Source organism: Equus przewalskii, chromosome 4 (genome assembly GCF_037783145.1).
Source record: "Equus przewalskii isolate Varuska chromosome 4, EquPr2, whole genome shotgun sequence".
NCBI lineage: Eukaryota > Metazoa > Chordata > Mammalia > Perissodactyla > Equidae > Equus > Equus przewalskii.
Genome location: NC_091834.1, coordinates 60,856,690 through 60,928,778, shown reverse-complemented (window position 1 = coordinate 60,928,778; position 72,089 = coordinate 60,856,690). Strand labels below are relative to the sequence as shown.

At 45.0% G+C, this 72,089-nt stretch overlaps 1 protein-coding gene and 1 long non-coding RNA gene across 2 annotated transcripts; both read right to left on the bottom strand.

Moving 5' to 3' along the window:
* Window positions 1-21,733: 21,733 nt before the first annotated feature.
* On the bottom strand, window positions 21,734-48,876 carry MTURN (maturin, neural progenitor differentiation regulator homolog). The gene is made up of 3 exons (XM_070616146.1): window positions 48,393-48,876; window positions 38,926-39,048; window positions 21,734-27,132 (listed from the first exon to the last, which is right to left on the bottom strand). The coding sequence occupies exons 1-3, from the start codon at window positions 48,552-48,554 to the stop codon at window positions 27,022-27,024; spliced, it is 396 nt and encodes a 131-aa protein (XP_070472247.1). The 5' UTR covers window positions 48,555-48,876; the 3' UTR covers window positions 21,734-27,021.
* Window positions 48,877-56,044: 7,168 nt separating this feature from the next.
* On the bottom strand, window positions 56,045-71,209 carry LOC139082856 (uncharacterized). The gene is made up of 4 exons (XR_011539183.1): window positions 70,833-71,209; window positions 61,232-64,745; window positions 60,556-60,639; window positions 56,045-59,971 (listed from the first exon to the last, which is right to left on the bottom strand). It is a non-coding gene; the product is annotated as an uncharacterized lncRNA (long non-coding RNA).
* Between the last annotated feature and the right edge of the window lie 880 nt (window positions 71,210-72,089).

Sequence of the window (72,089 nt, the reverse complement as noted above, 5' to 3'; positions counted from 1 at the left end):
TAGAACAGCTCACAAAAAAGCAGAAAAACACTTTACTTACGTTTTCTGGTTTATTATAAAGGATACAAATGAACAGCCAGATGAAGAGGTACATAGGGCGAGGCCTGGAAGGGTCCTGAGCGCAGGAGCTTTCATCGCTGTGGAGTTGGGGTGTGTCACTCTCCCAGCAGGTGGATCTCTTCGCCAACCCAGCAGCTCTCTGAATCTCCTGGTTCAAGAGTTTTCATAGGGCTAAATCTCCAGCAAGAGCCCCACCCCTATGTCGCTGGGTGGGGGTGAAACCTCCAATTCTCTCATCAAGTGGTCTTTCTGGGGACCAGCGCCATCCTGAGGCTATCTAGGGGCCCACCCTGAGTCACCTCATTAGCATAAACTCAGGTGTGATGGAAGGGGGCTCATTATGAAAAGCAAAAGACAGTCCTATCACGAAATACCAAGGGTTTTGGAAGCTCACTGCCAGGAACCAGAGACAAAGACCAAATGTATTTCTTATTACACCCCAGGAAGACGCTGACCATGTTCACAGTTGTGTCTCCAAGCCTAACACATGCCTGACACATAGTAGGCATGCAGTCAATATGTGTTCAATGAATGAATGAGCTAACAAACGAATACGTTATTTCCTCTGAGGTGGGAGAAGCTCCCCCAAGGGCTGGGGCGCACAGCTGAGCCCTGGCCCTGCAGAGCACTTGGCTAATTAAAAACAGCTCGTGCCTGTCTTCCAGGAGCGCCCTGGGTGGGTTTGGAAGTGTGTCTCTCTCCACTACAAGAGAAGCAGGCTTTTGGTTGGCTCCCTGAGCGCCTGGTCTAATGGCACCCCAGGGGCAGCAGCTGTCTGCGGGACAAAGGGGACAAAGGCCACCTTGTTTCTAGTTTCCAGGCCAGCCCCAGGCCCTCCCTCCTCCTCCCGGGAAAGGCAGCCTCCCACGGGGCTTCAAGGAACTCCGTGCTGGCGGCAGCAGGAGCCTCTGAGAAGCAGCCTCCCAGTAAATCAGCCCCTGGAAAAAGAGACGCAAACCTACCGGGAAAGAGTTAAACAGGACTGTGCAGTCCCGAAAATGAAGAGAACTTTTTTTCCTGAGAAACAGGTTCCCAGGGGTATTGAGGTAGAATGGAACCAACATAATTCCAACCAGAGAATCCCTATCAGTAGGTTGGGGGATGGGGAGCAAATAACCATATTAATGCTTCTGTTCAGTCACTTTCCCATCTGTTGTCTAAAAAGACAAAAATCAAAATAGGCATATTATTTCTGATATTGATAAAGCCAAAAAAGTGTGACTATCATCATAAATGAGAAACCTGGACCTTATTTCATTGACATTAATGCTCAAAGGATTATAAAAACAAAACAAAAATGGTATTCAAAGGATATAAAATTTGAATGTATTTTCATCAAATAATGTAAATTAAAATGTAATGTAAAAAAAAATCAAAGAAAGTTCATGTTTGCAAATATGTATTTGCCTTCTAAAAGTTCGAAATTTATCTTTAAAATTCAAGGGCAAAATACAAGTTATGATATACGAATGCCAAAAATTTAAATCAAAATTACTTAAAATCATTTTAGAAAAATAAAACTACTTGTGATTCTGGTGTTCAACGTCCATCGAGTTGCCAATGTAAGAAATGCATCACATGCCACTCATGTTATATCGACACCTATATAAAACATTATTTAAAAGTAATAGAAGTTGGGCTGGCCCGGTGGCGCCATGGTTAAGTGCACACGTTCCGCTTCGGTGGCCTGGGGTTCCTCGGTTCGGATCCCGGGTGCGGACATGGCACCGCTTGGCAAGCCATACTGTGGTAGGCATCCCACATATAAAGTAGAGGAATATGGGCACGGATGGTAGCTCAGGGCCAGTCTTCCTCAGCAAAAAAGAGGAGGACTGGCAGCAGATGTTAGCTCAGGGCTAATCTTCCTAAAAAAAAAAAAAAGTAATTGAAGTCATTTAATATTGCAAAATGCTCCCCATTTGTCACGTGCATCTGTTGTAAATACGGTGCCAATCTGTGAACTCCCCCAGAACCAGAAGCAGGAATTGAAACCGAGAAAGAAACAAGGATGCCTGCCTCCACTGGGAACCGATACTTTGTTATGCAAGAATCTACTACATTTATGCTGTCTGAGAGGAAGGATTTGACAAACTAATTGATCTGTCATTTCTGTAGTCTAAGCAACTGTACAGCTCAAATCCTCCTTGCACCTTAAAGCCGTGCCTGCCTGCGTCAGGAACAGCAGAAGCCTGGAACCTTCCTGGCATCCGATGTAGTCCTTTTGCGGACAGTGCAGATGTGGAGGTCAGAGGCCTGGGGCCTGAGGGTGCAGGTCTCGAGGGCGGCTCTCTAGCGGTACGGGTCACACACTGCCTGTGTGGATTGTGAGATCCCAAGGGACAGAACGGCCGTGTGCTCTTTAATATATTTATTTTTGTGTGGTTTGTGGTATTGACACCCTTGAAAGCAGAAGTAGGCAAACTTCTCTAAAGGGCCAGAAAGCAAATATTTTTGGCTTTGGTCTCTGTTGCAATTACTGAGCTCTGCCCTTGGAGTACAAAAGCAGCCAGAGACAATTCATAAATGAATGAGTGTGGCTATGTTCTAATAAAATGTTATTTACCCAAACAGGCTGAATTTGGTCCAGTTTGCAGGCCCTCCTTCTAACTTCTAACAGGACACACAGAGCCCTGGGCAGGGGCCTCCTGCTTGGATCTAAAGGCAGTCTTGACTACTCCAGCTCTACGATCCTGTGATTTTAAGCATTTCTAAAGCAAAGGATTCAAAAGAAGTCTTTGCGTTCATCAGCTAAACCCCACCCAGTTTTTCACAGCTGTGATGAGAACGCTAGTGGTCGTAGTTGTGTGACCTTGGGCAAGTCATTCCAGCCCTCCCTGCTTCCGTTTCCTCATCTGTAAACGTCAACTTGCTCTATCTAGCTCGCTGAGAGGATTGTTGAGAAAGTCAAAATAATGATGATGATGATGGTAACAATTTTCATTTGTAAAGTGCTTTATAGTTTTCTGAATTGTTTAACCCTTATAAGAATCTTATGAGATAGTTAGTCTTGGCCCCATTTTTACACACATGGAAACGGTGAGGCACAGAGTATGGAAGTAACTTGCAGAAGGACTCCCAATTGGTGACAGGCAGAAACCAGGACTCAAAACCACCAGGTCTCTTCACTCCCAAGGTAGGGCCACTTTTACTTCAACGATGTGGCATCTCCATGTAAATATTAAGTGTTAATGGAAAACCAGTGCTGTTTGAAACATTATTTTTTCATCTGAGACCCTTGACCCTCTAAATTATAATTCTCCTAACATTTAAATTTACCTTAGACACTAGACACTCTCTCACAATCTCTGTGACACATTAGAGTTATTAGTGAACAAACACACTTATACCTATATCTTGGGTTGTGCCAATAGGAACAGAAAATATGCCAACTTTATTCATTTCTCCCCATATGGGCTTTTTCATCAGGCTGAGGCCCAAGGTCACGTAGTAGGAGGCAGGCTTGAGATTTGAACCCAGGTCTTTCTGGCTCCAGAGCCTGAGCTCTTAAACACTCAGCTATACCAACCACTCTTCCTCATCCTCCTTTGCGCCTAGCTCTGATGGGGGCCAGGCTAGGCAACCTGGGGATGGGGCCAGGGCTGAATGTTATGCTGAGGAGGGTACCCTGCCAAAAGCAAGGGCAGGGCTGGGCATGAGTAGCAGCAAGAACTATCTAAATGGGGGTAATTCAGCCCAGGCTAATTTTGTGCCCAGATGAAAGTAATGTTCTTTGTAACACAACTACTGAGGCTTTTCACAAACTGGATGCTTTTCCACTGGAAATACCCAAATAAGAATAATCACTAGTGGGTCTGTTAGGATTGTGAGTAAAATTTGCCATCAACCAAAAGAACTGAATATGTCGGTAGTGTCTCCTCTTCCTCTTTCTCCTCCTCCTTCCTCCTCCTCTTCCTTCTTCTCTGTTCATCTTTTCTTTTTGAAAGCACTTATTACATTCCACAGGTCCCATGTGCCAGCTATCATTCCAATCTGTGTTTCAAAAATTTTCTCTGGGCCAACTCTAGGAAAGAAGATGGGCTGCTGCCACTTGTTCAAAGCGACAGTCCGTATGTCTGCCCCGAATGTTGAGTTTTTACTTTGAAGCTTAAATTTACTTTTGTTTTTAATGCAAATAAATCTGTAGATTAGATAGCAAGAAATTGTATCTCTAGGAGGCAGCCTAGAGGTTTTCATTAGCTCATTATGAAAACTCAATGTTTCACATCATGGATTTCTTATGAGTCTTTCTTTCCTAGCATTCTTTTCTTTCCTTTTTCTCTTCTTTCTTTCACATGACGCCTTGAAACTTGGCTTTTCAGTTGTCAAGGCTTACCATATCTATTATTACATTTTTTATAGGTCATAACTTTGCCTGAGTGAGCAAATCCAAACTGGAACAAGTAAGACAGAGTTTTCCCCAAAATGAGTTTTCACAGAAACCATGCTAAACCCAGAATGTGGGGGGAAATTTCCTTGGAATCAAACAGTGCCATATGATCTTCAAGATCTAATCTGGCCACCTAAAACCTACTCTAAAAGGAAAGGTGCTGGATGGCAGACTGGAGAGCTACACAAACCTCCCTCCCAGGACTGTGATTCTCTTGAAACTGAATATGGAGTTTCAGATTCAGTCATTAGACCATTCATTAAGCATCCATCTGGCATATCAGACAGATTGGGTAATTAGCAAAAGTGAGTAAGAACACAGGAACAGACCAATTAAAAAACCTCTACCTATTAGTCATATTTGCAAGTTACCAATTATCAAACACCAGCCAAATCCTGTCCATAATCAACAACAAAAAAACATCTATTGAGAAGGCAAACTTCTGAGATCATGATGTCAGAATTGGGTTGAACTACATGAGTCAGAATGGAAATTCACTAGGTCAACAGACAGAGTGAATAATATAAGATAATAAGACTTGGCAGAGTCAGAACCAATATGGAGCTGGAACACAAAAGAGTCATGTGGCCAAAGCTGGATTTCAAGATTTCAAGACTTGGGCAAAATTGTTATCAGACTTAATAATGTTGAGTCCACTGTAGGCTCCAAGCACTGTGGACCACGTCCATTTTTACTTCCCATTGTATCTCCAGCACCAAACAGCATCCAGGATATAGTAGGCATTCAAGAAGTATTCTGTAAATTAATGAAGTAATAAATAAATGAATAAAATGAAATTTGTTTTCTATCCTTTGTCATAAGTACTGTCTCTCTTGGCCAAATATCTCCAAGTTACCCTGAAAAGTTGTATGGCTGCCCAGATGCCCCAAATGGGCAGACCATGATAAGCAATGGTCTATTCTTCAGGCATTCCTGTTTTGTCTTGTTTTTCTGCTCTCCATCAAAACTCAAGTATGCTGAACCTTTTCCCTCAGAGCCAGTTCATTTCATTAAGTTATTTGTACTGGGTCAATGAATGTACATAAGTTTATGGGAGTAAGTATACCCATCCTATATCTTACATTTTCAAGTCAACGTCATGGTTAAAAGCAAGGACTTTGGAGTCAGACTTGGATTGGAATCTGCCACTTAGCAGCTGTAAGACCTTGAGCAAGTCACTTGGACTCTCTAAGCCTTAGTTTCCTCATCTGTAAATATAAATCGTACAATAAGAGCTATAAATAGATATCAAAGCATAGTTGTGAGCATTAAATAAAACTTTCCTGGCAAAGGGACTAGCAAGATGCCTATCATACAGAAAGCACACAGTGTATCAGCAGTTCTCAAAGTGTGTTCCCAGGCTCCAGCATCTGCAGCTAGGAATCTATTAGAATTGCAAATTCTTGGTCCCACCCCAAACCTATTGAATCAGAAACTCTGGTTGTGGGGCTCAACAATCTTTGCTTTAATGAGATCTCTAGGTGATTCTGATGCAAGCTAAAGTTTGAGAAGCAATGCAGTAAATGTCAGCTATAATTAATAATAATAATATAGCTAGCCTTTACATTATAATAACGTGCTGCTATTACTTTGACAGGGATTATGCAGAATATCTTAGTTCAGTTGTTTTCAAACCAAATTCAGGGAAGCTTTTGAGCTCATAGAGATACATAGGAGGCCATCGCAAAATGTTGAGGGGCAGGTCACAGACAGAGATCTAAGTAGTCCCCCAGCTCTGTTATAACAAGGGCTTTCCACTGTATCAGTTTCATATACTTCAGTTCCATTCCATTTTGTTTGCTTGACAAAAGAGTTCTGCTTAAGATAAACTTTGAAAATCACTGCCTCACCCAAAATACCAATGGGAGTTGGGCCAGACTATGGGGGCCGGTGGCGGGGGGTAGGGACCAGAAGATTTTCACGGGCCTGTCACCACGTGGGATGATTCATGCTGGCCCTGCATTCAGATCCAAACTCCACAACCATTCTTTGAGAACCACGCTGGGTACCTTTTGTCGTCATTGAATCCTTACAAGGTGTTATTCTCCTTCCTCTTCAGAGGAGAGAATGAAAGCGCAAAGAGGTTAAGCAAATGTGTCCAAGGTCACACAGCGAGTGCAGCTCGGACTAGAAGCTAGATCACCTGATACTGAGATTTGTTCTCATTCTCCAAGAAGGGCTGCTGGTCACGCTTGAGCAGATGACTTGCCATGCAGAAAAATCAGCCAGGGATGTACTGCACGAACTCCGCAGGGTCCTGCAGACCATACTCGTGGACTAACACGTAGAAGGCAGCTGGTTTTTGTTCCACCACTTGCTCAGCACCAAAGGCTGGGACAATTGATTGGTTTCTTCCAAAATGAGTCATGGTCACAAGGAATTAGGAAGTCCCCATTCAGAGGGGCTTTTACCTACTTACTAAATCAGTCAGGCTGGGAAGATGGTCTCAACATACCGGGTATGTAGTAGTGAGCTGAGAGCCCAAGAATCTGAATCCCAAACCTATAACCAGGCCAGATGAAGTGGAAGGTTTTAGGCAAGGCAAGTCTCCTCCTTGAGGCCTTGGTCAAATGCCTCACTAAATGGCCAAACCTATTATTTACCATCCAAGGTGGACTTTGAAACTGAATTAGATGATGTTGAGAGATCTTTGAGCTTTTTGGAAAGTTACACTAGATAGATATTTTGTCATTAACTGCAGTAACATTTATTCATTTATTAACCGATTCCACAAATGTTTATTAAGCACTTACTATGCGCCAGGCATTGTACCAGGTATTGAGGACACAACTGTGAATAAGAAAGGTATAGTCCCAGCCTTCACGGAGCCTACAGTTTGGAGGGATGGGGAATCGGTGCTGATGGTCTGGCCGGTGCTGATCACACAGAAGTATTACTGGGTATTTATTATGTGTGAGGCATGGTACTAAGTGCTACACACAAATTATTTTAGTTAATTCTCACAACAGTCCTACAAGGTAGGCATAATGATCTCCACATTATAGAAGAAGAAACTGAGGCTCAGAAAGTTTCAGTGACTTGCCGAAGTGGAGTCCACTGTCACTAAATGGCAGCATCTAGCTGACGCCAAAGCTGTGCTCTCAGCTTCTATGTCATAGGTATCTATGTGCATGTATATCCACATACAGAGAATATATCTTTTTCAGTGCCTAGAAGAATATCTAGTCTATAGTGAGTTCTTAAGTAAATGTATACATCCGGGTCAAGCTAGAGACAGAGGGTCCCAGATGACAAGATGAATGAATGGGGATTGTGGAAACTAAGAGACCATTTCGAGGAGTGGGGGCGGTGGGGAGAAAGCCCCATGCAGCAGCAGCCTGAGAAACAGGCGTGAGAGCAGAGGGATGCCCTAGATGGTTGCCCAGGCTGCTGAGAAGCCACAGTGCTGGAAATCGTCCCTGTCCGAAATTGTCTGGGGGTGGTGGTGGTGGTGGGGAAGAGAGGGTTGACCCTCACCATCCCTCCCAGCTGTCACCACAGAAGGACGTTCTGTCTGTCAGGGACTGGTTCATGACAGAGACTGGAAGCTGTGTCCACCCAGGTGGCTTGGAAGAAGGTGATTCACAGAGAAGGCTCATGTGACCGGTTCCTGAAGCACAGAAACCTCTCTGTATCCTTGGTTTTCTCCTGCTCTTCTGACCCCCTGAATTCTCCAGAGTAGCAGCATTCAACAAATGGTCAATTGGCTGGGCTGGGCATATGGGGATTATTTACCAGTGGTCTATGGGTGCAGGAATGGTTTAAAAGGTGATGACAGTTGTTATCAGCTGCCTTTATAACAGGGCACCATTTGCTCCTCCCTTCATCACTTAAGCTAGTCAGCTTTAAATAACACTGTTTTGGAAAAGCACGCTAATTTGAAAGTCCCATTTCTTACTTGTTAAAATCAGGTTACTCAATACCCCGGGCTCAAGGAGTTTTTAGTTGATGGAGTTACATGAGGAAAATGATACCACTGTTACCTTTTAGTTCAGGCCTTCGCAGGGAACAACTATCAAGGATCCAGGCCTGCATAGAAAGAAGAACCCAAGCGGTGGAGGTTGACACACCTGAGTTAAGACACCAGGTGTTACTTCCTGTGGCAGGCTGATGCAGACAGCCCCCAATGATCCCCACTTCTGGCATTCATGCCCTTGTGTAGTCCCTCCCCTTGAGTGGGCTGGCCCAGAACTTCCTTCTAGGCAACAGAATACAGCAACGGGGATGGGATGCCATTTCTGAGACTAGGTTATAAGAGATTGTAGGCTCTGTCTTACTGGCAGACTCTCTATTGCCTTCTCAGCTCACACAATTGATGAAGTAAACAGCCACATCGCACAGGCCCACATGGCAAGGGAACTGAGAGTGGCCTCCAGCCAACAGCCAGCAAGGAATTGAGACCCTCAGTGCAACAGGTCAAAAGGAACTGAATTCTGTCAACAACTACTGAGTGCCTTGGAAGTGGATGCTTGCCCAGGCGAGCTTTCAGATGAAGCCCCAGCCCTGGCTGACAGTGATTGAAGCCCATGAGAGACTCTGAAGCAGAGCACCCAGCTAAGATGTGCCCAGGTTCCCAAAGCACAGAAACTGTGAGATACTAGATATGTGTTGTTTTAAGTTGCTAAGTTTGTGGCAATTTGTCACATGGCAATAGAACACTGAGACCCTTCCCATCTGGGTAAATATGGGCAGGTTATTTCATCTCTTTAAATCTCAATTTTTTTATCTGCCAAGATGGCAGGGATAATAATAAAAGTGATAATAATATGTCTGCCTTTTGGGAATTAAAGGAGAAACTGCAAAAAAGTGTGCGGAGGTTGAAATCTCCTGAGTGAGTAAGGGGTTTGGGCTCCACCTGGGCTGGAGTTTGGGGAGTGGGGTGAGAGGGGTGGGTGGAGTTACTCAGGAGTGGGAAGGGCTTCGCTGCAGCCATGAAGCTTGGAACAGAGATCTAAAGGCAGGATGTCAAAAGAAGGCAAAGTTGGGGATCCCAGAGACCATCAAAAGAGTTCAGCCAGAGCTGTAGATTCAAAAAAAGAGAAGGAAGCAGCGCCAAGAATGAGATGGAGGGAGCCTTTTATAAGGTGCCAGTGATGCCAATGGGCGGGAAGAATCGACTAAGACACTACAGTTGTTGAAATAGAAACCAGAAATTGATTCACGCCAAGGACACTGGAATCTAGGGCTTGGGTGCCCACGGCACTTGGCTTTGAGCCCTGAGCTGTCTTATTAACGGAACTTCTCTCCACACTGCCCATAAGTCCTAGGGATTATGTGTGACTCTCAAACCCCATATCAGACTTCTCCACCCAGCTGCCTGCTTGGCATCTCTACTTGGATATCTAACGGGCATCTGAAACTTAACATGTCCGAATCTGAACTCTGGATTTCAAACTTTTTCTCTGAACTCTGCTCCAGTTGCAATCTTCCCATTTCAGGCTCCCTCCGACAGCTCTGTGGGGAACTGGAATGACAGAAGATTAGAATAACTGGACAATATATATTGTAAAAGATGCAAAAATATAGATTTAAGTAAAGAGTAAAAAATGAATGTCTCCTTACTGTGTTCTGGTGTCCTCACTCCTCTCCCATCACATATTAGAATTGTTTCCACATCAGACCCTATGGAGCCCCCTGCAGCCACCTGCCCATGACTTGTTACCTTCCTGCCATTGATGAACAGTTAGATTGCTTCCTGCCTTTTTTTTTTTTTTCAATACTACAAGCAATACTACCATGAACATCCCTATCCACATGCACAGTTATTTCTGCAGGACAGATTCCTAGAAGTGGGATTGTTGAGTCAAAGGGTTTGCAGAGAAAACATTTAGTAGTGACTGACAAATGATCTTTCAACGTAGCTGAACCAATTCACATTTCCACCAACAGTGCGTGACAGGGCCTCTGTGCCAATGCTGGGTGTTATCAATCTTTGCAAAATTTGCCAAGAATAAGGTTTTGTCTTAATTTGCAGCTTCCTGGGGACCAGTGAGCTTGGACACATTTTCACATATTTGTTGGTCATCTGTATTTGTTCTTCGGTGATTTGCCTCTCTGTCTCCTTGGTTCATTTTTCTGTTGGGTTATTTATCCCAAACTGCTAATGGGAAATCTGAGGGTTGGAGAAACAAAGGGAACTGGCTCGAAGGCTCACAATTAGTGAAGTGGCAGAGCTGGGACTTGAGCTTGGCTCTGTTTCTTGAAAGTGCACACTCTCAACCAGCAGGTCAGTTCTGCCTTCTCGGGTGTGGTCAGGGTTAACTCATGAATGAAAATCTGAAGGCTGCAGGTGGGAACCAGTATCACTACCAGACCTTCCTGCTTTTACCTGGAACAGCCCAGCTGTGGGCTGCAGCTCCCTCCAGGGGCTGGGCCTGCGGTGGGGTGGGGGATGGACCTTCAGAAGGCCCTGGGGAAGGCCAACAGGCCACTTGGCCAACCACCATGACTGTTCCCCTGCGCTGGCCCCGGCTGCCCATTCTACTGCATTTAGCAATTACATTGCTTCTAAAGAAACAGGCAGCCCGAACTAAGTAACAGCTTATGGCTTATGGCCATTTCCTTACTTAAGCCAACTAGAGCTAAACAGTCCTTGGCTTTGGTGCAATTCATTCGCCAAACTTCAAGCCCAAGACTGCTCCCTGGATCTGGCAGTGCTCAGCTGTAAACGAGAAGAGGGAACTCACAAGCAGCTGCCATCAACTCATCTGACATCACGCCAGGGCCACCCTACCATTGTTTGTGGCAGAATGCCTTTCTTTGGCAAAGGAGGTTTGCAGCCCGGCTCTGCAGTATCTGTCAGGACTCTGCCTACTTCTCAGTAGACCCGAGACCATCTGAGTGCCCAAGGAGAGACTTCCCTATAAATAGAAGTATTTGCAGGGCTTCCACTGGCTGGCAGCCTGAAGAGCATCTGCACCACGTTATACATTCTGCACAGGACCAGCTGCAGGCATGGTGGTGGGTAAGATAGTCCCAGGAGAGGAGCCGGTGCTGTCAGTAGGCAGCTGTTCAAATCCAATAGCCTGGGGCCATCACAGACCAGCACCTGGGTCAGACTCCTTCTGCAGGCAGAAGTTTCACAGAGTCTGGACAGCTTAGAGGTTTTGTCTGACTGGCAAGTAAATGAACCTGATTCTTTTATCACTCCAGACTCACTGATCCTCTTGGATCCAGTTTGTGTCTTTGGGAATGCGTTAACCATGGCTTGGAGCTCCCGGAAGTCAACACAGACCCTGCTGGAAGAGGGTGCTACAGGTGGAATCTGGTCGCAATCAGAACCCAGTTCTGCCACCCAGGGGCCTGGCTTTGAGAGGGTGTCAGAACTCTAATACAGCTCTCTCAAACCAAAATTTCTGTTCCCATTTTTGAAAATAGCAGGGTAATGCCACTCAATCTTCTACGGGCTCTGAAGCAGAAAGGTCAAGTTTATGGCTGGTGACCATATCTGGTAACCAAAGCCTGCCTGAATAGTCACGAGGGAGAAGGGCAGGCCTGTAACGGGAGAGCATGTCAGCACAGTAACGAGAAGGGAGGTGTGAACCCAGGAGTAGGAAATGAGCATCAACTGGAATGCAGTGACTGGAAAAAAAGGAAGATGGGAGTGAGAAACAAATAGGGTTCTGAGGAATCTCAAAAGCTGGTTGTGCCAACAGCTTTCATGGAATCAGTGGCCCAGCTCTGGTGGACTGGCCCTGCAAGGTCTTCGGGAACCTGTCCCACTCCCTCACTAACCACAAAATTGTGGGGCCCGATGGGGGATGGTGAGGATTCACGGAGGATTCTTTTAAAGAGAGAGTGTTGGAAAAAGAGGCCTTGGAGTTCCAGGGTTCCTGTGACTGAGAACAAACGACAGGGGCCTGGATGTATGTCGTTCTAGATGCGGAAACCTAGGTGACTTGATGCTATAGACTGAATACTTGCGTCCCCACAAAATTCATATGTGGAAACCTAATCCTCCCTGTGATGGTATTTGGAGATGTGGCCTTTGGAAGGTGATTAGGGCGTGAGGGTGGAACCCTCATGAATGGGATTAGCGCCCTTTTAAAAGAGATTCCAGGGGCCAGCCCTGTGGTTAAGTGGTTAAGTTCACTTGCTCTGCTTCGGTGACCCAGGGTTTTGCTGGTTTGGATCCTGGGCACCGACATGGCACCACTCACCAAGCCATGTTGAGGTGGCGTCCCACATAGCACAACTAGAGGGACCTACAACTAGAATATACAACCATGTACTGGGAGGCTTCGGGGAGAAGGAAAAAAAAGATTGGCAACAGATGTTAGCTCAGGTGCCAATCTTTAAGAGGAAAAAAAAAAAGAGATCTCAGAGAGCTTCCTCACCCCTTGGACCACGTCAGGACACGTGAACCAAGAATCAGATCCTCATCAGACACTGAATCTGCCAGATCTTGGACTTCCAGCATCCATAACCGTGAGAAATAAATTTCTGTTGTTGATAAGCCACTCAGTCTATGGAATTTTCTTATAGCAGCCAGAGTAGATTAAGACTTTTTATAGACCAAGGTCACACCAATCTCTCACCACTGCCTGGGAGGTACACGGGCCATTTTCCTGCTCCCAGGGTGTCCTGCTGGAATGGGGCAGTTTCTGAGTCTTCTCAGAGATGGTGTAGAGGCCAGCAGCCTTGGAGAACAGCACCAGCCACCAAAACGTGGGTGTCTCACGTCTGAGGCAGCCCCTACCCTACACTGGAACTCTTGTAGAAAGCAGGAGGGGCCACAGCATATGTTCTTGTCTTCCCACCAGGAGGCATCCAGGCCTGCGTCTGCTTCACGACTTTCCTGTCTACTGATGACACTTCCTGAAAGGTGGTTCAGGGATCATGGGGTAGGGGCACAGAGACCTGTGCCATCCACCCACTCTTATTCCCATTCCCTGGGCAAACTCAGAAGTCTTAGAGAGTCACCGAGAATATTCCCCACTCTAGGACACGAGAGTTTCCCTGAGATGGAAGGTCAAAGGCAGGTCCCTGGAGCTTGTGTCCTGGGGGCTGTGTACTTCCAGTGCTTGCCACTCAACACGTGAATGAACGAGAGCAGGCTGATCTCAGAGCAAAGCAGGCTCTCCACGTGCGCAGGAGTAAGAGTAACATTGCCTTCTTCTCCCTACCCCGCAATCATTGATTCATTCATTCACTGCACAAAGTTTCTCGAGAACCTACTACATGCCAGCACTGTGCCAAGCCTGGGGATGCAGTGGAGAACAGAACAGACGTGATCTTTGTCCTCATGCAGCTTATGATCCTGTGAGGCCAATAGGCAATAAACAAGTAAACAAAGACATGAGTACATAATGATGTATTTAGATAATGCAGTCTCCTGCCCTCTGTCCTCCTCTGGTAAGTGTAATCTTCAATTGGCCAGCCTGATGGTAAACTTATATCATGGAATATGTGGTGAATTTCATGGGGTCCTCTGATTCAATCTTAGGCTTTTTGGTCCCTTTGCAATAATCTCATTTCTTTCCTATTGGGGCCAATCGGTGTACGGAGGGTGGTATAACAGTTTTCAGCTGTAATAAAGCACTGTTGCCAATTACAACTTGGCCTCTGCCCATTATTGTTCCCCAAATGCCACAGGAGCGACGTGACGTCCTGTGACAAGAAACTAGGCTTTGCAAACAGGCAGAATTAGATTGTATTTCCAGTTCTGTCACCACGTGCGCTTACAGGAGTGACTTTCTTTTCTCCAAGTCAAGAGATTTTAATCGAGATAAAACTGTGGCATCTCTGTAAGGATTTCCTCTTTGCGGAATAAGATGTCTTAGGACCACGAGGGCATTTTGCCCAGTGCCAGGCACACGGGAACCACATGATGGGCCTTGGCCCTCTCCACATGGTGAATGATTCCTAGCCTGGAGGCCAGCTCAACCCCAGGGCTTCTCAAAGTGTGATCCATGGGCCACCTGTAACAGGACCGCCTGGAGGATTTGTAAACACGTGGCTGTCTGTGTCCGTCAGGCTCTGGGGGGGGCGGGGGGGGTCCAAGAACCTGCATGTCTCACAGGCTCCCCAGGGGGTTCTTAAGAGCCTAAGCTTGGGACTCGCTCATCTACAGCCTGGATCGGTGGCCCAGGCTTTTGTACTCTGAGGGTCAAGAAATCACTTTTTAATATTCACCTCTGAGCATAATAGCTTTTACAGGTGTGGAGTCACCTGATGACAGGTCCTCACTCAAGTACTTCCTGTATGGGAAGAAGGACTTTAAATCACCCGAGACGTTCAGCCTTCCTCAGTTCTGGCTAAACCACCAACACTCAGCACCTTGGGGGGGCAACCAAGGGATATACTCACCCTATTTCCGGAGGATGGCAAGTCCCAGATTCTGCCATTTGTGGACAGATGGGTAGGACAGGAAGTGGACCTGCCAGAAGCCTGTTAAAGGAGGGGCTAGGTGTCTCCTTGGACAGAAAGCAAGGGAAACACGTCAGGCCCATAAATTGGGCTCCAGGATGACATTGGGAAAGGCTGGATGAAAAGGTGATTCTGAGCCCATCACTCAGAGAAGCGTCCAACTTTTTGGACTCCTGCCCCTTTTGCAAGTGGCCAGAATAAAAGATGAATAAAAACTGAAAGAGCTGTGACCAGGGTAGCGCCCTCATTGGTGCCAGCACCCTGGACCACGCCTCCAGGGCCTCACTGGCAGCCTCAGGGCCAACACCGGCAGGCGGCAGCAGAAAGTGGGCACCTTTGGTGGACAAGAACTGGGCCCATCTGTGGGCACCAGCAACCCAGCTACCATTTGGGATTTCTGCAGCATTAGCAGAGACAGCCGTGAGTTAAAGCCAGAGAGGAGAACGCCAGGTGCCACCAAAGGCAAGCTTGTGGACCACACAGAAGACATCCTGAGGACCACCCCAGAATATCTGGGAGGAATCTGAGGGGGGCTGGGAATCCCCAGAGTAAGTGTCAGAGCCAGAGAAATGTGACTTTGTGTCTATAGCCGTGCCTCTCTCCTCACCCCCAGGCTGCCGTGGTTTGGGAAGATGGACGGATGACATCAGTAAATGTGGAGAGATTGGGAAACAGAATTAGTCACTCTGCCCAAGAGAATGAATTCCCTACTTTCTGCCTCCTTGTGACATCACTGCTCAAAAGCATAGCACACTGTGGTGCCAGATGAAAAGCTCTATTTCTGGAGGATTCACAAAAGTGCCATTGTCTCGATGACGGACTAACAGACCAAGGTCATTGTATTTCCCAGCAGCTGCTCTGCCCAGCTCCACATCTGTAACTCTCCCCCTCAGCAGCAGGCAGGACCGCCCCCAGGGAGATGCACTTCAAGCAGCAAGCAGCACACCTGACTCAGCATCTGTTTCCTTCTGTCAAAATTCTATCCTGAGTCACCAACACCAGCTTCCAAATGGAATTTTCAAGAGCATGTGGCCAATTTTGTTTGCGCTCCTCCAGAGCAGAAGAGGGCAGGGTCAGAGCAAGGTTTGAAGTGCACCCGAGGGAGCATGCTTTCATGCATGAAGCAAGGAGTTGGCCAGAGTTCTGAAGACACTAGACTGTGTGGATGTGTCTGATGAGTTCATTAGCGTTGATCTGGATGACATTTTTGGCTTGCTTCTGGGTAAGAGATCTTCAAAAGCTTGCGAGGTATACACGGAGAAGACGCTCCTCACCCGCCATGAGAGGGGCGCTGGCTTGCGATTCTAGCACGGCAAGAGCTTCACACCAAATCCCTCATATTATCTCACTTAGCCCTTCTTGAAAGGAGTTTCAGGAGGCGTTTGGGAGCTGGCCAGGGTCAGAAATAGACTTTGAAGGAAGGGGAAATCAAAAGAGATCAGGAAAGTTGAGCTCTACCACCAAGCATAATCCACTCCTCAGCCAAATCACCAGTTTTAACGATGGCCGGACAAGCCAGCTTGTAAATGGAATGGGTTACCTAATAATAGTCATTTTTCATACAGGGAGTTTTCTGAGTCCAGCTTGAAAGCTAAGGCCACTTGCAAATATGAAGGCCGTGGTTCTGAGGTAAGTAGTGTTGTGAAGTAAAGGATTTAATTATATCCCCACGTTAAATCCAGCTGATGAACTTTGAATTATAAAGTGCTCAATGTGGCAAGCTGGGCGAGGAGAGAACGAAGGGAGGGTGGGGTGTGGTGGGCAAGGCAGACCTGGAGACAGCCTTCAGGGGGGCACCTGACGAGAGGCGCATTCAACTTGAAATCCTATTGCAGACTGACAGCCGGGGGCAGACTCTGTCAGGCATGTCCTTTTTAGTGATTAGATTTACATTTCCGTTAACAGGGAATCCTGGAGTCAGAAATGGTTAAACTCTGACACTTTCCAGACCTGTTTTAAAGTTGATTCTCCCCAATGGTTTGGATCGTTTTAGCCTGTTGCAGCCTGAGGCTCAAAGTGGCCCTTAACACTTCTGTGCAGAAGAAACTAAGGATCTGAAAGAGCAAGGCCACACATGAAGCAAAAGGCAGATCCAGAAGGCCAACTTTTCTTTGTCCCCATGTGGCACTGTGCCCTCTTTCCAAACCTGTGCAGCTTCAGTCCTCTGGAGAATTTATATGTCCAAAGGTTTGTTTTTGACTCACTTTTCTGCTTTCCTTCCTGTCATCTGTGCAGCATTTGGAAAACGGAACAGCCCTGAGCCTGGGTTTAGCGTACTCTCCCTGTAGCCCGTCACCAGCGAGCCCAGGCTCACGTGCCCACACCCACGGGGTCCCAGTCACGAGGGGACCATGGGATGACACTCAGATCTCAGAATGAAGAAGAGCAGGCTTGAGGAGCCAACACTTCCTATGGGATACGCATATGGCAGGCTTTTCCTTCCCTGCCTTTGTGGAGGTAACAACGGCAGAGGTCATCCAAACAAACAGACAAGCTTCAAAGCGAATCGCCTTTGAAATGTGCTCTCCAATTTCCACTCTCTCGACACAATACTGTACGAAGACGAGCATGAGAATTATGCAGCAGGGGCAGGGACATCCAGGTGTGTGCGTCGCTGCCTCAGCAGGAAAGGGCTGGAAGGGTTTGGATGGCTCAGTGAGCTACAGTGAGACGGAAGCTGTCGTGCGTGCTGGTGACTCTCCGGCTGTCATCAGGTGTGTGTGGGCAAGGAGAGCTCTCTTCTTGATCCCAGGCTCTGGCCTGACTACAGAGCAAGTTTCCGCTCTGGGTTATTTCAGAGGAAGCTGGGGTAAAAGCCCCTGCATGAAAAGGAGTCCACAACAACCGCTTCTGTTATTACAAGAGTCTGTCATGGTCTCGTAAAGGGCTGTTCAGGACCAAGACCTAGGAAGAAGGGTCCAGAAAGGAGGCATACTGGTTGTTGGCGCAGCCCTGCCCCTGCCTGAGGGGCCTCTGAGTCTACCAGTCACCAAGTTATTTCAACAAACCTGTCACTCCAGTTCTTCCAGTCACTTTCAAATCTTTGCAAGAGCATGGACAGTGGAAAAAAATGTATCCATTATCATCATCTTAATCCACTCAGCATGGCCAACCTGATCACAGGCAAGGCAATGAGCTGTTGAAATGTATTCTTCATTCCGACCTGTGCACAGCCAACCACGTTCACTGCATGAAGCATAAGGGTAGGGCCTCTGGAGTGCTGGGCAAAAAGAACCAGAGATGTCGTTTGAAGTAAGACCAGGGCGGGCCCCACGGCCTAGTGGTTGAGTTCAGCGTGCTCTGCTTCAGTGGCCTGGGTTCGCAGATTTGCCTCCTGGGTGTGGACCTATGCCGCTCATCAACCATGCTGTGGTGGCATCCCACATACAAGGTAGACAAAGACTAGCACAGATGTTAGCTCAGGGACAATCTTCCTCAAGCAAAAAGAGGAGGAGGATGGGCAACAGATGTTAGCTCTGGCCAAATCTTCCACAGCAAAAAAAAAAAAAAAAAAAAAGGTAAGACCAATCCTGATGACACTATTCAGAGAAGAATAGTTAAGAGGACTCTGAAGCCAAACTGCCTTGGTTTGAATCCCAGCCTCAGCACTTACTAGCTGTGTGATCTTATGAAAGATACTTAACTTCTCTGTGCCTCAGTTTCCTCATCTGTAAAAGGGGGATATCAATCATAACATCTACCCTATGTTGGAAGGATTCAAGAAGTTACAAGGAGCTTTAGTACCGGCCCTGGTACTTAGGAAGGGCTTTATGAAAGTCTGTTATAATAAATTTTGTATGTAACAGCATACTGAAGTTGGGATATTCACTCAGCACTGTTTGCTTCATGACACAACAATTGAAAAGCCATCACTCTGTTCCATACTCACAAAGAATCCTGTGAACACTGGGGAGCAGGGTGACCTTGGACCTTGTCATCACCCACAGGATCAAAAACCATCGTTCTGAGCCCAGAAGGCAGCAGTGACACTGCTGCTAGGCTGCTCAGTGTTGGGATGTTTTTTGGGGGCGTCTGGGCTTCTGTTGTGCTTGTGACATGTTTGTTATCCTTTCCATCAATGCTGATTTTCAGGGAGTGGGTCCCAGGCGCAGCCCACTACCCAGCGAAGGACATCTGTCAACACTGTTTGACTGTGGTGTGGGTTAGGCCTAATTCAGCCGACAGGAACAATAAAAACCCTGGGCAACAGAGGGGCAGGGGAGGAGAGGCCTTCCTGTTCCTTGTTGGGCTAAAAGGAACCCCCTGGCAACTTTGGGCGTGCTGGGAGCTCCCAAGCGGCCCCTGTTTTTGGATTTGGCTTCTGGTGGCCCATGAAGCCTGAAGCCATCACTGCCTGTTGCTTTTTCATCTTGTGCCCCGGAGCCCCCAGGAGTGTTGACCAGTTCTCAGGAGCTCCAACTACCTCAATTCTGGCCAGATCATCTAAAGATGCTCAAACCCTTCCCACGCCTATCTGTGGAGGCCTCAAGGAGCCAGATTTGGGTTCCGAGTAGAAGCCTGTGGCCCTGCATTGCCCACAGCACCCCGAAGCTTGGTGGGAAGTGGCGGGGTGTAGCAAAGCCCACTGGCCAATAATCAGAAAGGCCCAGCTGCGCTGGAAACAGGGTGGCTTTTCAGTTGGCTCAAAGCAAAACGGAATGTGCCGTCCGTCTCATCTCTGGCATTTCCCCAGCCCTTCTCAGAGTGCACTAAATGCCACGCTTCATCGATCGGTCAATAAGCCATGTTTATTGAGCTCCGGTGTAGATACAGGGGTGTGGCAGCTGTAGAGAAAGACAGAGGAGAAGGGAAAAAGCCCTCAAGTCAAAAGGCAGGGTTTATGCATAGAGAGGACTGCACCCTCCTCTCCTGAGCACTCCTCTCCCGAAGGCTCCACGAGGAAACGGGCACCAGGACTACCCAGAACCAGAAAGCCCTTTCTTTATGTGCTGCTGACCTCTAGAGGCTTCCAATTAAAAAGCACCCCCAAGGACCAACTTAATTTTACTGCCGGTTTTCACATTCCGTGTTGTTGTCATATTTTCCTAGAAAATATGTCTGCTCCTTCAAACGTTACCTAATAGGAAATGCCCACCTTATTCTTGGGCTGCCTAATTACAGCTTGCCCAGATTTTTTATGAATGTCATTGGTTTCTGCTCCAAAAAAGGAAAAAGGTGGGCCAGAGATAGGGAAACTATTTCAAAGTTATTTGCCTACCACGGAACTAAGAGGAAAAGCACAGTGCCAGCTATTTCAGGATGCATTTCTTGAGTTCCCAAAGTGCCAGATGGCCAGGGAGAAAGGAAGGTCCACTCAGCCCAATTCAGCAGGCACCAGCAGAACGATCTGCCAGACGCTCCCACATCCAGGCAGCACGCCCGTTTGCTCCAGCCCGGGTGCAGGGTCCAGACACTGGGTCGGTGTGGGAATTTGGGGGAGGGGTGGTTGCTTACTTTGTTTTATTTCAACCCGTTCACGCCCACAATGAACATGAGGGACAATGGGTGTCCCACCTGGCCTGACTTTACTGTGGAAACAGGACGCATTTCTAAAAGAAAAGAGATTGTTTATTACATTCCTAGCAAAACACCCCAAATCTTCCTCTTCCGTTGTCGATTTTTGTTCCATGTTACTGATCACAAAGAGAAGGGACGCGGAGGAGGGCAGGAGAAAGTACTCAGGGACATCAGCATTTGCGCTGATATACACCCGCTGTTTTGGCTGGGCTCTTTATTTCTAAAAGGGGTCCTAGGAAGATGGGTTCAAAATCAGAGAAATACAGTTTTGCCAATATCGTTTGCCGAGCCCTGGCTTGCTGAGACACTATTTTCCACATAATTTTGCTTCCCGCCCTCCTTACCTCACTAGCCAAGAGAAGATACATCCCCACAATGCTAGTGCCTGGAGGGAACTTGGAAATAAGTCCTTACTCTTATTCTTACAGGTGAGGGAACAAAGATGGGGGCTGTGGGAGGGGTGGCAAGCCCACGGTCACACAGGTACTGAAGGAGGAGACTGGGCTGGAACCTCTCCCCCCAGCCAATCGACTCAGAATGATTCACCGCAAAGGGGACAGGTGGCTCTTTCCACCGAAGGCCCCTGCACTCAGACAAAGAGGCAGTGGCATTTTACCTGTGACAGTGATCAGATAACAGTAACGAAAGAATTCTCCCTCCAGGAAGGCTTTGTGTGTAAGCGGGAGCAGATACGCCCCCATCACGCTGAGGTCAGAATCTTAGCCTGGGTGAGGTCCGGAATGGTTGCACACAGCCCACCACTCAGGGCAATCTCTGACAACAGCCACATCGAAAACAAAGAACCACCAATTAAGCTCTTTGGAATACACACACAAGCCTCTACACTGTGCCTTATTAAGGCAATGTCCAATCTAAATCAACAATCTATGGAGACCTATTCATTTGGGGAAAGAAACTTGCTCTTACTCACATAATGGGACTTACCACCAACTTCCGGATTTATTCTTTAAATGCCATTGTTTCTGTATAACAATAACTGGGAGGAAAGTAGTGGGGAAATGGTGTCATGTCGTCATAGAATGACCAGAGATTTCTAATTGGAGCCACAAAGGATTCCTAACCAGGACAGAAAAAATAGGGTCCTCACATACAAAGCTAAAGTACTAGTTAGAAGGAAGAGTGGAAAATTACTAAATACCAGCTCCAGCATCAGGACACATTAATGTCTCAAAACATATCAATGATTAACATTTGAATCCTATCAGTGGTGCATGTAACCACCTCCTCCTTCTAGCATCCCAGCCATCACCCCCACTCAGCCCCAACAACAGCACCACAAAGTCACGTGATGGTCCTTATTCCTTGTGCCTTGTTTATATCACATTAGGTGTCTTCTAGGACCACCCATTGTGGAGGGAGTAAAGAAGAGGCAAACATCACCCGAGTTTGGAAGGCTCTTTAATAGCAAGCGTATGGGAATTACATCGTTGCATGAGATCTTCACTCTCAGGGGAGGGGGAAGGAGCAGATGTGGACAGGGTTCCATTGAGGATTTACACCGCTTGAAGCATCTACTGAAGGGCAACAATTTTTGGCAACCCATTTCACAGCTTTGTCATTTACAAGAGATTTCTTTGAAAGGAAATAGAAAGGCAGAGAAAGCGTACACACCTGCAGGAAACATTTCTTGCCTAAAAAAACCCCCCAAAACTCTTCCTTGCTTTTGCTTCTAGTGTAGACGGCTAAACTTTGCTCTCATACACAAATTAAGAATGGGTCACAGAGAGTTGCAGCTTTTCCCTCGAATTAACAATTTACTTTGTCCTCTAAAGCGCTGACATTTTACAGAGCACTGCTCTGCATCTTTCTCCGCCTAGCCGTCAGAAGGTACTTACAGTAAAAAATGAATCTTAAGAAACAAAGACATAAGAAAAACCAGGGAAAGGCAGTTTTACAAAGAACAGACTGTCAGCTTTCTCTGTGGTACCGAATAACTCAAATACACTTCTCAGCAAATTAAATGTTTATTTGTATGTGGCCTGGTGCACTTTTTTAACTCTTTGTGCCTATTCAGCCTTACAGTGCTTTAAATGGGGTTTCTAACGTGAAATGCTCAGAGGTCCTCTATTTTTGTAATCCAAATTTAAATGAAAATATCAAAGACAACATATTATTTAGCAATTTGCCCAGTGAACATGAGCTATAGATATTTTACCGCGGACACCAGGTTGCCATGGACACCAGAGGCTACTGGCATTCTGGCAAGTTTTAGAATTATTCTGTATAAAATCTAAAAAGACTTCAGCCTTTCATGTTATACCTAGTATCACAAAACCAAGATAACTGACTGGGTATTTAGGAAGGAGGATTAGTATTGAGTTCAAAAAGAATTTTAGGCTTCTCTGGAAATCTAAAGACTAAGCGGCAATGGCATCTCTTTGCAGTTAACACTCACTATAGTGGAAGAAGGATCTGCGATCACTCGCGTTTTAATTTTGCTCTTTCTACAATCCTGAAGCTCGGTGGGGTAGGTGGGCTCTGCCTTCTGGCCCACGGGGGCATTCCTGACCCATGGCCTCCTCCGCAGCTGACAGCGAAATCAAGTTTGGTTCATGTTCTTCCTGCCAGGTGTTTGGAGCCCCTCTCAGATCTGTTAGCACTTTGGAGAGACAAGCTTCTCTGGCTGGCAGCTGGTTTACTGAGCAAAAGAACCCCACCAGCTTTGCAGGACACCCATTGTCTCCTTGGCTGGGTGGTATTTTTAAAGCCACAAAGCCATCCCCAACACAGGCCTTGCGATGCAGGCAGGCAGTCCCTTTTAAGAAAGCAGCCTCCTTCCTAGTAAGACAGCCAGGAACACTTGTCCTATGCCTTACATGATAACTGCCTCCTGGCCTTTTGTTTCTTTTTTTTTTTTTTTTTAGAATCAGACTCTAACTCTCCCGTTCTGCCTTACCCATCTCCTCCCAGCCCCGATTACATCCTGTCTGCTCCTAACTGCCTGTCAAATTGTGGGAAAGCAGATCTGTTCAGAGCACACTTTCCCACCTTGTAGATTTTAATATGCAAGGCAGATTCCTAAAATACAAATTCCGATGCTGCTCTGGTGTCACAGCTCCCCTAGGTCCATACACTTTGTGCTCTTACGAAACAGAAACAATATTCAGAGACGTAATTGTGCTAGTGAAAGGTTTCTGCTTATATATGAAAAATGACAGTAACTACGAGAGGAGAGAGGTTTTCACCTAAGTGCACTGGAAACCCAATTCTGGTACCAGGATACAAGGAGAATGCCTAAATGAGAGACTTCTCGTGTTCTAGTCATGGAAAAAAAGAAGTTCTACGTGCTGCTATGAGCCAGGGAGACGTGAGTGGACGCCTCAGTATAACTGAGTCCAGGGTGGTGGCAGGCATTGTGTGGGGTCTCACCTCCCTCCTGGCTCCATAGGTCATTCTCCGATTCCCTGAAGTCTGCTCAGTACGATTATCAGGCAGAGAAAAGTAACCAAGCGGCCATAAGAAAAATGTCTCTGTGATTTACTCAGACCCAGGATCAAGGTTTTGTAACATTATCATAGGCACGATTTTACAGCTGGCCTACAGTGATCAACCAGCAATCAGTCATTCCCCCATTCACACACCTACACAGACACATGCAGACACACATGCACACACTCACTCTCACTCATTCTATTACTTCTCTTTCTCTCTACTGGAGGACATGGTAAAAAAGTAAAAGAATGCGTTTTTCACTCTCTTCCAGCTATTCTTCATGCAAACCTCCCCCTCTCAGTTAAGTTAAACTTATTTCACGTCTAAAGCCCCAGTCCATCAGGGCACAAAGAAAAGCTATGCCTTCCATAGGCAGAGCACGCACAACCGGGACAAGTACGTTTCCGCATCTTCTGCGGCCTTACTTTACCCGCTCACCGAAGGAAGAGAACGTCATTGGCCCTCAGGATCAGGCCCCAGGGGCTTTGGACACTCACAGTCCAACAGAAACATGTGCTAAGGCAGTCTTGTGCCCAGGATCCTAAGGACAACAAGATTTAAAATGTATTTCCTTCTCCTCTCCCCATAGATTCCTTGAGTGTTGCTCTTCATACACACACAGGTCAGAAGGCAGCGATGGACGGATAGTGGCTAAGCAGGAAGGACAAACACCCCTTGTTTCAGGCTAGTTAAGCGACTTGCCCAAGATTATGCAGTCACTGGCAGAGTCAGGACTAGAACCCAGGTCTCTCTCCTAACTCCCGGGTCAGCGCTCCTCCCGCTGTGCCATGCCGCCCCCTTGGTAAGTGTGTTTATATGTTTGTGAAAGTCAGGAACTTGTCCAGCCACGGAACCACCTCCATATCAAGAACCACGGGCCGTCAGACTCCCTGATGAACCAGGTAAAGCCCTATCCTGTGCAAATTCTAATGCCACACACGACCCAAACAGAATCCACAGCGCAGCAGGGAGTGTGTGCGTGTGTGAGCAAGCACTGGCTGGGGTGTGTGCACAACCAGAGAAAGGGCAGTCTTACAGGAAACAATCCAATTGGCTAACGCCTTTCGGGGTTTTGCCACAAAATAAGTAACATACATGATGTTGTCCCTTACCCCTGGGGTGGAACAAAGACCAGATTACTCCTCAGCCCACTGAAGGGCTGAATATAGCGCAGCTCAGTTTTCATAAACAGAGAACATTAACATAATAATAACAAAATGTATGTGATCAAAGTCTAAACACTTTTTTGATAAAATACATCTTATAATAATGTCCATTCCATTTTCAAACATACGTAAATTTAGATTTTAAGCCTCTAAGTATAAAATTCCAGTTTACCTTTGAATAGAGCAAGCTAGTCAAGCGTCTTCATTTCAGTTGCCGAAGTCATTCTCGCAGCCTATTGGGTTAAAACAGAAGTTCCCCAAAAACCTGGGCGATACCTACAGAAGGTACAGCTCACAATCAGCTTTGCTCAGGAACAGAGCCTCTGAGAACAGGACAAGGAGTAAAGCACGGAGCACGCTCACTCCACGGGGTGAAACACCAAGGGGTGGGGTGTTCACAGGCTACTCAGAGGGAAATTCATTTTACTTGAAATTAACCTTTAATATGTTTTTCCAAGGAAAGAAACAAACATGGGTACCGAAGCACAGATGGAAACCGCTCTATTATTTTACCCGATGACTTGGCACTGCAGTACACTGTTCAAACCACGAGCAGCCGTGTTCCTCAGAGCACCAATCAATCAAACGGAAAAGGCTGAGAGAGTCAGGTTTACGCCGACATGCCTGGGAGATGGACAAGATTCCTACAAGCTCTGTGGCCTCCGCCGCTGCTGCTTTTTTTGAAGTCCAAAACTTTGACAGCCTAACGGCACGTGTGTGGATGTCACAAACATTCCCACCCCAGATGCTATGTTCAGTCAAGTGCTGTGAAAGAGGGACTCTGCATCCTAAGTTACTAGAACCAGAGACGCTGAGGGCCCAAGAAAGTGAACGTTTTCAATAATTCCATGTTAGCATTGTGGACAATTTCCCCCATAAATATTTGTTGACTAAATGATGACAGCAGTGTTTCCAGTTATTACAGTAATTGTTTCTGTGAGTTGTCTGAATATTTTGATCACTGAAACTTCCTCTTTGCACCAAGCTAACCCACAATTAAAAGATTCCCGTGTTCATGTCGCTTTAAAAATTTGCTGCATTAGGTTCCTTGAAGCACTTGATTATAATTTTTTAATAAGTTTTACAGTGGGATCCTTTTCTTGACTTGTTTTTTTAAAGGATAAAAAGACATTAAGAAAGGAAAGAAGGATTCCGTCATATTTTTAAAAAATTTTGTCCTGGTTTATTTTCCTATTAAATCTACCTATGGCTTCAACGTGTAAGTGGCACTTGGATTGTGGGTGTTTTCATGATTTAACAAGTTGCCATCTCATGATAAAGAGAGAAGGTAAACGTTTCATTTTATATGTGGGACGGTTTATCAACATTTTAAGGAAATCAATAATTTAGGTCTTTCACCCCATTTATATTTCCCACTATTAGACTTTAAAAGTGGCTTTGGAATTAGCATGTTTGAAAATAACTGAACGTGCAAGTAAGGTTTATATCTAACCACAAACCAGCTGCTACGTATCCAGGTAACTCAGTAATGGCAGAACACTTCAGTGAAGGCCTCTCTTATCCTCTGCACCCAAAACTAAGTGATTATCCTTTTCTGCCCTCGTATTTGCACTTGTGAAGTTTAATGACTAGATATTAAAACTCATGCTTTTTAAGCAAACCTTTCACTTACGGACACTTTAAAGGTACACAAAAAGTGCAGACTGCATTTCTTCTCTGCCATGCTTTCCCTCAATAATGTCACCTGGGAGCACTCAAAATATATCCATAATACATTCAGAGTTCTCTACATTCAAGTCAGCAAACGTCATTCCTCTAACACAAACTCAAGAGAGAACGGTCAGCCACAAAAGGGACTCTAAATTCAAAACGGCAAAGGCTACCGAGACAACTCCATAGAAACCCACTGAAACGGGAGTAAGATTCAGGTCACTTCTGAGCAAAGCTCATCCCAGATTTTTTGTTAAAAAGGTATTTCATTTTAATTCGGGTGCTGGGAGTCAGACGTCCTGTTTTGAAGTGCTAACGCAAAATGCTAACCCGGGAGCACGTGACCCCACCTCGGGTACCACGGGGCTCACTCCTTCTCAGGCGGGAGCCCTCGGAAGTTTACTGCTGACTGACCCCCATTTGAGGGTGGTCCGCCTCTGGCTCCTCTTCCTCCACGTCTGCACTGTACTCTTCAAACGCGTCGTCATCGGTATCTGGAAGCCCCAGTAACTACAGGGGAGAGAAGAGAAGCAGCTGTGAATGCCAAACGGTCTGCAGGCAGGAAGACAACCAAACGTATCGGACCCAAATTCAGCAGCACCAAACAGCAGCTCAGATTTCCCACGGGAGTCAACCACCCCATAATTATGTTTATAAACTCATTAGATGGAAACGTCAATCCTTTAATGGATTGAGGCTGAAAGGGGCTAGGTTTTACTGGGGAGCTTGGAGGCTCTCTACTTTTAAGTATCAAAACATAGCATCACATACCACCTACGCACAAAGATAAAATATCTATGCGCGTGCACGCACGCACGCACACACACACACATACACATACATCTGGGACATCAGCAATAGTACAGTGAGCAATGCTGACTGTCCCACTGAGATGTCAAAAATCTATTTCCTCTACATTTCCTCCCCTAAAAATACATGCTGCTATTATTTATAACACATATAAAAATGTGCAAACTACTAAAATGTTCAACAAAATGGTTAAATAAATTATGATGCATCTACAAGATGGAATCACACATTCACTTAAAACAGTATTTATGAATACTTTAATTATATAAAAAATATGCTAAGTATAAAAACAGCATGATAAAAATTGCATTTTCATTATGATACAGATTTTCTTAAAATTTATACACATACATAGAAAAACGGCTTCAATGAAATAGACCCAAATTTTAAAAGTATTCTTGTAGACAGTGGGATTATGAATAAATCTTGTCCTCCTTATTTCTCTGTATTTTCCAAATGCTCTACAATTATCATCAGGGAAATTCACAATACATTCACAGTAAACATTTTCTTAAAGCACTGACTGGTCTTTGGTTAGAAACTGTGAATGCCATTGGCTGGGCCTGATCAATATGAACAAAAAGCTCTTGTGCTGGCGGGAAGCCATGGCCTTGGGCGCTCCTGGGCCTTGTCTGTGATCACGGGGCTTCCATCCCACAGCTCCTCGATTTACAGTCTGTGCATGGCCAAAGGACTTTCTCACGTGATGGCCCCTTGATTAACCACTTTCAGGCAACCTCACTGACTGGCCCTATGATCCAGATGCTAACTGCATTAAGATACCGAACAAGATGGACCATTCTGTTCACTTTGCATTGCCTCCCCGGTGTCCTGCCCCCACCATCTCTCCTTCCCACTCCTTCCCAAACGCAAAAATGAGAAAAGGATACGCAGAGTCCTGATCAAAATAATGTCTTTACTCTGAAGTTCTCAAACTGCCATTCTCGCAGGTCTCACAGAGCCCTGTGAACACACTGAGGACAAAATCATCTGCTAGGCACTCCTAGTCATAAGATGCGTGTGGCCTGCCAGGGTGGACACAGCCAACTGCAGACATGTGCTTGCCCCTTAGAGCTGAGTGCTGTCTCAGAGAGACACTGTTGACCTGGAAGGGTGGGGCAGAGGAGCACATCCCAGTCTGTCCAGAGTTTGTACTAATCTTGTGTGTGCTTGGGAGAAGGGAGGAGCCCGTTTCTCCTTCTACTGTCTCCCTTCCATGTCTTAGCAGATGGAATGAAAGATAAAGTTTGCCTCTAAAGAGAGAGAAAAGATAGTTGGTTACAATGAACACAGAAGACTCATATCTTGGTGTTCAATTTTTATTTGAAGAGCTGCTTGATGACACAGCAAGGTGAAAGTGTCAAATGAGTGGTAATATTTAAGTAAGTGATAAAACATAAATATTGTTGCCACTACCAAGAACTCCAGAATCAACTAAATGCCAAAAGAACAATGCATTAATTCAACAATAAATGTAACTCCTCATTGCACTGAAGGGATACCTAACAGAGGAATGGCCAATGGGTTGCCCCTCACTTAACAAATCTGACTGGTAGTGGCTGCCTAGAGCCCTGGGTTCAGGAGGATTCTGAGGCTCAGTAGGAAAGACGACAGTCAATTAGCAATGGCTGTCATGGGCAAAGAGGGTGCAGTTGAGGTATGTATCTACATATTTGCTATCCAGTTCTAAAGAGATGTGCCATTGGTTATTCTTCTTCATAATACACTCAGGTAATTCACACAGACCCCAACCATGGGTCCCTTCAAGACCCTCTCTCTCCTAGGCCCAGAGTGGCTTGTAGATGGGGATCCAACAAGTCACACATGAAACCATGCTTCCCCTCTCTCCTCTTCCTAGCTTGCTGCCTTACTTAGACGTGAATCCAAAGGATGCAGTTCTAGGTCTAGAGCATCAGCCACATGGGGAGGCCCTTCCCTTTGGCAGGAAGTGTTCAGATGATCAGTCCTCGCCCTTACAGAAGGGAGAAGGAAGAGAAGCGGTTCCCAACGCCCTCTGGACTTTTAAGGCACCTCAGCTCAGAGTCTGCAGACTCCTTGAGAGGCTGTGTGGAAGAGGCACTGAAACTGGCATCCAGATGCCAGGGCTCTAGTTGGGGACCTCTGCCAAGCCACTGCCTTCGCCAAACCTCAGCGCCCCCCTCTGTAAAGTGGGAACCGTAACACCTGCTCCACCTCACAGAGAAACTATGGAGATTAAATAAGTGAAGGTGGCCATGGTCTGCAAACTGTAGGGCCTTAAGTCAATGCATCTAGTTGTGTTATGTTGTCCTGCTTCCCGTTTTAAAGCACAAGCTGTTCAATTATTCAAGGGGATAAGTGACCACCTCCAGCCCCTGCTTCTCCCTCTCTCTTCCGCTGCCCTTGATTTTGGGCCACCTCACTGTTCATTACCACTGCAGGAAGCAAGAAGATGTGAACTCAAGTCTATCAGCCTCCTCATTTGATTTTCAGGCTTACATTCAGCATTCCACTGAACCAACCAAATCCATCATACTGCAGATTTAATAACAATAGCTAATACTGGTTAAGTTACTATCTGCTAGGCAATGCTTTTAGCAGCTTTACAGATATTAATGCCTTTGTTTTCATAATAACCCTGTAGGGCAGGGACTATCATTATCCCCCATTTACAGGTAGGACCTAGAAAGGTTGAGTAACTTGCCTGGAGTTACCCAGGATGCGGCAGAGCCAGGATCCAACCCAAGACATCGGACTGCAGACTTTACACGCCTAACCACCAGGCCACCCAGGCGATTCCCTTCCAGCTGTCAGCGCTGTGCCTATGGATGGATGCTTCAATATTTTGTATTGGGTACACACCTTTTTAAAAATACAATATGCAATGCTCATGTCTAAAATTATGAGTATGTACAATTTGGAAGCATGCAGAAGAGGGCAGAAAAAGCACAAGAACTAGAATTGGCCCGGAAATCCAAAGGATCTCTTACAGATATGTAATAATCTAGCATTCCCACCTCTGTCTTCACTCTCATCCATGGTGGGTAAGTCTAAATTTATCTTCTGGATCCAAATTTTTAACAGTCAAGAAGACATCTCAGAGACAGGAGTCCAAATTGACTGGTAAGAATCCTGGAGTCCTTGCTTTTACTGCACCCACACATTATTACAAGGAAAAGGAGACAGGCAAAAAATCCTGTCTGGCATATTTAAATTAGTTTTGATCACTATAATCAGTCATTACTATTTGAGTAAAGTTTTTTCAGCTGACTGGAAAAAAAACCTTCATGCTTACTCTGGACAACAGTGTTGGCATTTCCAGGGTCTTGCTGTCCACCAAGCTTCCTTTGAATAACCTATGGTCACCCATCCAAACAGAGTTCTACTGGAAAGGGAGAGCTGCCATCCCTTGAGAATTAAATTTCTTCAGACCCCAGAGAGTATGGGTTATCTGTAGGACAAACCCTAGGTCTTTTGGTAAGTGGTGTAAACTAGTTGAGGCTATATTCAGTTGGCACTTAGCATCTGCTATCTCCGAAGGTGGCACTGACTCAGCATAGTGGGTGAGTGTCTTTACAAAAGAAGGGGAGGAGGTGTCTATGCCTTGGAGAACATAGTCCACTAGCCAGGGCTTTCATGCTTCCAAGAGATGCCCTGTGGCTTCACAGGTCCCTCTAAGCTCCTTCCAGAGGATTCTTTGAAGCAGCATTGCTCACACTTTCGTGTATATATGATTCACCCAGGGATCTACCTAAAATGTAGATTGTGCCTCAGTGGGTCTCAGGTGGGACCTGAGATTCTGCATCCTAACAAGTTCCCAGGTGACAGGAATATGCTACTCCAGGAACCACACTCTGAGTATCGAGACAATAAAGCATTCAGGGAATTTGCCACTATTTATCTTAATGATCAATGATGCTAGTGGTACCAAGAAACCTCTGATGGGATCCTGGTCAGTCTGTCTTCTTGATACTAGGGAAAAAAAAGAGGTAGGTGGCAAGATGGACGTAAGACCCAAATGGGCAAGAATAGTAAGTGCTCTCTTAGGTTTAGGGGCCACTGTACTTCTAAAAAGACAAGGGCTTGAATGTTCAGAATGTGAGCAAGCACCAAAAGCCATGATCAACTTAAACTGTCAACTTTCAATGTCTTTCATTAAAACCCACATGTGTGCAGAATCTTTTCTTATCAGACTTTCTGACCCACAGGGGGAGCTTCCCACAGGTGGATTCTTTCTCTTCGCCCAGGCTCCTGACCAGACTAGAAGAGGAGAATAGACTTTTTCTGGATCCTAAAGGGAAGTTTTCCTGTGGGGTTTAAGCCCTCGCTCTCCGGCTGTAAATGGCAGACTGAGAACATCCATCTTGCTCATGCCAGTGAGCTAGAATTAGGGGAGTTTTTCTGGCAGAAGTGTCTCTGCTTCTCGAGAGAAAAAATGTGGATTACACAGCATCCCCAGGGAGGGGACCAGGGTCAATGAGAGTGAGAAAACACAGGGACCACGGGCTCTAGCTCCAGGTAGTGCCACCAAAGCAACATCAACCAAAACAGCAAACAAATCGTCATGGCAACAGATGCCTCATGACCCTAACATCCACAGCGCTGGTGAGAGAGAAGAGTCATACTCCAGGAAAATAAAATAAAGCTTTGAGAGGATTTGAAGGGCAGAGGTAAGGTTTGGTTTCGCAGCTAAACTGCAAGTAGTAAGCGCTCTTCTCTTGTGAACTGGTTTTTAACCAGGGGAAAGTCTGTCAGTCGTCACTAAGTAAAAGATACAAAAACAGCGAGGAAAAAAATGAATGACACAATCACCATTATTTAGACCCATAACCACTATTTTATTATCTAGCTCAGTCATGTGATGACCAGCAACTGTCACCCGCGGGCCACTTAAGAAAAATGTAGGACTCCAACAATTCTCTAATTCACATTTAGCAAGTCTCTGAAGCCATTATTGGTCACACGACATGGATAAACCCAGCTGCCCAGGGATGGCAGTGATGGGCTGCTTGGCACTGTCACTTGCCTACATGTATCACTTGGATATGACGTTCCAGCAGGAAGGAAAGAATCTAGGTACAAGTTAGGGGGTCCCTGGAGTGGCACAGAATGGGGGTCACCCCAGGAAGGGAGCTGCCCTGCTGCACCCACAGAGTATGTGTCTACCCACTTAGCATTTCCTAACAGCCGTTATGAGCCAGAAATTCAGACGAACGTCAGCAGGTTGGCTGGGCTCTGACAGCCCTCTGTGTTCTCAGTCTGACTTTGAAGCCCCTGCAAATCCACAGGATAGCGAAATAGGTATGACCCCCATTTTAAAGATGGGGACAGTGAGGTTGAGCGACCTGCTAGGTGCCACACAGCATGGGAGCCAGGCAGGCCAGAGCAGGGCTGAGCCACTTCCCCCACCCAGGGACCTCTGTAAGACGCTGAGCTAAGGGGCCAAGATGAACCTCCTGGACTTTCTCCCTGGCCAGCCTTCCTCCCGCTCTGAGCACAACGAGATTCTGCCATTTCTTCAAGTCCCACCTCCTCACAAAGCCATGCCCGGCACTTCGTGCCTCAATGAGCCTGCTCACATCTGATATTCTGCGCCCTTCTGACACACCATAGACAACACAGCCTTTTAAAAAACAAAACACAGTTTCTGATTATAAATCTTTTCTGTGACATCACAGAAAATTTACAAAATGCAGAATAGAAGAAAATAATTATCACTTATCCTGCCACTCAGAGGCTCTTTGATCATATGTCCCTCTAGGGGGACAAGAGCATCCATTCGTCCTCTTTGTAGTACTAGCATCTAACACAGTGAGTTGGATGGATTAAGTACTGAATGGATGTTTATTATTGTGCCCAAACCAATGTTGATAAACTTTTTTTTTTTGATGAGGAAGAGTGGCCCTGAGCTAACATCTGTTGCCCATCTTCCTCTTTTTGCTTGAGGAAGATTGTCTCTGAGCTAACATCTGTGCCAATCTTCCTCTATTTTGTATGTGGGATGCCACCACAGCATGGCTTGATGAGTGGTATGTAGGTTTGTGCCCAGGATCTGAACCCACGAACCCCAGGCCAGTGAAGCAGAGTGTGTGAACTTAACCACTATGCCACTGGGCCAGCCCAGATAAACTTTTGATTATAAGAGCCCGACAATACCTCTTTAAGATCTCTCACCTTAACCAGATGTTTCTGTTAAGCATGTGTTGAAATAACTTAGCCAATTGTTTTCTCTCTCCATCAGAAATCTAAGAGTCTTACAAGACGTTTCACTAAATCCTGCTCACTTCTCAAAGGTATTCTGCCTAGTGTCCTCAGCCCGTCCATATCAATGCCAGCATTTATTCAGTGCTTACCGTGTGTCATGTGCTGTACTAAGTACCCAACAAGAAATGTATCATCTAATTTTCATGGCAACCCTAAGGTAACAATCATCATTTATTACCCAATTTTACAAATGAAGAAACTGAGAAACAGAGAGGTTAAGTAACTTGGCTGAGTCACACAGGCAGCAAGTGGCAGAGCTGGGATTTGAATCCAGGCGGCCTGCCCACAGAGCCTGGATTCCTCATCACTGCAGTACCCTGATTTCACAGGACTGGGGAGAGACCACAAACAACACCCTGCAGTACACACTCACTAGCGTCCTCTCGGGAAATAGCTCCCCAAAGAACCAGCCAAGTGGAGTGAGCAGCGCAGAGAATGAACTCCCTTGCTTATTGTGTACAGTAGCAGAGTGTCTGGACCACAACGAATGCTGTGTCTTGTAACATGGAGTTCCTCTGTATGTTTCTGTGGCTGACTCTCCTAAGAAAGTCAGCTCCTTGAGGACAAGAACTGGGCACTGAGCCCTGCCCCTCACTTCCAAAGCCGTGCTCTGGCAAAGAGCGGAAGATCAACACAGTCTGTTGAAAATGTGATAAAGAAGTAGAGGAAAAAGAGGAGGAGTAAGATGGTGAAAAAAATAACTTTTTTTCTTTCCAAATCCAACAACAGATTTTTTGGAGGGAGTGGACTTTGACTGTGATACTCATTGTTTCAGTGAGGGGAAGGCAGAAAGAGAAAGGGGAGAAAAGCACAAGGTCTACAGAGTTAGTACGTTGAAAGATGCACAGTGCTCAAGTGCGCGCTGAGGCTGCGGGCAGGACCACTGCGGAAGGCCAGAGGATGACCCACTCTTGGCCCGCGCAGGCAGGAGCGCACAGGCTCCAGCAAAGTTAATTGATTCTGCTCGACTGATGCCCCAAAAGGCAGCAGCAGGCTGTCAACAGATCGGCCCTTATCTTTCTGGAGACACTGCACAGGGCAGGGGCTGGCGAAGGAAAAACAAGGATTCAAAGCCACGGATGAGGCTGTTCTAAGATGAAGGTGAAAATATTCTTCCAGTGGTTTCTCCAACTATAAACAAAAAGCAGCTGTGTGAATTGATCAGATTACCACAAATTTTCAGGGAAATGATATGCTGAAGTTTACCTGCTTGATAACCTTGTAGCATTTGGCTATGCGTTACTTTAACAAATACTTTCAACTACGACAGCAACAAGACTCCTTCTTGCGTCTTATTTCTAAACCCAAAGCTTCCTTATATAAACAGACAGAGAAAGAGCGGCAGAGGGGGGAAACGCACTCTGCAGCGGAGGTGGAGAGGGTAAGAGCTGCCGGTGATCTCCAGCAGTCAGTCCTTCGTGCTGGTCTGTGCCACTCCCTCTCATCCGGCCTGGGGCACATCCTGACTGAGAGAAACCCAAGGCCGTGTGCACTTCACCTTCAGTAACCCTGAGAAGGTGCCCCACACAGGCCTCTCCCTGAGGGGCAAAAAGGCCCAGCCAGAGGGCACCCAGAACCCAAAACCTTCCCCATCAGAGGGGGCGGTGTACTGGGTCAAGGCCTCCTCACCTTGGGAGCACCATCGCGGTCCACAATGTAGGGCTCTGCTTTAGAAATGACCCCCGAAAGCCCAACAACCTTGGATCAAATCTGTGGTCTCCGTGACATGCAGCAGCTTGATCTGAGAGCATTCGATCGATCCAGCTGCTTTCAGCAATGCATCTCGATTTGTTTGGACTGCGTTTTTTTTCCCATTCACACGTGGCTGTCTGGTTGCAGAAATACAGCCACATACTTGGTAAAGAAAAACAGCAAAACAAGTTCTGGCAGGAGTTTACCTTCTCCAGTTAAGTCAGTTTGACAGTATTTTGCTTGCCACCAGAGATGATGTCCACACAAAGAGAACCAGGTGGCAGGTTAATGAACCGAACCCCTGTGAAGAACCCAGCTGCAAAGTGAGTATCATTTGCTACTATTTTTCTGGTTAAGAATTGGGGGAATCTGGGCCGGCCCTGTGGCCGAATGGTTAAGTTTGCGCACTCTGCTTTGGCAGCCCAGGGTTTCGCTGGTTCGGATTCTGGGCACAGACCTACACACCACTCGTCAGGCCATGCTGAGGCGGCGTCTCACATAGCAGAGCCAGAAGGACCTACAACTAGAATATACAACTATGTACTGGGAGGCTTTGGGGAGAAGAAGAAGAAGAAAACAAAAGATTGGTAACAGATGTCTGCTCAGGTGCCAATCTTTAAAAAAAAAAAAAATTGGGGGAATCCATTTTTTAAATATTTTGCCTACCTTGATATCTCTACTCGGATGTCTAATAGGCACTTCACACACTGACATGATCAAAACTGAGCTCCTGATAGCATCATCCCCCAACTTTTCCTGCTGCAGCCTTCCCCATCTCAGTAAATGACGCCACCACATCTTTCATCACACAGGCCATCACACAGGCAAGGAACTTTGGAGTCTTCCTGTCCTCTCTCTTCTTCTCGCCCCCCATTTCCAATCCACCAGCAAGTCCGGCTGCGTCTACTTTCAAGGCATCTCCAGAATCCGACCCCTTTGTTCCACCTTCATTGTGGCCATGCCAGTCCAAGCCCCATGGCCTCTCACTTGGATGACAACAATGGCCTCCTCGCTGGTCTCCCTGCTCCCACCCTCCCTTACGGCCTATTCTCAACCCGTCAGAGGGAACCTTTCAAAATGTGCAGTCAGATCCCTCTGTGCTCAGACTCGTCCAATGGCTCCCCATCACACCAGAGGGAAAGCCAGGTCCTCCTGTGACCTGCAGCCCCTGAAATTCCTGGACTCCTCTCTCGCTCCCCCCTCCACCCAGGCCACACCAGCCCCTCCTTGGCCTTGAACAGTGGTGCCCTCCTACCCCGTGGCCTCCATATTTGCTGTTCTCTCTACCTGGATCTTCCTCCAGATCTCCTATGGCTCACACCTCACTTTAAGTCTTACTCCAATGTCACCTTCTCGGTGAAGCCTTGCATGCTCCCCTAATCAAACATCTCAGTACCTCTGACATTTCTTACCTCCTTTCCCTGACTTATTTTTTTCTCCTTGGCACTCATCACTAACACATTATACGCTGTACTTTGTCCTGTCTCCCCCGCCACTAGAATATAAGCTCTGCTTGATTCAAGTGCTCCGAACAGAGCAGTAATAGAGCCAAAAGCCCAGTGGGTACTCAGTAAACACATAGTGAATGAACGAAAGTGGGAGAGGCCAGTACTTTTAAGTCAAAAAACTATTTTGAATGAGCCAAACAGGATTAGATAATTAACAACAAAAAAATGAACTGGTTGGATGAATGATACAAATCAGACCGAGAAACAAAAGCCACGAAATTTCATTTCTTCTAACGGTGGATTAAATGATTGGGACCAACTCTGCCGAGGAGAAAGGAAAAAGCTGGATTAAATATGACAAATGCCTTCTTAAATACATTGAAGAAATAAAGCCTGGAGAAGTAAATCAAACATAGAAAGCTGCTTTTGTCCTGAGGGCATTAGCTGACCTAGCAGAAACAGCTAGAAACTTGACTGCATTCTTGGCCTACTCTAAGAGCTGGGGGGACCAAAGTCAAACGCAGAGTCTTCCAAAGGAGCAGACTGTGATAATCCATCGCCATTTTAAGCTGGGACCCCAAAGGTCTACACCTTTGCTATGGTCTGAATGTTCGTGTCCTCCCAAAATTCCTAAGTTGAAATCCTAACCCTGGAGGTGATAGTGCCAGGAGGTGGGGACTTTGGGAGGTGATTAGGTTATGAAGGCAGAGCCCTCATAACAAGGACTGGTGCTCTTATAAAAGGGGCCCCAGAGAGCTCTCTCCTTCCACCACGTGTGGTTACCGTGAAAAGATGGCCGTCTGTCTAGGAAGTAGGCCCTCACCAGATACTGAATCTGCCAGCACCCTGATCTTGGACTTCTCAGCTTCCAGAACTATAAGAAATGAATTTCTGTTGTTAATAAGCCACCCAGTCAATAGTATTTTATTATAGCAGCCTCCACAGACTGAGATCACCCTCAGGACCTGCGGCCTGGCTTTTCATCACCGGGAGAGTTCCAAGAACCATGAGTCTTAAATTGTTTGAAAGTGGTGTCAGACTGATGGAGGCCCCAGGCCCTGGCGGAGGCAAAGAAAAATCTTCTCTGGAGGAAGGTACCATCATCTTAGGCCTCACTTTATTCCTATGTGTAAATTTTCAAATACAATAACCAGCACACACAGATAATCCAACACACAAAGAAACAAGATACCAGGAGTGAGAACCGGTTGAAACAAAAGACAATGAAACAGACTTAGAAACCCTGCAGTACAGGCCTATCACACACAGTCTGTTATGCAACCGAGCCTACTATGTTCCGAGAGATAAAAGACAAGCTTGAAAACTTCAGCAGAGAAGTAGATATTATTTTAAAAGACTTGAAAAAGAAAGAAATAGATATTCTAGAGCAAACATCATTGACCACGCAGAGGATTTACGGTGGGCAGGGACCCGAACTGGCGGCAAGTGTCACGACACTGGTGATCTGACTTTATCTTCCAACAAAGATAAAGGGAAACAGGTAATCTTCAAAATAGGGGTGAGTATTAACTTCACGTTTTTCAGTTAGGATGAAAAGAAACTGTCACATAGCCACAGACATACAGATTCCTAAATCCTGAGCGGGGGTGGGGAATCTCTCTACAAGAGAGTTTATAAAAAGAGAAAAGAATAGAAGCCGTATCCAATTTCATCCTTCTCCATACCCACAGATATGGAGGTACATCCTTTATATAGCTTTCTGGAAATCCCCCCAATGTCGGCCTTACTGCTATAAGAGACCCTCCACAGCACCTCCAAGGACTCTGGGCTTAGATCTGCCGGACGAGACCAGGAATGTTCAGTTGTCTTATAAAGGCTCTGTTTGCTTCCCACCCTATCAGAGATTCTTAACTCAAGTGATGCTAGAAATAACCAACTTCCCTGCAACAAACAGCTGTGTCACATCCCATTCCCCCTCCCTCCCCGCCCTCAGCCTCCCTCCGCTAGCTGCTATCTTTAAGCCACAGGGCAAACAGGAGAAAAACAATTAGTCATCCCAGGTTTTGCCCACTTTCCCCACAATCCATGTTATTCAAAGCACCATCACTGTAGAGAACAAGACAGCTTTAGAAGCCAAGCAGGCACCTACAGGTCTGAAAGACTTGAAGACTTTTTCCAAGACTTCATGGAGTGTCTTCTTGCCGCAGGAGGAGATGTAATCCTGTGCTAGCTGCAAGAAAGGCAGGCAGTCCTCGCTCTCACTCCACACGTGCTGCATGCCCACGGGCGAGGGGAAGAGAAAACAAAGACATACAGTCATTACACTCGGTGTGAAACACAGAAAGCCAAGAACTTTTTTTAATGACATGAATTTGCAGGCCTCCATTCTAGAGTAAAATTCATATATTCATTTTTTATTTGTTAGCATCGATGGAGATCAGAAAAAGCAGACCCTATGAAAACCCCACAGTTTTGGTCCGTAATCTCACCTGCTCAATTCGCCACCAGACCTGCTCATATGGAGTAAAACGGGCAGTGGGATCTGTAGTCCCCCACCCATGATTTCCACTTCCCCCCTTCTAGTGCAGACTAAGGGTGGTTTTAACACAGGAGGGAGGGGAAACCAAGGGGCTGCATGATCCTTAACTTTGCTTCAGCTATGGCTGAAGGACTGATTAAGCATAGTTTGTAACCAATGACCTGGAACGAGACATCCTTTACCCAGCTTGGCCTGAGAGTGGGAGTGAAGGTAAATTTACTTCAAAATGAAGTGAACTTAGGAGAACAGACAGAAAGTCATCACAAGTTACCGGGAAACAAAGGCTTCTGAAAGCCCACTTTCCCTTAAGATGCTTTAAGGGGGCATCATACCCAAACATGGCTTCACAATGTTAACATGCACCCAGAGGAGGTTGGTTTTAGGTTTTACTTTTTCTTAAGGCTAAATGAGTTTCTTTTCCCATGTGAGGATGTCTGTCTTAGCACATGTTTAACACTAGACAAGTCTCTCCCATAAATGTTCAAGGATCTGGAATAAGCCCAAGAAACAGGCTTGAGAGATGGAGATGCGGAAGCCCCCGGCTCTGCGTGTGTGAGCAGGGAGGGGCACTGGGCTACCAGGATAACAAACATCAGGGTATCTGTCAGGTACCAAGAATGTTTAGAGGGGGCGATCAATGACAGCTCAACACTGGTGGAAAAGTATAGAGGCCTGGAGAGAGGAAGACATCTGGCAGATGAGAGCAAGAAGCAGGGAGTAGGCAGCAGGAGACAGGATCTATTTGGAGAAATGGTCCATGTCAAGCACACACTTGTTCCCTTCTATTAATACAAACAATTAGGCCATCACCCCAGAAAGTTATATGCCATCACTCAGTAAACACATTTTACCTCCTTTCTTCTCACTGTAGCATTTCTAATAACTAGATCTATAGACCTAAAATACAGCTCAGGTCCAAGAGAGACTAACTGGGTGCTAACATGCCATCTTCACACCTAATTATCTGTGTTTCCTAGATGTAAAGGTCCACTTCTGACACACGCTGCTATAATTCCAGCAGACTTCCAGAGTCGCTTCTGCCTTGAGCTAACAGAGACAACTTCTAGACTCTCTAACGTTAGCGAATAGCTCAAACACGATTCCCCATTAATTAGAGACCCTTAAAGTTGTCGAGCCACTAAAATGCCATTTATGTAATCGTCTCTTACACCGTACAAAAGTATAACAGTACAAAGTGCTTTTATATCCATTATCGCACTTGATTCTTAATCAGTGGGGATTCAGCAAGAACAATAAAGTCCCACTTTAATGTAAGTTCTGCTCAGTACCCATTTTCATACTCGAATTTTAAAAAGGTCCAGCGTATTTCAAATTCTTATCCAAGTTAAAGATAGATTAACATCTAGCACCACACAATAAAAAACTTTAAGCCTGCCTTCCCTAGACTTGTTGGGAAGATTAGAGAAAAAGTAAAAAGTTTATTAAGTGCCTGACTGGCATTCAGTGGATGTTCAATAAATGGTGACGTAAGTACCCTCTTTCCCCTCTTGCATCTGGAGGAGAATGGGGGCGGGGCAGGCTTACCACCTGCCACAAGGCTAAGGTCACACGCTGAGCAAAGCAGAGGCCTAATGTGGCTTCACTGAGAACACCGTCCAAGACAACTTGGATTATAGTTAATTGAGAAGTAGAGGCATCTTGAAAAACCTTGTATACCTATTCTTTTTAAAGTGCATTTGAACTTTAAATTACAAAGGAAACTAAGGAAAGTCTGTCACTCAAACAACAACAGAATTGTAGCGTACCCACCACCGCTTGGTAAGCGGTTTCTTTAGTGCAGGGTTTCTAGGGCACCTCTAACCTTAGGAGGAGATTGTTCTTGCCACAATGCTCACTCCTCCGCTGTTGGAGTTGTTGCTTTGTGACTATATTGAGGAAGGAAGACTCCACATCTGCTAAAGGACCTTCTGTCCAGTCGGCCTGAATTCCTTCATCTGGCTGTCTAGCTCACTCTGGACTCCCAGTCGTGTTGGTTTTGCGGGTTTAAAAAAGTTTTTCCTGAATGCCTGCCCATATGATATGCGAGGGAGTACGGGGTTTGGAACCAGACAGACCTAGGTGTACATAGCCACTTAAAAGACATCACTTAATTAATGCTAATTGTTTCATATCCATTCTTTCTCATACAAAAAGTATTCAGTTTTATTTATGAAAACTGTTTCCTTCCAAAATCAATCAGGGCAGTCAGCAAAAATCCATAGAATACAAAATAAGATGAAATAAAAAATAAGTGTGCAGTTGGGAAAATAAGGACAAAGGGGAAACGGGAAGGAAAAGAAGACAAACCCAATTGAGATTAGGACAAACAGTGCAAGGTTAATGGGCCTGGCCACTTGCTAAGAAGAGGACACAGATTTCCCTCCATCACTTTCCAGAGGCAGTGCCCACAGATAAAACAGACCAGCCCTTCAGAACTACCAGGCAAGGGGCTGGGGGCAGGATGGTTCCCCCTTAGAAAAAGTAGACGGGCCCATTCCAAAACCAGGGGAGGCCCAAGAGAACATCTAGTGGCTGGCCTAAAGCTCTTGAAAACAGGATCTGGGGTCTAGTCTTGTACAAAGACAAATGGGCAACTGAAGACCCAGAGCCCTGACCACAGGGTGTGGCCACAATGACTCCGACTCGGAAAATATTTTAAGCATGTGTAACCAAACACCCACTCTGGCCACGAAAAAACTACAGCAGGGGTCAGAGAACCTGTGGCTTTGAACAATGGAACTCCCGGCAAATATAAACCCAGGTACAGAATGTATTGACTTCCAGTAGGGGAGTTAGGCTAAGGCAGATGGCAGCCCTCGCCTGCTGTAACAGGAGAAACGCCAGGGAAGGGCTGCAGGAGGAGGGGAAGGCAGTGGTGCTCAGGCCCCAGCGTGCATTACAACCACCTGGAGGCTTTTTAAAACTCAACTGCTGGGCCTCACCTGGAGTTTCTGACAGGGTGGGGCTGAGTTTGCCTTTCCAACAAGTTCCCAGGTGATGCTCCTGTGGCCAATGCCGGGACCACACTCTGAGAAGCAGAACTAGGGAAGAACTTGGACTAACTATGTATTTGGGGACGTGGGAGTGGAGGAGAGTGTTATATGTAAAAGTCTTAATGTCATCACGGACTTAAACCAACACCAAATCTCAGGACGGCACAGGCGGCAGTGAAGTGGCCCTCGCGGTACCTACCCTGGGCAGCCTACTCTTTCCTACAGACTCCTGCCTGTTAGGAGTTGAAAAGCCCCGGGGACACTGCGATTTAGAACAGGCCATCTGCGGCCCCTTTTTCTGCTCTTAAGTTGGGCCAGAGTTTATTATGAAAGCCTGCCCAGCCTAAGACAATATAACCAAGTCCCCTGCACATAGGAGAATGAGCACCTTTCTGTGTTCTACAGTGTAGATGAGAACATCCAGCTTATCCAGAAATGGTATTAGATCATTATGGTAATTCCATCCCACAAACAGCTTTTGGAGCCCCGTCGGTGGGCCTCTACTGTTTTAACACTTGTTTGGATGGTGCTTGACTTCCTGGTGCTCAGGCAGAGGGGGGGGTGGCAGGGGAGCCAAGGACACACCCATTTCTCCTCCCTGGACTCAATTATCTGAGTCAAAGGGCCATGGCGGTGGGCCTCACTCTCACCGTGATACTGATGTGAGGGTTTTCTGCCGTCATCAGTACTGGGGAGTCCATTTTGAGTCTGGCTTAATTCAAAACTGACTGCCGTCCACAGAAGAGAGGGCGCAAGAAGATAAAAGCCACAAGCCATCTCATGCCACCCAACGTGGGAAGGGCATGGCTGGCCATACCTACAACCTGCTCTTTGTGCCAACCACTGATCCATTTTACCAAGGAGGAAACTGAGGCCCAGAGAGGTTAAGCAACTTGTCTGTGGTCACACGGGGAGCAAGGGGCGGATCCAGGACGTCAACAGAGGTGTGCATGCCTTCATCGAGCCTCAGCTCCTTCATTTGAGAGTCACGGAATACTCCTTGCAGGGTGGTTATAAAGATTATAGGAGACAACCTGTAGACTCTCATTTAGCAGGGGCCCAGTAAGTGTTTATCCCCACTTATTTGAACTCTCATTGGCATAACTCTACTCTCCTCAGGACTACCACTCCAGGGATATATGAAGGACATATCTTTCCCTGAAATAACCTCTCTATACGAATAATGTGCAGCCATTGCGGAAAGCTTTACAGTCTGCCACTATTCCCCAATTCAATCCTCACAATAATAACGTAACATGGGTACGATTATCCCCATTTGACAGATGAGGAAACTGAGGGCAGAGTTTAAATTAAACAAGAAAGTGCTCTCTCCCCTATACCACCATATAAACACGATGCAATCTCATTTACACACGTTGTAGTTTCTTCTCCAAAATAAAAAGGTTGTTATTCGGTCATATAATTAAGAATAGAGACATGCCTAGAACAAAAACGGGGGAAAAATATATACAGACATAGGCAGACACATATAAAATCAAACCACATAGTCCTTCTAGAAATAAAATCTTTTTCTTTAATACCTCGACAGCTGCTATCTTTGTTTCTGTACTGAGGAGGGATTCAAACTATACAAAATTTTAGATCCAAACATGTTTCTGATGGGTCGGCAGAAAAAGCAGGACAATGAGGGAGTCTTTCCCTCCTCCAGCCATCAGTGCCCAGGCACTAGAGAGGGCGGGGCAGTGCCCTTTGTGCAGCGAGCTGCTTTCTCGGGGCCCAGGACAAGGGGACGGCAACCGGCGCGGCCATGCCCGGGAGCGCATGGGCACGAGCCCACGCGCGCCCCTGTCCACCTGGTGCACCTCTGTCCATCCGGTACAACCCTGCCGCCAAAAGCCCACTCCTCAAAGCCGACAGAGCACTCCAGGACCTTCTGAGTTGGCAGAAGAGGGGAGAGTGCCACCTGTCTGAGCTCTCAGCTCCCTCCCTGACCTGCCAGCACACGTGGGGCTCTGGCAGCTTCCTTTTATCCCAGGACCTGACCTCGCAGGCCATCCCGGTGAAAGGGCCGCATCAGGGCAGCGGCCGGGAAAGCGACGGCCTGGACAGGCCGGCCTGGGAGGCCACAAGGGGAAAGAGTGCACGGGGCCCAGGAGCTGCCGGAGCGGAGGGAAAAGAAAAGGAAGTCCTTATTCCTGGGCCTCTGGAGCTGCTGGCCTGTGGGACCTTCTGCATGGTGGCCTCTGGGCGTCTGCGCAAGTCCTGGCTGTCACTTCTTAGTGGGACCGTCCTGGATGAGTGCCTTAAACTCACTAAGCCTGTTTCCTTGCCTATAAAATGGGGCTAATAGAACCTACCGCCTAGAATTTTTGTAAGGCCCAGTAACAAGCTGTCCTTGAAACCACAGTCTGAACTGGGTCCCCAGCTGTCACTCCTGTGATGCTATGTTTTCAGGGTCGGGTATGGTTCAAGTTGCTCTACACTTATTAGCTGTGGGAAAGTTAGGAAGCCTCGCTGTGCTTATTTCCTCATCTGCAGAATGGGGCTAATTATAGAGAGTGCCTTGTGAGCTCACGAAGATTAGATAAATTCACATAAGCCAAGGGCTTAGAGCAGTGTCTGATACAACGTAAACTGCACATAAGTGGTAGTCGTCATTATTATTGTTCCTTGACGCTGTCATTCTTGAAATTTAACATCTATCTTCTACACTAGACTGTCATTCATTCATTCATTCATTCTTACAAACATGGATCGAGCACCCATCACATGTCTGACACTGTTCCAAGTGCAGAGATACAATGATGAATAAGTCAGACAAGATCACTGCTCTCATGAAGCTTACAGGCTAGTGGGGAAGGCAGAAAATAAACAAGAGACTATCAAGTACTAATGAGTGCCATGATAAGAATAAAACAGGGCGAGGAGAGGGAGAGTGTGGTCAAGAAGGTTTTTGGCAGGCCTGAATGGCATTAAAGAGCTAGCCATGTAAAGATGTGGGGGAAGAGTGTTCTAGGCAGAGGGAACAGCAAGTGCAAAGGCCCTGAGGCAGGAATGAGCTTGGCATGTCTGAAGCCCAGTGTGGCAGGAACATAGTAAGCAAGGGAGAAGAATGGTTCAAGATGAGGTCAGAGAGGTGGCAGGAGACAGATTATGTGCGGGCTGGAAGCCAGGGTGAGGGGCTAGGTTTTATTGTAAAAGTGATGGGAAGTCAGTTTAGGTGAGGTGGGGAGTGGTGGAGACAGCCCTGGATTACATTTTAAATAGATCCAGAGTGATTGCCACGTGGAGACTCTGCCAGAGGGCACTAATATGATCACCCCCATTTTAGGCACTGTTCCAAATAAGCCTGCTACGAAGGTAGTAATATTATCATCCCCATTCGACAGATGTGGAAATCATGGCACAGAGGGATTAAATAACTCCTCCTAAGGCACGCAGTTAGACATAGGGGGCCAGGGTACAAACCCAAGCAGCCTGACCCCAGAGTCCGTGTGCTCCTAACCACTACACCACAGTGCCTCTTAGAGAGGATAAATGGCCCCAGGAGTTCCAAGGCAGAGACCCTATCTGCATTCCAGGTAGCCCTGGCCTGGTGCAAAGTAAGCCTTCAATAAATGTTTGCTGAATGAATGAATGATGTGAACACACTGTAAATTGAGAAATGCTAGGTAAACACTCTTATTATTAACAAATCCTTCAGATGACAGGAATTCTACTCTTCTCAGATTTCTTCTAATGCTTAATTTTCCTGGGGTTAAAGAAAAGAACAGAGGTAGGACATTTACTTCGTGCCTGAGTTCCTTTAGTAGAGGCAAACAGCAGCTTGACGAACCTGGCCCAGGGCAGATTCCAGGAGAGGTCTGAGCTAAGAAAACTCCTGCGGTTGGCATCTTGTCCATTATGGCCTCCAGAAACTTTGAGAAAGTTCAGTGTACCCAAGGAATTGCTTTTCCCACCACCTTCTTTCTTCCTTATCTATTTCATTTGTTGGCAAATGGCTATTTTAAGCATTTTACTCCTACAGGTGGGAAAACATTTAAAATATAATATGGGTGGCCTTGAAAAAGGCCTGATGTACGTGATGTTTCTGAACGATGGTTTCATACACATATAGTCAAGGCCAGACAATAGTCTTGTGTTTTCTCCACCCACTAATTCTGCTTGGAGTAATTTCTCTGTGGATGTCTCTCTCCTGCAGTCTCAGCAGGGAGGCTGTGTGGAACTCCCCCGGGAAAATCCCGACCACGAGTGATGCTTATCTACCTATGTCCCACAGTAAGGAAGGGAAAGGCCACTGACAGACTAAGGGAGCCCGGGGCTAGAATGGAGTCCTAATCAACCCTGGTGTCCTCTCCGCTACATCCCTGTGGCTTTCTCACACTCTTACAAAGGAGTGAATCCCTTTTTAATGATCGCCCACTCTGCCCAACATTTATTTACTTCCTTTCACTACAGTTAACAGTGTCTTACATACATTCACAGCTTACTTGCTCTTCACAGGTACCTGTGATAGAAGCATTCGGATTAATCTCATTTTACAGATGAGAAAATGAAGGCTTTTAAAAGAAAAAGAGACAAGTTCTAAATTCTGGGGAACCCCAGATCTCTGACTCAAATTTGGGGGGGCCCTGCTGGAGTAGAGCCTGTTCGGTGCTTTTTCTATCCCATCACTTGGGCGCTGGCATAATACCCATATTTTGGACGTGTAAACTGAGCTCAGAGGAAAGCATGTGACCAGAGTCACACAGCCAGAACTCAAATCTGGCTGTCACCCAAGGCCATCCCTCTTCTAGAGTGTCGCATGGCTGGGGACCAGGTGGGTTCTTCGCCTCCGCGGGGTGGGGTGGAGTTGGTGGGAGGGGCACGCTTTATGGGCAAGTCAGACACCAGCCTTCACCTCTCCAGGGCCGAGAAAGGCGATCTTGCTGTCTCTCTAACTCCTTCGCGAACTTCCCGCGGGTGGTAGGGGCGCGCGGGGGCCCGGACCCCGGCCCAGCTTTGTCTCACCCCACCTGAGGAGCCAGCGCCAGGCTGCGCCTCAGCGCCACCCCACCTCCGTCCGCAGGGGCGGCAGCAGCGCCAGCTCCAGGCTCAAGCCGGCGACCACACAGTAACCCGAGCTTACAGCCGCCTCCATCTTACATTTGGGGACCATTATTTTTTCCCCGTCCTTACAAACACTTCATGGAGCGCCATCCTCGCCCACTCTCCGGACCTCCCACCTAACTCCCCTGCCCTCCGCATCCCCTTTCTAAACTGCCTGTGCCAAGACCCCAGGTGGGCGCAGGATGCAAAGTCCAAGATTGGGACACCGCAGTTCCAGGTCCAGGTCCGCCCGAGTCCGGGGCGGGGCGGGGAGGGAGAATTCCTCATCAGGGAAAACCGAAGGGCTTTAGCAGGGCTTTGGCCGCCGCCTCCGAGGGACAGAACCCGCTCGGGCCCCACACACCTCGCTGGAAGCTCATAGCGGCGCAATGGAAGCACAGGAGGAAAGGGGGATAGGCGTGCCCGCGTGTGTGTGCGCGCACGCGCGCGTGCGTTTTTAAGATCCGGGGTGTAATTCCGCAAAGAAGGTCCAGGAGCTGGGGCATCGCTAGGGTGGACAGGGGCTTTGTGTCCAAACAGGCAGCGCAGGGACTAACACGGGGGACGAGAGGTTCTCCCGGGCGGGGACAACTCGAGGAGTTGTATCTGCGCATTGGGAGGGGAAAGGGATTCCTCGCCCGGACGGGACGCCTGGGCGTAGGAAGCTTTAGACTCCGGGTCCTGCGGAAGGGTCCGTGGGCCCCGGCACGTGCTGGGGCGACGCGGCGACACTCCGGGGATGCTTCAAGCCGAGCACCGCGCTCTGGCTATGGGGTCGTGTCCCCGAAAGAGCCCGCCCCAGCCCGGCTCCCAGGATCCTAAGGGCGCCCCTGCCCGCCGCCCACCCGGCCCCACCCGGAGCGCTGACACCACTGCACCGGGCCCGGGGGCTTGCCTGCGGAGCCGCGGGGCGCGCGGCGGCGAGCCGGTTCCCCCCCCCCCCCCCAGCGCCCCACCTCGGGAGCTCGGGCGCCGGGGAGCGGCCGGGCGGCCACACTCGCGCGCGCTGCGGCGGTCCCTCCCCCATGCACTCACAAAATTGTCCCCGCAGCCGTTGTCCGGACACAGCACGTAGAAGGAGACGCCGGGGTCGGCGTAGAAATCCATCCTGCGCTCAGTCTCCTCGGTGGCGATGAGCTCGAAGGGCGTGTTGGAGCACCATTTCTCCGCAACGTCAGCCAGCTGCTGGAAATCCATCCTGGCCCGCCGCGCCCGCCGCTCCCCAGCCTCCTCTCGCGCCGCCCGCCTCCTCTTTCCTCGGGCGCCCTCCTCCCGGGCGGGCAGCGCGCGGCTCCGCGGGCTCTGGGGCAGGCGGCGGGGCCGGGCAGCGCGGGCTCCCTCCGGTCCAGGGGCTCCTCCCGGCGGGGACTGTTTACATGCTGTGTGTAACGGGGCGGGCGGCGGCCGGGGACGGCGCGGCGCCGCGCCCGCCTCCTCCCCGCCCCGCCTCCCCGCCTGCCCGCCCGCCCCCTTTCGGGCCGCCCGGGAGGCTGGCGCGGCCGGGCCGGGCACGGTCGGAGGCGGGCGCGGCTGGACGGGGCGCGGCGGGGGGCGGGCTCCTCCGTTCCCCCCACACCTTTTTTATAAACGAACCCGGAGCATCCCGGGTCCCCGCGAGCCCAGGGCCGCCCCGGCCCTTGACGTCATGGACCTCAGCCAATCACCGGAGCCTGAGGCCGGCGCCGCGGCCTCTGAGCCCGGTGACGTCACAGCGCGGGCCCGAAAATCCGCGGCATCCCGGGTTACCGCGAATCGGAGAGCGCTCGCCGCCCGCGTTAGGGTTTTTCTGGAGTTAGAAGGCCGGGAAAACCTTTTCCCGAATGCAATTTAAATGCAGGGGTCGCCCGCAGAATTGCGGATAACTTGTACCTTGTCTGAGGCTGCAATGGAGGAACTGGGAAAGTCCAAGGGAAACGGAGCTTTTCTTTTCCAGAAATCAAAGCCCTGTACTCCTATTGATGTAAAGAAATGTTTCCCCTAAATACATTTACTAGACACTAATGTGAATGCCATTTGGAAAGGAAGATGAAAGTTTTTTCTTTTTTTCGTTAATATCAAGCTGAGTATTAGAAATAAGCCCCATAAGACTAGCTTGACTATTATGCAGTTTCAGTTCGTATTGCATCACCTAAAATGATCAACTGCTACTTTGGAAGAGGAAGAAGTAAATTTTAAAGCAAGAGTGCATGGCCCAGCAGTTGCACCTGTTGCATGCTCACTGGCTGCCAGGAACGGACAGGCATTGCTGGATTGCAGAAAATGCCTTGGACAGAGCCCTCGCCCACAGGAATTGAATGACTACTAGCAGAGACACGTTAAATAGCATTCATTCTACAAACATTCAGTCAACCTTTATCTTTCAAGTTGTCTTCTGAACCAGGCACGGTGCTAGCCCTAGGGACATAATTATGAATAATATGTGGTTCCACCCTCAAAGAGCTAGCTGACTAGTCAAGGGAAGCTCATGACGCCATGAACGCACTGAACATACTCTTCACTCAACAGAATAGACGTGATTCTGGAAAGTTGTTTCTCTTGCACATTTCTGGGAGAGGAATTCTTTTTCCCTTCTCTTAAAAATCAAAGCTGTGTTCCCATAGTGAAAGTACAAACTCCACTTAATCTTTTGGTAGAGGAAGAGGTCAGGATAGTGATCAGCTCAAAGGCATCCTGGGCATTGCATCTTATCTGATCTTTTTCCTCATGGGAGTTGTCCTTACCTGGAAATTAATGCTCCAGTGTGACAATTTCCTGACTTTATAAGTTTCCAGTTCCTTTAAAACAATTCAGTTGAGTGAACATTTATAGAGCATCTTTTGGGTACCAGACAAAGCTGTACAAGGCCCAGTTTTTGCCATCAAGGAATTTACAGAGTGTAAACCAGGCAAGATTCTAAGATGACCTCCCAAGACCCCTGCTGGCCTGGTACACACACACCTTCTCCCAATTATTCAAGCAAACTAATCTAAGTGCTGTGAGAGATTTTGCAGGTGTCTCAAATCAATTGACCTTAAAATAGAGAGGTTGTCCTTGGTGGGCCTGACCTAATTAGGTGAGCCTGTAAAAGGGATTGGGCTCTTTCTGGGGAGAGATTCAAAGCATGAGGTAGATTTATCATCAGGGAGATTGTCCATTGATGGCTTTGGAGATGGAGGGGGCCACCTGGAAGACCATCGAGTGGAGTCTAGAAGCTGGGCGCAACCCCTGCCCAACAGCAAGCAAGGAAATGAGATTTCAGTCTTACAATGGCAAGGAACTGAATTCTGCCAGACCTGAATGAGCTTGAAAGCAGGTTTTCCACAGAGCCTCTAGACCAGAACTCAGCCTGACTGATCCCATCTTTTCAGCCTTGGGAGACCCTGAGGAAAGAACTCAGTTCTGCCTCGGCTGTGCTGGAACTTCTGACTTGCAGAACTGTGAGCTAGTAAATGAGTGTTGTCTTAAGTTGCTAAGTTTGTTTTAATTTGTCATGCAACAGTGGAAAACTAATACACAGGACAATGGAGGAGACAGGCACGTGAAGAAAAAAATTCAATATGTTGCTGTAAATGTTACAAGATGTTGCTTTCTTCTTTCTTTCTTTGTTTTTTTTTTAGTATGGGACCTCAAGACAGAACAAGCTTCTTTGCAATTTTACCTGGTTCTGCCATTTAAGACATGATATGCATCAGTCTTGAAGTTCCCAAAATGAAGAGATTTTTAAAATTTGAGACTAAAATATATAAAATACATAGATTTTCTTCTTTTTGGGAGGGAGTTTTAAAAACACATGTGTTTTATAATCCATCGTGTGCTCCAAGTGATGGATGACCATAATTACAAAGTTATATTTATTTAATGAAGAGTTTTTGTCAGAAGTTGAAAAATTCTCATCATGAAAAATAGAATTCTGGGTATAAAGCAATTGCTCGGTGAATTGAATGGATACTATTAGTTTCCTTAGAGAGGCATTGAGTTCAAGAGCAGAAACTTTGGAGTTCTGGGTTGATTCCCACCTCTGTGATTTTAAAGGTACGGTTTTGTTTTGGTTTGCGTTTTTTAATGCTTTTTTTGATGAGGAAGACTGGCCCTGAGCTAACATCCATTGCCAATCTTCCTTTTATTTCTCGTCCCCAAAGCTCCAGTGCATAGTTGTATATCCTAGTTGTAAGTCATTCTAGTTCTTCTATGTGGGATGTCGCCACAGCATGGCTTGATGAGCCATGTGTAGGTCCACATCCTGGATCTCAACTGGCAGACCCCAGGCTGCCGAAGCGGAACATGCAAATTTAACCACTTGGCCACGGGTCGGCCCCTGATTTTAAGTTTTCTGTACACCTGCAACTTACTTAATTGCCCTGAGCTTCAGTTTTCTCTTCTGAAAATGGGGAAAATAGTGAGATAAGTATGTAAAGTCCTCATCCCAGAACCTGGCACATAGTGAGAACTCAGTAAATGCCATTATTACTCTTCATCGGCTTCTTGGGGATGATTTGGAGGGTGACCAGCTGATGAATTTTAAAGTAAAATTCAGGAGTGCCAGGAGTACTGGTCACGGAGGAAGAGAAATCTCATTTTTTCCAAGCATTTAGAGCAGGGTTTCTCCATAGCCGCCCTGCTGGTACTTGGAGCTGGATAATTCTCTCTTGTGGGGAGTCGTCTTGTGTACTGTAGGGTGTTCAGCAACATCCCTGCATCTACCTACTAGATGCCCATAGCATCTCTCTCCAGTCCCCCCACTGTTGTGACAACGAAAAATGTCTCCAGACATTGCCAAATGTTTCCTGGAGGGCAAAATCGCCCCCATTTGAGAACCACAGATTTAGAGAGAAAAGTCTTGCACTAGCTCTGCTTCAGTCACTTTTATTAAGTGATGGAAAGAGTGTGCACATAAAGCAGTGGAAATGAGTCCTGGAAAGTGCAGCTACAGAAGTTGCTTGAACCTTGGTTTCCTTCACGCAACTGGAAAAGTCAGTCGCTTAGACAGGAAGGTGATAAATCCCTCAGCCTTCCTCTCGTTTGGACAGAATCCTGGAGGCATCCTGTCCCAGGGACAGGACAGCGGTCATTCTGGAACTCCTGCCAGGTCTTTTGTGTGGCCTGAGGGTGAAGGAACCTCGGGGCCTCCTGAACTCTTTTTTCATGCTTTGCCTTTGGCCATTGTTTGGCAATAGAAGGAAAATTAAAACATATCCCCATTGGTGGGCAGAGAGTTGTGCAGTCTTCATTACATTTAGAGAAATGTTTCTCTTCCCCCGTATGAATTTAGACTTCATGCTCTCTCTGAACCCCTGTTTGTCTTTGGGAGATGTGTGTTGGTAAGAAGAGGAGGCCTGTTCAAATCCCGCGCTGGCGGGGACGTCTCCGGAGCCCCATGTGGAATTGCAAAGCCTACCCCAGATTCTTCACGCGAGCCGACTCTTCCACCCACACCTGTTCCCAGGTCCTCCGTGGCTTTTATTCTAGTGTAATTTTAACATGTAATTTTACCTTTTAGGTTCCCCCGCATTGTAAAGCCATTTAATTAGCTCTACCCTCTGGTAAATCTGCTCCATCTACACAGCCTGGTGGTTATGTGGTATCAGGAATTAGGCAGAAAGGGAAGTGTGGCTGGTTCCACATTCACACTTTGAGCCCAAGGTAGTCACATTGTATCAAGAGGGACTGTAGACCCCAAGTTCTAGGAGGTGAGGTTCCGTAGAGAAGTCTGTGATTTGTCACAGCAGTGATGGGACAGGTGAAAGGACCTGGGACGGGGAGAAGCAACACCCAGGAGGGCAACATGAGAGGGATGAAAGCTACCCCTCGCCTTCCCAGTATACTCAGTACACCCACTGGGCAGCAGGACGGGGAGGATATATAGAAGGTAGACGTGGGAGTTAAGCTTATGCCAACTTTATGTTTCTTTACAACTAGAGTTCGAAAAAAAGTTAATTTGGGAGATAAGCAAACATTTAAAATCTACATAAATGAGTGATTGTGACCCAAACACTCCATAAAGCCCAGGAGAAGGATTTATTTCAACATTCCTGCCCTCTGGCCAGAAAAATTCTTCCTGAGTTTTGTTTCTGAGTCTGTCAATCTTAGTTTTTACAATATCATTTCTTTTTTGTCATCCCTCCAAAAGGTTTACATCTAGAATTTGAGGAAGCTCTGGGTTACATAATTTGGCTGCATTTGCCTTCAAAACATGTCTATCTGATCAAATTCACCTGGTAAACATTTTACTTTTATATATATATCAAAGAAACAGAAGTAATTTGATTTGGTTTGATTTGTTAATTTCTTTTTTTATTCATTTAAACACTTCGGTATCTATGTAGCTCAGTCATTCCCCTCCTTGCCCTGACTTTCAACTAACGTAGTTTCTCCTGCTCCCTATTTCTAAACATTTTCACTGCCTTCCTTCAGGACAACACACAAAACTTCCTTTCCAGCAATCTCTCGTTGGTGGTGCTGAGAGAGAAACACAGACTTTGGGGGTGGGGGTGGGGGGCGGCAAAACATTTGTTTTAACATTTTCCTCTTTTCCCTTTCTGATCATGGTTATAGTTCTGACTCTATTTTATTTGTCTGCTGAGGCTTATTAGGACCGAGTTATAGGAGCTCATCCTCTAGATAGGCATCCCAAGAGTATCACTCCAGATCTCCTACGAGGATGTGGATTTCCTCTGGGAAGAGGCGTGGATCTAGGTCATTTGCAAACCCAGAAGCTGCTGTCATTTTATTAGCAGACTGATCTCTTATGATATGTCCATTTAATCAGATTCGACGATCTGGATGGCAGCACAGTGTGCTTTGACGTAGCCTTGCCCTGGGTGGACAGTGTAAGTGTCCTCTGCTGCAACGCCGGGGAAGCAACTAGTGGAAAGAGTGCAGCTCAGATTTGTGACGCAGTGGAGAGGTTTGGGTGGTAGAAAGACCTCAAATCATGACTTTGCCATTAATTGTGTGGCCTTGGATAGGTTACCTAACCCCTGGGAACCCCAGTTTCCTCATCTGTAAAAATGGAATAAGGGTACGTACCTTGCGAACTTGTAAGAATTTGAGAAAATAAATATGTGAGCGTGTGTGCAAAGAATCAGCATGGAGTTACACAAAATGTGAGAAATTTGACTCTATATCCAAGGTTCTACTCGTAGGGTCCTTGGTCTGTAATGTGTGTAGACGTATTGACTAATTTTAGATTTTGTTAAATCAAGTATGCGTGTTGAAAAATTTAAGGTGTATCAGTGAGAAATTGCACTCAGCTAATAATAAAAATCTTGACTGAGAGACTTGAACAAGATCAAATCTGATCTCTGTTTCACACGAATGAAATCTGGAGGTGGGCAGTTCAGAGCAGACTTGGCCACTCTGTGGTCATTAGGGCTCGGGATCTTCTTTCCGCCCTACTGTCCTTAGGCTGTGGCTTCCATCCTTAAAGTTGCCTCCTGGGGCATGATGGTTTCTGGAGTTCCAGCTATCACACCCATATTCCAAACAGGATAAAGGAGGGAAGGACAAAGGAAGACAAGCGAACTGTCATTACTCTTCTCATAAACCTTCCCAGAAGTCCCAACCAACTCCTAACATGATGTTTCCCTTCTATCTGTGAGAGAAATTTGGAAATGTAGTTTTTCAGCAAGTTGTATTTCCCAGAGTTTTCTTGCTATGGAAAAATAGGAGAATGGCTATTGCAGAGGCATCTAGCAGGCTCTGCCACAAGGATAACCATTATATGTTAGAAACAGAATGAGAAATTTCCAAATAAGTAGAAAGAAAGGAAAATTGGGAACAAGGAAAAGTCCATCAATCCAATAGATAGCAGGAAAGGGATAAAAACAAGCCAAGAAAAATCATTATAAAGAAAATGCACAAAATAAGATGGAGTACATAATTCCAGCGTGAGTGTGCTCATCATCAATGCGAATGGATTTTTAACCCACAGATGAGAAATAGTCAGAAAAAATCAAACAAAACTCACCTGTACGCCGTTGACAAGAAACACACCTAAGGTGTAACCAAGGACGCATGAGAGCAAAGGAGCATGAAAATATAAAAAGGCAAATATGTGTTAAATGATCATTTTTTTAAAAGGTAAAATCATGACACTTATATAAATAGAAAATGAAACACCAAAGATTTTATTTAACTCTTTAATTAATGAGGGAACCAGTAAGATGCTATAAAGGAGAATGCGATGTTTTTTATACCCTTTTTATAGCTGAATCAGGAATGAATGCACAAATAGATACAAAATTGGTTCATATCCACAGAGTGATAATCAATTGCATTTTACTGGACACAATTTTTATTTCTAAGGGCAAGAATTATTTGCATTACTATCAGGTTTCTATAAAACAGCTCAAAGACAATGAAAATCACAAACTCTATAGTCAGAAAACTCTGAAGGGTGTGCTCTCAAACGGCTTCATTTTCCATTGAAGACACCAAATAACCTTCTGGTCTTTCATGTCAAAGTTTTTCACAATTGTCCCTGCTCTCCCCTCTCCTTTTGTGATCATAACAACCTCAAAGAAAACATTATTCTTAAGTTTGATTTGCAAAATCCAGGTCCATACTGTAACTTGATCAACTACAAAATTAATTTCTGTCTACAAGTCTTCATAAGGAATCCCAGAATGATCTCGTAAAAGATTTGCTCTCCTGTGGCTAGGAAACTTTTGCCATCAAATTTTACCTATGGTATCTATAAATTTGGGTGAGTTTCTTTGTTCGTTTTTTTTGGTAAAGATTGGCACCGGAGCTAACAACTGTTGCCAATCTTTTTTTTCTATTCCTTTCCTCAAAGCCCCCCAGTACATAGTTGTATACTCTAGTTGTGAGTGCCTCTGGTTGTGCTATGTGGGACACCGCCTCAGTGTGGCCTGATGAGTGGTGCCATGTCCACGCCCAGGATCCGAACTGATGAAACCCTGGGCCACCAAAGTGGAGCACGTGAACTTAACCACTCAGCCATGGGGCCCGCCCCTTCTTTCTTCTTAAAGTCCTCAAAATTTCTGAAGGTTCCTGCTTTGCCAGGAAGTAACCTCCCTCACTTCCTGTAAGGCTGGGATCCTATAAGCCTGACACCAGCCAGTTTTCCTAGGAGGGCTTAGTAAGCATGGGCTCCTTAAGTACAGTCAACCTTAGCTCTCTCAAAGTGGCTGGTCATATCTGATGAATTAAGCACCGTTCTCAAATATGGCACTTCAGACCAGGCCCTGGCTGTACAATCGATTCATCCAATTGTATCCTGGTAAGGAGGAGAGCAGATTCTTATGAAACCTTTGCAAATAACTATATTGCCATGAAAAGCAAGGAGACTCAGTAAGAGTTTCTGAATTCTGTGTGGTGGGTGAGGATCAAATATAATTTTAAAATATTTTATTTCAGTTTACAAAAGCAGAGCCTAAATTTTATAGGTTACAGATATAACTTAAGAAGAAAGAAAAAGGTTTATTTATACAATCAGAATATAGAACACTGAAACAAAATCAACAACAGTCTAAAGAAACCACCACAGTGAAATTCCCCTTGTCAGTTCATTCAGATTGTGTAATCAATTCTAATTACGTGGGTCTTGGGTTAGCAGTCTTCTTGAGTAAAGACAGTCCTGGAGATCTTGACTCAGTCCACCCATATGGTCTGAAAGTTATCTAAGAGATGCCAGCTCAGAAGCCGGTACTCTAGAGGCTAAGTTTTGAAGTGTGGATGGTTTGAAGTAACTGGTACAGTCGTTTTCTGTACAGAGAAAAGGCTCTGTGACCATCCTTCTTGGTTGAGACAAAACCTGGCTGTGGCTTACAGCAGAGCCTACGGGAAAGCATCAGAGTAAAACAAAAACTATCTGTAGATGGCAGAGACTTAGGACGGCTATGGTTACTTCATAACTGGTAACCCTCGAACGTGAAAGGTCTGATGAGGGTGCCTAATAACAACGAAACCAACAAGGAAATGTGGTTGTTTCTATAGCATGCCAAAGAAAGGTAATAAAGCTCCATAAAAGGGATAAATAGAGCCAGCCCTGATGGTCTAGTGGTTAAAGTTCGGCACTCTCACTGCCTTTGGAGGCCTGGGTTTGTTTCCCGGGCAGGGAAGCACACCACCCGTCTGTCCGTAGCTACGCTATGGTGGCAGCTTCCATAGAAGAACTAGAAGGACTTACAACTGGGATATACAACCGTGCACTGGGGCTTTGGGGAAGGAAAAAAAAGAAGAAGAAGATTGGCAACAGATGTTAGCTCAGGGCAAATCTTTCTCTGCAAAACAAAAAAGGAATAAATAGAAAAACTGTCCCTAAGAATAATGATTAAGCTTATATTCAAAGAAATAGGATTTATAGAGAAAGAAAATCTTGAGATATAACATAATGATCATGAAACATAATATACCAAGAACATACTAAGAATTATCAAGTAAAGAGATTCAGGAGTAGGGCCTAGACAGCTGTGTTTTTATAAAACTCCATAGGTGAGTCTAATGTGCATCCCAATTTGAAAACCACTGACCTAGAAGACACTAGATTCAAATCAAAGAAATAAGACTATGGCCAGGCCAGAGTAACCAGTTAAATAATAACTGAAATTATGGTTGAGAACACTATACTGCTGCTGTCTAACGTCATCAGGCAAAGGGTTGCAGGATTCTGATAAATACAGGAAAGCACAACACAGCTATTTCACGAGAATTTTGATCAGTATTTTCCTTGAGGGTAAAAAAACAGATCATGGACAGACAGGACATTGACAAGTTTCCAGAGACCTCCGACAAAGCATCCCATTCCTGAAATATTTATATTTACAATATTTTATCCATATAAATTTAACCCAGGGAAAGCTGAGCTCCTCTGATTTCACAGGCATTCTCAGGAAACTCCTACAATAGTACCACACCAACAAACCTAGCACCTCTCTTTTTATAAGGTGAAAGAACAAGTCTTTATGATTTCCAGGGGCCCACTAAGGAATCTCAAGATAGTTTTAGGCGTAAAAGATATCTTGATTTTCTGTACACTGAAAAATGGTTAAAATAGTACATTTAATGCTACATATGTTTTACCGCAATAAAAAGATTTAAAAATTTGGGGCCAGCCCTGTGGCCGAGTGGTTAAGTTTGTGCGCTCCACTTCGGCAGCCCAGGGTTCGCTGGTTCGGATCCTGGGCACGGACATGACACCGCTTGTCAGGCCACACTGAGGCGGCGTCCCACATGCCACAACTAGAAAGACCCACAACTGAAATATACGACTATGTACTGGGGGGATTTGAGGAGAAAAAACAGAAAAAAATAAAAAAGGAAGATTGGCAACAGTTGTTAGCTCAGGTGCCAATCTTTAAAAAAAAAATTAAAAATTAAAAAAATTATGATTAAAGAATGGCCCCCCCAAATCCTGATTTTATTTTACTTTTTTAGAAATTTAAGATCTCATTTTGGGGAGGTTGAAAATAAAAAGCTTGTCTGAAGATATTTGGATACTTAAGATAGGACCATGGATGCCTCAGAAACGATAATTAATTACCTATGTAATTAGAGTCATAATAAAGCATTTAAAATGAACAGAGATGGTAACAGGATTAAAAAGAACCTTGGCTCTTTCACAATCAAAGAACCTTTGTTCTTTTTCTTCCTTAAATAATCAAGGATATAGTAAAGTCAACATAAAGCACAGGAAATTATTGTGGTAAGACCCAAGATCTTTGCTATCCAGGCAGATTACACAGCAAGTAACCTTTTACATTGTAGGCCAAGGCATTACTCAGTAAACCAAGGCAACGAGCCTACCAAAATTGGGCAAACTTTCCTAAGATTTTAACACATCACAGAGCTACTTTTCAGACTCAAGTACTATGAACTAAGGCAAATAAAATTCACTTTCCAAGTTTTGTCCTCCGTTAAGCTTTTTCCTATTCTGAAACAAACTGCCATTTTGCTTTAGAACAGATCTTAGGGGGTTTGCAAGGTCAAAACTAATTTTATAATAATACTAAGATTTTATTTATGTTAGCATGCAATGCATTCATCATTGCTATTGTCAAATGAATCAATACATATTGTAAAAATTTCTCAGTTTCTTTACTTTTAATACAGTAAATATTGGTAGTTATAATTCACATAGACAAAAGCTCTTTCAGGCCCTCAATAAATCAAAAGAGTGTAAAAGGGGTCCAGAAACTAACAAAAAAAGTCCAAGAACTACTGCCTTGAGAGAAATTTACTCTTTTCCCCTGAAAAACAAAAGCACAAATACAGTTGTATTTCTTTGTCACTATGGCACCTAGTGTAGGCTCAATAACTCATATTAATTAAACTTTTAACCACAATAATTAACTTGATTTATAATGACCCAAAGATATATCTTCGCTGTAGCATATAAAAATAAGAAGCAAAAGTATATAAAACTAAATTATGGTCAGTAATCAACGTTTTGGTATTCCACCTTACTTGGTTGCACAGACTAGAAAGCCAACTCAAACTAGCTCGGGCCAAAAGGAACTGCACGGGGCAGGTGGCTGAGAAGTTCGGGAGTTGAGTAACTTCGGCGTGGGCGACTCAGGTGCTCCAATCAAGTCTTTGGGCGTCTGTCTCTCTCCATCTCCTGGTTCTGTTTTCTTCTGAGCTGGCCCTGTTCTTCAGCAGTCTATCTTCTCATGCTGGAAGGACAACCCCAGCAGCTCTAAGCTCACATGATCCTCAGTGGCTCAGAGCTCAGAGAATGAGATTCATATCGTCTCTTTTTCTCTAAGTATCTGATTGTTCTCCCTAAAAAGTCCTTAAGGAGCTCTATGTGGAGCAGAAACCCATCCTTGGACCCTCCACTCCAAAAGTCTAGGATACTTCAAATGCTCAGCCTGGACCGCCCGCTCACTCCTGTGTTTGAGGAGGTGGGGCTCCTTCTTCGCCAGACCTACCACATCATTTAGAACAGGGAGCAGGTGTTCTTTGCACCAAGCGTGATGCTAACCGTTTTCATGAAAAGGCAGCCTTGTTTAGTGGAAAGGACACCAGAGTGGCATTCAAAAGACCTCAGTTTTACACTATATGATTTCACTCACATGTGGAAGATAAACACACGGACAAAGAGAACAGTTCAGTGGTTACCAAGGGGAAGGGGGTTGGGGAGTGGGCACAAAGGGTGAAGGGGAGCACTTACAGGGTGACGGACAAATAATAATGTACAACTGAAATTTCACAATGCTGTCAACTATTATGACCTCAATAATAATCAAAAAAAGACCTCAGTTGTAGTTCCGGCTCTGCTCCCTCCTAACTGCGTGATCCGGGGCAGCTTATTTCACTTCACTGGACACCAGTGTTTCATCTATAAAAGGAATCGTTTGGATTAGATGGTTCCAGATCTAAATGTCTATAACTGTTTTATTAATTCAGAAAGAATCAAGGTTTATTCTTCTGTTTGGGGGCTCAAAACAAGATGGAGAAGTAGGTTCTAGTAGTCTTAGTAAATGCTCTTATGTTCATCAATAACAGAAACTCATTCAAGCTGGCTTAGGTAAAAGCAAAAAAGTTGGGAGAACTTTATATCAAGATCCAAAGCGTCTCACAGAACCCAAGGACAGGAGTGGACCTCATGAGAGCCGAGAACCAGGAATTGGAAAACTACCAGAAACTATTATTTCTTCCCTCTCTCTCACTCTCTCTCCCTCCCTCCCTTTCTTTTCCAATCTCTCACTCTGTCTCTCTCTCTCTGGCCAGATCATTTTTTTCCCCACTATCCTTTACTTTGCACATCAGTTCCCTTCTTCTCTTTAAATGTCTACTTTCTCTGCTTCTCCTGGCATGTGGAAGAGAATAATTTGCCACGATGGCAGCTTCCACTCATCAGTTTCCATAACCCTTATTCAAGATAAAAGGCAGAGTCAATCATCTCTGAATCCCAACTCCAATCTGATTACCTCATCTCAAGTCAGGTGTCCATTCACAGCTGGCAAAGCAGGGTCATCAATCACAAAGATGACTGCCTCATGGAGATGAAGATTTCCTCAAGGAAAGGGGGGTATTGAACTGGGAAGACACCTCAAAAGGTCTCTATTTCAACAAGGTAATTATTCTGTACAGACAAGTGCAAGGTACTGATCTTGAGAAAGAGGAACTTGGCAAGAAATAACTGTTGGCAAGGATGGAGAAAAGGGAACCCTTGTGCACTGTGGGTGGGAATGTAAATTGGTGCAGCCACTATGGAAAACAGCATGGAGCTTCCTTAAAAATTTTTAAATAGAACTACCATATATCACCCAGCAATTCCACTTCTGGGTATTTATCCAAAGGAAATGAAAACACTAACTTGAAAAGATATATGCACCCCCATGTTCATTGCAGCATTATTTGCAATAGCCAAGACATGGAAGCAGCCTAAAAGTTCATTGATGGATGAATGGATAAGAAAATGTATATATATATACACAAACACACACAATGGAATGTCATTCAGCCACAGAAAAGAGTGAAATCTTGCAGTTTGCGACAACATGGATGGACCTTGAGGGTATTATACTAAGTGAAATAAGTCAGAGAAAGACAGATTAAACATGATCTCACTAATATGTGGAATCTAAAAAAACCTAAAACTGAACATATAGATACACAGAACAGATTGGTGGTTGCCAGAGTCGAGGGGCAGGTGAAATTGGTAAAGGTGTCAAAAGTACAGACTTCTAGTTATAAAATAAATAAGTCCTGGGGATGTAATGTACAGCACAGTGACTGTAGTTAATAATATTGTATTGCATATTTGAAAGTTGCTAAGAGAATAGATCTTTAAAGTTCTCAACACAAGAAAAAAAATTTGTAACTATGTGTAGTGATGGATGTTAACTAGATTTATTGTGGTGATCATTTTGCAATATATACAAAACTTGAATAATTACGCTGTACACCTGAAACTAATATAATGTTATATGTCAATTATACCTCAAGTGAAAAAAGAAGAAAAAACAACTTTACAACTATAAAGCTTTTAGACAAGACAAACGATGAAAAAAAAACTTCTTGAAAAGGCGTGGATTTGCAGAGTCTAGCAAGCTGAACATGACTCATAATAACTAAAAAACAGTGGGGAAAAAACACAGTAGGAAGTGTAGCCACAAGTATAATACATAAATAGTTTTAGGGTCTTGTCTGATTTATATACATTTGGCAGTGAGGATACTGATATATCAATATATGGATCTGGTGGTATTTCTTTTCTGAAATAAATTAGAATAACCAGATGGGTCAGTTTCCAACAGCAGCTCCCAGGCTAATGTGCTCTGATTCCAGCTCTTAGAAGACAGGCCAGCCGATGGAATGCCCAGGAGGAATCGCAAGGTGTTCCACATGGACACTCTCTTCTCTGGTCATAGCTCTTACACTTCTGTATATATATAAATATACATATAATATATATATAGAAATAAATCTGGACACTTCATAGAAATGGAATCCTGTAATATATGGTCTTTTGTGTCTGGCTTCTTCACTTAGCACAAGGTTTTAGTCCATGTTGTAGCATGTATCAATACTTCATTACTTGTTATGGCTCAATAATATTCCATCGTACAGATAATACCACATTTTGTCTATCCATTCATCAGTTGATGGATATTTGGGTTGTTTTCGTGTTTCGGCCATTGTGAACCGTGCTGCTGTGAATATTTGTGTTACAGCTCTTGTTTGAACACCTGTTTTCAATTCTTTTGAACACCTGGGTAGGAGTGAAACTGCTGGGCCATATGGTAATTTTACATTTAATTTACTAAGGAACTGCCAAACCATTTTCCACAGCGGCTGCACCATTTTACATTCTTACCGGCAACATTCAAGGGTTCCAATTTCTCCATATCCTTGCCAACACTTATTTTCCGTTTTTTTGACTATAACTATCCTAGCGAGTCTGAAGAGGTAATCTCGTTGTGGTTTTGCTTTGTATTTCCCTAATAAGTAAGTTCTCAGGTTTCTGATTGCACAGAAAAGATTGTTTACTCTCAGAGGCATGGATTGTATCTTAAGGGCTTAATATTCTTAGGGCTGAGAATACAGTAGGTGATTAATCATGAACTGCTGACAGGTCTTTCATTCGACAAGCATTTACGAAGAATGTCTGAGCTTTGTGAATCGGCTCAGCACCAATCAAAAAGAGTTATATTTCGCTTCAGGAGGTTAGAAGATCAGAGCACACAGATACATCCCGGAGACTCTGACAACAGGCTCCTAAGCTGGCAAATTCACACTTCAACACGAAGCAGCAATGAAAACTCTAGAAACTCTCTAATCCATTGCACCAAATAGTGGCTGAAGGTCAATTACAGTGAAAACCGGTATCGGCTGCTGTTTTCATCTCCCTCTTCATTTTGAACAAAACATGTCTTGGCGGAACCTCTGAAGGCAGATGGATGCCCACTTCCCAGAGGTGTTTGGTGGATTAATGTGAGCCAAACACTCCTTGAAGGGTCAGGTGCTCTTATTAATGAGACCTTTAATTTGGAGCATTTACTACATGTAAGATACTGTCCCAGGCAATTTATTAATAGCTGAGAATGTAGTGCACAGCTTTCAGACATTATCTCAATCTTAATAATAGCTCTTTCCCCCGCTGCAGCACTGGTTCTATCTGGGTTCAGATCGGAGCTCTGTCACTTACTAGCTATGAGATTTAAGCTCTGTGAGCGTCGATTTCCTCCTCTATAAAGATGGAAATTAAAATGCCCATCTCTTAGGGTTGTTTTCAGGATGAGCTAAGATAGCCTGATTTACTTACTACAATGTCTGGTACATGGAGAGAAGTCAATACATGTTAGTACCCTTTGCCTTCACTTGACAGTAGAGACATTATAGATATTATTCCCCCTACTTTGTAGATGGGAAATGAGAAGTCGTCACCTTCTGGGGTGTCTTCCCAGCTCACAATCATTTCCAACTCCCCAGGGACTGCAGCCTGAACCAGGGCGATGGACCCACAGCAGTCCAAAAAGCCACTGCCCCTCGGGTCACTGTTGATTGAATTGAGGGAGACAGGTATGGGACTAAAGTGGGCCAATCAGGTTTTGCAGAAGAATTTGGAATTAAGACCAAGAGACAGACAGTTAGAGTCTGTATGCAGCTAGAAGTGTGTCACATAACTTAGGATCTAAATTCTACTATGTTCTGGTACATGGACGACAGAAGTGGAGAAAGCTGGTCCTCAGAGAGAAGAGGGAAGCAGCTATGCAGAAAGAGGCAGCAATGAGAGCTGAGAAAAGACCCCACTGGTGTTCCAGTACTGTACCTGGTTCTACTCCTTTCTGAGCCCAGCTCACATTTTTTCTCTTGGATTCCATGAGACACTCACCTGCATACTTACAATAAATTTCCTCATGTTGCTTCTCAAAGTTTGGGGAGCAAGGTTTTCATAAGCCATGAACTCAAATGGGCAAATGATTGAACTTTATTTTCCTGTAACACAATTAAATTTTGAGCCCTCATTCCACCTGATGGCAGAAAAGCAATCAAGTAAGCTCCAGGCAAACTCAGTCATTTCAGCGTTTTTCAGATATTTGAGGTTTCACGCAATTCAGAATATTCTCACACATTTCCTCCTCTCCATGTTGTCATCTCTGGACTTCTTGGGCATCCTGGCCTCAGGGGAGGCATTTAGTCCATGCTCATCCCCCTGGAGAGAGGTGTAACCAAGATGCGATGCATTCCTTCTGATCCCAGGTCATCTTGTCCTTGCAGACCACACTCCACCCACCTTATTCTGCATGACAGCCCTTCCCAGGTCTTTGGCCACTGCCAGACATTTGTGTGCCCCTTTCAGGAACCCACCAGGAAGTAAATATTTTTATATCTTTTTTTCTAATAAAAAGGTTTTTGAGTAAAGTCTGAGTAATCTAATCTGCAGAAAGTAGAGTCATCTAGTTATTCTTCTAATTTCTTTCTAATATCTTGTTTACAACATAAACTTTGTACATTCATCTTTCTAGGGGACAGCCTTTTGAAACTTGAAATTCCTTTTTCTCTCATAAATCCTCACTGTTGTAAATCAGAAGTGTTGGATTTTAAGACTGTTGTTTCCACTATAAATTTCAAGAACCTACCTTGGAACTAATTTGAGTTTCAAGAACCTAGTTTGGAACTCAAATCCATTTGGTGAGACACTGCATGGTGATGCAGAGATGTAGCTGGGGAGGGCTAAGAGGCAACACACATTTCATCATGCTGCATGAGTCTGAGTTGATTTCTTTCTTTCTTTTTCTTTTTTGAGGAAGATTAGCCCTGAGCTAACATCTGTCGCCAATCCTCCTCCTTTTTGCCAAGGAAGACTGGACCTGAGCTGACATCCATGCCCATCTTCCTCTACTTTATATGTGGGACACCTACCACAGCATGGCTCGCCAAGCGGTGCCATGTCCGCACCTGGGATCTGAACCAGTGAACCCCGGGCAGCCAAAGCGGAATGTGTGCACTTAACCGCTGTGCCACCGGGCCAGGCCCTGAGTCGATTTCTTGATGACTGTGAGCTGAAAACCCTGGTTTCATTCTCAAAAATTCTTTCCATCCTTCAACGCTGCCTGTCTCTTACAATTTCCAGGATTATCTCCTCTGTAATGTTCAGTCTGCCTTCCACAATCATTATGTCACTTGGGGCACAGATGCTGGAGGGCAGATGGAAAGGCGGTGCCAAAGTTAGACCTACATTTGCAAGACCAAGTGAAACACAACGCCCATTCTCCTGAAGCCAAACTGCTTTTAGAAAGAGAGAAACGAATGGCATTCCATCCAGCATACTCGTCATTCCCCAACTATGGTTTCAGACCATCTTTATACCTTGGCCCACGGAGAGGCTTGCTATAAAATTCTGTTCTCCCACAGCCCTTACACAGCAACTGTGTTGGGAGGCCACTTTAGACATTCCAAACTTCATTAACAGAGACGTTTCAACAAGAAAACTAGAATGGGGGAGCATCTATGAGTCAGCTGCAGCAAATTGGAGGCCAGACAATATATTCAGAATATAACTATTCAGAATAGTCAATAAAAATCAGTTCTGTGGGAAAGACACAACATTACCTTGCTTTAATATAAGGCATTTATCAGTGGCACCAACTTAGGTGGGATTATAGGGGACTCTTAGAGTAGGTATTCCCTCTTTTATTTCTAGGTTGCAGGGTACAGAAAAGTAAGTTTAATGAATTTTAATGATATAATCAAAATATAAGAGCAGGTGAAAAAAGCAGTAAACAGATGTACACATAGGAATCCAGTTATCTAATATATATATATACATACACGTGCATGTATATCTAGGCCCATACAAGGATAAAAGAGAGAACCACATAAACAGGGGTCACTTCTAGGTAGTGGAATCATGAGTTGTTTACATTTCCCTCCTAACACTTTTATACATTCCCCCAATTTTTTTATTATTCTTATCAAGAGAAAATAATTAACATCATACCTTTTTAAAGGTAGAATGAGACTTCCAATCCTCAGAAGATGAGGTGAAAAGATAAGCTGCAAATTCTCCTGTCATATTGCCCAGAAATGCTTGATAACATATAGCAAAACTTACTTTAAATGCGTGAATGAACAAGCAAGTGAGAAAGGAAGGCCCAAGTGCGTCAGTGACACAGAACAAACTGAGCGGTGAGGATGTGAGATGCTGCTGCACCTGGGGTCAGGCCTGGGATTCCCGGAGAGAGCAGTTTTCAAAGCGCATTTTCATTGAAAGAGTAGCTTAGGAAAAAAATGGATCCACTGCCACAGAGAGACAAAAAGGCATTCGTATGCTTCTGCCTGGGTGGGAAAAATGTCCATCTGAGAAACAAAATCCCCAGGTCTGTTTCTCCCCCAAATTTGAAGGTTCAAATTTGCAGATGACCCAGGAATCACAAGTATAAATGACCTCCAGGATGATAAATGACCAAAAAGGTGGTCCAGGTATGATCTCTCTGTGGCAAATGCAGAACAGCTCTTGAGGGACACACCTGAAACCCAGGCCACAGGGGCGTCTCACAGAAAAACGGGCTTCTCCAAAGATGAGCTCACAAACAAAAGTGATGAAACGCAGGACAAAATCCTCCGTGAGAGCCAGCAGACACAACAAATAGCACCAAAAGATTCCCTAAAACTTCACATGAGAATGACAATTTGAAAGAGAATGTAAAATAATCATGTTTAAAATTATTAAAGGCCTAAAAGATGTAATTAAAACACCGAGGAAAGAACAAGTCCTGTGAAAGGCACTGTTGTATGAGTCATAAGCTCAGAATCTGGGACTAAACTGTTGGGTTCAAACCCCATCACTACCACTTATTAGCTGGAAGGTACTACTCATTAGCTTGATTTCTCGATGACTGTGAGCTGAAAGCCCTGGTCTTCCAAGAACGCTTTCCATCCTTCGACCCTGCCTGCCTCTTAGAATTTCCAGGATTAGCTCCTCTCTAACATTCTATCTGCTTTCCACAATTCTTATGTCAATTGGGGTGAGTCACTTAATATTTCTGTACCTCAGGTCCCTCCTGTATAAAATGGGAATATTAATGGTACCCATATCAATGGGGTGTAGAGAGGATGAAATGTGTTAATACATGTAAAGTGCTTAGAACACTGCCTGTCAAGCTATATCACTATATAGATAGATACAATGATATTATATTAGTATACATTACATGTACATATTTTATATATATATATATATTCTAAATCCATGAATTTAAAAATAGACTCTCAGATACCAGACACAAAAAACCAACCGTATGCTGTTCACAAAAGCCACACTTAAAATCTAAGACTCCGAAAGACTGAAAATAATGGAATGGCAAAAAAATTATACCAGGTAAATATACATTTAAAAAAATTGACAGCACATTACTCAGTAGCCACAACAGAGGCCAAGAGATGGTGTACTTATGTTGATATTAGACAAAAAAAGACTTTAAAATTTTCTGATTTTTTAGGGATAAAGAAGGTCACGGCAAAATGAGAACATGAAAAATTCACCAGAAATATTCAACAGTTCTGATATTCTATGCACCAAAAAACATAGTGTAATTGACAGAATGAGATGGTAAAACAGACAAATTCACATTCAGAATGCGGCAGACAAAAATAGAATACGAAAGACTGGAACAACACAATTTAGGTGATTCAGTGTATACCAGAAAAGTCAAGGCTTTCTGACTACAATGTACTATAATTTGAAACTAGTTAACAAAAAGATAACCTCTCAAAAAACATAAAAACACACTTCTAAATAGTTTATGTGTCAAAAAAGAAACCTTGAGGGAAATGAGTACATATTTAGCATTAAAAGACAAAGACAACAACACATAATAAAACATGTGGGATGCAGCTAAAGCAGAACTTGAGTCATTTATGGTCTTAATTGCATACATTAGAAAAGAAGCCTGAAAAGTAATGAGAAACGCCCATTTTCCAGTTATAAAACATATGACAAACCCAGGAAAGTAGAAACTGGGACATAATAAAAATAAAAACAGAAATGAATGAAATAGAAAACTAAGAAACAATAGAGAAAAATCACAAAACCAAGAGTTGTTAAAATAAGATGATACAGAATAGCCAAAACAATCCTGAAAAAGAATGAAGTTGGAGGACTTACACTTGTCAACTTCAAATTTACTACAAAGCTATGGAAATCAAGATAGAGTGGCATTAATAAACTGTTACATTAATGGTCAATCGATTTTTAACAAACATGCCAAGAAAATTCAATGGAGAAAGAATAGTCTTTTCTACAAATGGTGCTGGGACAACTAGATATCCACATGCAAAAGGATGAAATTGAACCCCAACCTTACATCATATATAAAAATTAACTCAAAATGGATCATAGATCTAAAACTATAAAACTCTTAGAAAAAACAGGAGTAAATCTTCATGATCTTAGACAATGACTTCTTAGATACAATACCAAAAGCACAAGCAATAAAATAAAAATTTTGATAAATTGGACTTCATCAAAATTACAGAATTCAGCACTTCAAATGATACCATCAAAAAAGTGAAAAGACAACTCACAGACTGCAAGAAAATAGAGTCATATACCTGAAAAAGGACTTGTATCCAGAATATATAAAGAACCCTCACAACTCAGTAATATGAAAATAAATAACTCAAAAATTGGGCAAAGGATTTGAATAGACATTTCTCTAATAAAGATGTACAAATGGCCAATAAGCACATGAAAAGATGCTCAACATCATTAGTCATTAGGAAAATGCAAAACAAAACCACAAGATACCACTTCACCCCACGAAGATGGCCATAACAAAATAAAATAAAACAGGTAATAACAAGTGTTGATGAGGATGTGGAGAAACTGGAACCCTCACATGTTGCTGGTAGATTATAAAATGGCACAACCACTTTAGAAAACAGTCTGGCAGTTCCTCCGAATGTTAAACATGGAGTTACCAAATGACCAAGCATTCTGCTCCCGGGTATATATCCACGAGAAATGAAAACATATGTCTACACAAACTGGTACACAAATATTCATAGCAACATTATTCATAACAGCCAAAAAATGGAAACAATCCAAATGCCCATCAACTGGTGAATGGATAAACAAAATGTAGTATATCCATACATGGAATACTTCTCTAATATATACTACAATATGGATGAACCTCATAATACGCTAAGTGAAAGAAGCCAGTCATAAAAGACTGCATATCATATGATTCTATTTATATGAAAGGTCTAGAATAAGAAAATCCATACAGACAGAGAGAAGATTAGTGATTTCCTAGGGTTGGAGGAGAGAGGGTGACTGCTTAATGGGTACAGGGTTTCTTTTTAGGGTGATGAAAATATTCTAAAATTAGATTATGGTGAGAACTGCACAGCTTCGTAAATATAATAAAAAACCATTGAATTGTATGCTTTAAGTGGGTGCATTTTATTGTATGCCAATTTTACTCAATACAATTGCATTTTGAAAAAATTAAATAAAATGACATTAAATGCAATGTGGCATCTGAGGTTGGATCCTGGAACAGAAAACCGACATTAGGGAAAAAACTGGTGAAAGCTGAATGATGTCTGTACTGTGGTTAACAGTGTTCTGCTAAACTAACTGTACTAATGCTAATTTCTTAAATGTACATGATTATGTGAGATGTTAACAATAGGGGAGATGGGTGAAGGTTCTACAGGAATCTGTACTATCTTTGCAACTTTTCTGTAAATCTGAAATTATTCCAAAATAAAAGTAAAAAGCAACTACAGCAAACCTTTCGTGTACCTGATACAGAGAGAGAGGAGGCACAAATAAATAATCAGGAATGACACATGGGATATAAACAACAGCATAGTGGAGAAATAATCATAATACTAAGAACAATTATGTACCAGTGCTGTGCAAGGTAGGTTCCTTCACTATCACCCCCTGTCAGGTCTCTGGGCTTAGGATGAATTCCACAGTGTGCCACAGTTTGAGATAATGAACAGGCTCTATTGGGGGGAAACCTACAACATAAGAGCCACCAAGAAGAGATGAGATATGTGATTCACCGTGCTCCCATCACTGCGTGGAGACTCACGTCAGGAACTGGGGGATGAGCTTGTCCGTGGGAGGCCAATGGACGGCCTGGCAGAGTGATCTGGATTTTAGTGCCCAGTGTTTATGGCAGTTGCTGGAGCACCTGGAGCACCCCTAGCACCTGGAGACCTGGGGGAGCTGTGGGCAGCTGCAGGCCCTCCTGCCAAAGGAAGGGAGCTACTGGTTCTGTGGGAAGCTGAGTTTGGAGGCAGCTCCTCCCTCTAGGAGAAGGCAGGGCCAGTCCTAGCTGGCTTCTTGCCCAGTCTACCCAGAGAGCAAGCTCTTAGGGTTATTTGTGCACAATTCTACTTGACACTGATAACCAGTAAATTGAAAACATACAGAAGATGTACAATTTCTTAGAAAAATATAACTTAAAAAACTACTCAAGGAGAAACAGAATTTTCGGTTAGATTCCTAACTTGAATCAGGAGTTTTAAAATCCACCCTCCTCCCCCCAAAAATAAAATAAAACAACCCATTAAGCCCAGAAGATTTTACCAGTCAGACCTAAACTTCAAAGAACAGATAATCATTATCTTAAACAAACTGTTCCAGTGAATATAAAATGCGGGAACACTGCCTACCTCATTCTATGATGGGAAATAATTCTGATGGCAAAATCAGATAAGAACAGTAGGAGAAAGTAAAATTAAAGGTTTATCTCACTTCTAAATATAGATGCAAAACCCCCAAATAAAACATTAGTAAACTGAATCCAGAAATGCCTATTAAAAATACATCATTACTCAGTTGGATTCATCCTAGGAATTCAAAGATGGTTAAAATTAGAAAGTCTATTAATGAGATTTACCATATTAACTGGTTAAAGGAGAAAACCATACGATCATCTCAAAAAATGTATAGAAACTTGTGATAATATTCAACATTGTTTCATAAGTAATACCCATACAAAACTGGAAGTAGAAAGCAATTTTCTTAGCCTGGTTAACGGCAGCTAGCAGGGCCGGCCTCGTGGCCGAGTGGTTGTTTGCACATTCTGCTTCGGCGGCATGGGGTTGACTGGTTTGGATCTTGGGCACGGACATGGCACCACTTGTCAGGCCACACTGAGGCAGCATCTCATACGGAAGAACTAAAAGGACGTACAACTAGGATATACAACTACGTCCTCGGGCTTTGGGGAGAAAAAAAACAAAAACAGGAAGGTTGGCAACAGATGTTAGCTCAGGGCCAATGTTCCTCACCAAAAAGCATACCTTTAAAAA

Bases quoted from the DNA above. Each gene is read 5' to 3' on its own strand.
- MTURN (XM_070616146.1), bottom strand. From the start codon at position 48,554: ATGGATTTCCAGCAGCTGGCTGACGTTGCGGAGAAATGGTGCTCCAAC. The intron at 39,049-48,392 runs GTGAGTGCATGG...GTGGGCATGCAG, and splicing joins ACGGCTGCGGGGACAATTTT to CACGTGTGGAGTGAGAGCGA. The intron at 27,133-38,925 runs GTAGGTGCCTGC...TCTCCCCTGTAG, and splicing joins TCTTCAAGTCTTTCAGACCT to TTACTGGGGCTTCCAGATAC.